Source organism: Carassius gibelio, chromosome B7 (assembly GCF_023724105.1).
Source record: "Carassius gibelio isolate Cgi1373 ecotype wild population from Czech Republic chromosome B7, carGib1.2-hapl.c, whole genome shotgun sequence".
Taxonomy (NCBI): domain Eukaryota; kingdom Metazoa; phylum Chordata; class Actinopteri; order Cypriniformes; family Cyprinidae; genus Carassius; species Carassius gibelio.
The window spans coordinates 2,546,664-2,618,752 of NC_068402.1; the positions used below are offsets into that span (position 1 = coordinate 2,546,664).

The window sequence follows — 72,089 nt, forward strand, 5'->3', positions numbered from 1 at the left end:
CTGCCTTAGCCAATCACAATTGCTTATCTCGTCATTAACCCACCTCCTCACTCGCTGTGTGAGCCAGGGGTGCGTTCGGATTGCATATTATTAAATCAATGCATAGTAACGCACCGCATTTAACGTTCAGTAATGTTAACGGCATTGTAACGACGGGAAAAATAATTAGTTAATTACCCCTTTACTGAAAAAATAACGCCATTACCTAACGCCGTTCTTTTAAACGCCGTTATTCAAACACTGCAAATCTGTAACTAAATTCTAAATTAAATAAAAAATTAATCTTCTTTTAAACGCCGTTATTCAAACACTGCAAATCTGTAACTAAATTCTAAATTAAATAAAAATTAATCTTTAAAACTATATAAAAAGTTGTTTATTTCCTCTTTTTTCTTCTTTTGTTCTTGATGAACAAACATCATGTCACGATCATCAGCTGGAGTGCCCATGAACTCCAATAGAGGGCACTCCACTCAGGACTCCACTCAGGCATTTTGTATTTCCATTCCCAACTCCATTTCCCATAATTCTGTGCTTAGGGCTGATAACCACCAGGTGTTCCCCATTGCCACTCCCTTATATAAACTTAAGTTTGGACTCTCCTATAGTGCGAAGTCTTGTTTAGTCCTGTCTGGCATTTCCGTGTGGTTTCCCTGTGTTTGTTTCTTCTGTGTCAATATCTTGGATTGTTTATACCGACTGTGATTCTCTACATACTTGACGCTGTGCTCTGATTACTGCCTGTCTGACCATTCTATGGTACCCAGCACAACCATGGATCCAGTAGACCAGCTATTACGTCTAAGTCAAGGAGGCCTATCTGCTGAGGAGTGTGTTAACACTGTTAGACAGGCATTTTGGGTTTTCATGGGCTGTATGCCAAAATCATCAGTATTAAAACAATAAAATGCCTGAAATATTTCAGTTGGTGTGCAATGAATCTAAAATATATGAAAGTTAAATTTTTATCATTGCATTATGGAAAATAATGAACTTTTTCACAATATGCTAATTTTTTGAGAAGGACCTGTATGTACGAGTTACTTTAAAACTAGGTTAGCTTATATGCTCTTTATTTTTCAACTAAACAAAATTCCTTGTTTTATTTTATTTTAATAAGCCACTCACCACTTCCTGCCATTGAGGACAACCAGAAGAAACGCTGTCTACTTCGAGCTCGCAGCATTCTTAAAGACTCCTCTCACCCTGACCACAGACTGTTTAAATTCTTGCCCTTCAGGCGCTTCAGGATATTCTGGACAAGAACAAGCAGATCCAGGAACAGCTTTTCCCCTACAGCTGTCTCCTTGCTGAACTCTGACATTTTTAACCTAACGTGTTATTTATTCCCTTGGAATCGAACCCACAACCTTGCGCTGCAAACGCAATGCTCTATCACCAGATTTATTTATTTATTTACAGCAAGCAAAAAACAGTAAACTTGTTATTACTTGTACTACAGTCTGTTCATCCAGAATACTGAGTAATCCATTTGCATTTTGCGCTAGTGTAAATGATATTCATATGTTCATAGTTCTGTCTGTAGTGGACTACACTTTTACATAATCCATCTTTATAGTATGTTCATTGTACACCTGTATATCATGCTGATAGTGTTTAAAATCTGTAAATTATGTTCATATAATACTTATCTGTATAGTTATTGTACACCTTGTATATTCTGAACTTACTGCTCATTGTACTTCTGGTTAAATGCTAACTGCGTTTCATTGCCTTGTACCTTACATGTGCAGTGCCAATAAAGTTGAATTTAATCTACCGTATTTTCCGGACTATAAGTCGCACTTTTTTCATAGTTTGGTTGGTGCTGCGACTTATAGTCAGGTGCGACTTATTTATCAAAATTAACTTGACATGAACCAGGAGAAATTAACCAATAGAAAACATTACCATGTACAGCTGCCAGAGGGCGCTCTATGCTGCCCAAAAAATACGGTGATCTAAATAAATGGTTTTCCAAAATGTTTGCCACCACAAACAAAATGATTGCATGAGTAGTTCAGCCCATTCATTACTTTAATGTTAAGGATGAATAGAGATAAGATGGTCATTTTAAAATCATTAAGCTCATTAACTTCTAAATATTCTGCTGAGCCCCTTCATGCTGATTTCTTCTCTGTGCTATTTTTGTATTGCATCACGAAACAATGAGGCAGTCGATCTTTTTGATCACGTTCATAGGAATCCATTTATTGCCCCAGTGTGAGCAAACACTGCGAGCTACCATGACATTCTTGGTGCAGAAGAGATGGGACCAAGTCACACATGTGCAAGTCTCAAGTAAGTCCCAAGTATTTTTTTCTTGGGCAAGTCAAGTCAAGTCACAAGCTATGTCAAGTCAAGTCAAGTCCTGTAGTAAGTCAAGTCAAGTCCAAGTCAAGTCACCTTATTATTGTAATTTTACCTGCAGAATCTGATCTTACAGTTTTTTTTCAATTGCTTAAGCACAATTTTGAAAACAGGACCCGGTTTTTCAAACCCCTTCACACAATTAGCACAACACTACACCAAAGTAACACAACACCTCAGATCATTTGCAAAATGAAACACTTTTGTCAAACTATACAATGTCTTATAAAAACCTTATTTTGTTGTCATAACATAAACGCAACCATCATATAGTCTGACTCTGTTTGAATCAGTTAAACACTCCTGTGCTCAACCTAAAAAATGTTTAGCATTTACACAGAAAGTGTAAAAATAAATTCACCAACTCCACATAACACCAATTGTGCAGACTGATGAAAATATTAATTTATTTTCATGTACTCAAGTCAGTCAATACTGAACATTTCAACAAAACATTCATAAAACATTTTCCAGTTTTCATATATTACAGTATTACTGAACGTAGCATTGTACTCTAAGCTTACAGTAATACTGTAACATAAATTACATATCCAGTTCAGTACCGAAAAAAAAAAAAAAAAAACTAAACATCTCTCCGCTGTTGCCTTTTTATAGTGTTTTAACCTGATTGGTGTGTCTACAATTAAGCACCAGTGTGTGTGCCAGGCGGCAAGGAATTCGACCGGAAGTTGAAGTCGGCCGTGTGCTGCCATATTTTAGCAGAACTTCACTTGTGTTAGCATTCCCATTGACTCCCATTCATTTTGGCGTCACTTAGACAGCGAATAACTTTATATCTGAGGCGTTTAAAGACTCTGTTTGTCCATTATTTATTTCTAAAGATACACGACAATGTATAAAGGGCCCCATTACCTTCTATGTTACATTATGGCCCCGTATAAACAGTTTTTGTAAAAAATAGGCTAACGATTGCGTTATAACCACTCGACTCTGTCGCATTACCGTACAGACAGGAGGAGAAGCTCGCAGGCAATTAACTTAATATGGCATACTGGCGTTACATTTTAAAATACTATACAAAATAATTAATCAGAATACTTAACTCCTGCTCACTCACGACAAAGAACTCCCCGCTCAAGCTCGCCGTCTCTGCAAGATTAACGATGGCAGTTTGCACGCACAGGTACTAGAAGATTTACATCTGTCAGACAGGTTGCTGACGTCATCAAGCTTCGTTTGAGTCTGCGCGTCAGAAACGGAAGTGCTAAAAAACGCTAAAAATGGGCTTCACTTGTCTCAGTTGAGTTCCAATGGGATCGCTGTGTCCATTTCTTTTACTGTCTATGGTGTGTGCTCACCTGGTGCCTGCGCTTAACCAATTGGTTCATGGTGTGCTCATTTGAAAGCCTTTGCTTTGAAATTTGCAAGGAAATTACATCATGCTAAATTTCTGTGTCAAATGCATACGTGTGTTTACTGTTTTGCAAATCACTGTTTGTAATGTTTTGCAAAATGTTTGAAGCTGACAATGTGCTTACAGTTGTGCAAATCTGTGCCGGTTTTTTGCTCCTTGAGTGTAAGGTTTTGCTAATTGTGGGAAAGTTCTAATTTTAGTGTGTAAGCAATTGAAAAAAAAAAAACTGTAATAAAGTTAAAAGACAAGATATAAGTAACTGTCAGTAAATTAAAATAATTTGGATTTGAATGGTAAATACTCATGTTCAGTAAAATACATCATGGGATCAAACAAAATTGTAACTTCATAAAATTATTTATTTTTCACTTCTGCCAACAGTGTTTGAAATGTTTTACATTTTCAAAATTGAGTCCATAAAACATTTAACAGGTAAACATCCAACAGACTCCTCTCTGAACACCCCTCTCTCTCTCTCTCTCTCTCTCTCAAACACAGTTTACATACAACATTAAACTTTGTTACATTTCTCCTCTCTCTCTCTCACTCTCTCTCTCACACACACACACACACTCTCTCTCTCTCTCTCAAAGTATATCATTAATCATTAACTCTATTACAAGGTATTGAACTTGCAAAATATAAGATTCGAGAGAGTCTTGTCGAGCACGATGTGGCCTATCCCACCATGTATGCGCCACCGGTATGCGCGCTCATAATGAGAGCAACGCGGTCGCGATGCACACCACATCGAGTTAAAAACATCTCAACTTTTCAGAATGCTGCAAGCACAGCGCAGGTCATGTGACAATAACTAAACAATCAGCTCCATCCTTTCCCGTAACTGTATATGGATTGCCATTTTGAAATAAATTTAGTAGCAGAGCTACTGCAAGCGATTTTTAGTGCTGCAAATCCATTTATCCTTTGCTGAAATTTCCGCGTCTTCATGGAGAGAGCGCGTCATGGTTGCTTAGCAATAGTAGACGCCTCAGGGGCGCAACTGCCCGAGCACTTTGGAAAGAAAGAGAAAGTGTCGCGCCCAGTGTTTTCAACGCGTTTTTAGGCGTGAATTATTGAAGACAAAAGCGATGACCCTCGGTACCTCTCAAGCTGAGATGTTGATGTGATATTTGATCTAAGTAGGCATGGTGTGCGTAAGGTAGAGAGGGCATGACTGATGATAGTGTCCTGATCCAGTCATGACAACGCTATTCTCAGCCTGCGCTCCAGCTGAATAGTCAACTTTATTTTTACAAATAATTTAGAGATTTTATATTCAAACTGAAAACATGATGTGATTAACACTCAAGTCATTCAAGTCATCGTGTCTCAAGTCAAGTCAAGTCCCGAGTCAAATATCAAGTATTTTATTTTTTGTCAAGTCAAGTTACAAGTCATAAAAATAGCGACTCGAGTCGACTCGAGTCCAAGTCACCAATTCACAAGTCCCCATGTCTGCAGAATGTGAAGTGGGAACTTCTTCCTTTAACTTTCCCCAAAACAAATGTTCATCTTGTGGCTCTAGAGTAACAAACTGACTCAACACTACTGTGCAAACACTCTGTGGTATATCCATGCCAGCGTTCAACACTAGAAAGCACATTCAGCAAGGGTTCCTGATTATACACAGAGCTTAGCATGTCTACTTAGGTAAGGCAAGTTTATTTATATAGCACATTTCGTACATAATGGTTAAATCAAAGTGCTTAAGATAAAACAAAGTAAAATATTCATGAAGAAAAATAATACAAAAATAAAAACTCAATTTAAAACTTTGGAAATTATTTAAAAATGGACTTAAAATAAAACGGTTAAAAATAGAAAATGATTTTACCTAAAATTCAGTGAATACAGTGTAAATACAGTGCAATTGGTTTGGACATCGCACAGTGCTCATTCAATAAATGCACAGCTAAACAGATGGGTTTTGAGTCTAGATTTAAATGTGACTAGTGTTTTAGCACATCTGATCTCTTCTGGAAGCTGATTCCAACTGCGGACAGCATAGGAACTAAAGGAGGACTCCCCTTGTTTTGTGTGAACCCTTGGTATTTCTAACCTAGTCAATCCTAATGTTGTGAGTGCTCTTTTACGTTTATATTCAGTGAGCATATCTGCAATATATTCCGTTCCCGGACCCTCTGATGTCACATGGACTACTTTGATGATGTTTTTCTTACCTTACTGGACATGGATAGTATACCGTACACACAGCTTCAATGGAGATCAGGCAGAAATGGAAGGCTCACCTCACGCTTCCATGGCAAGTCTAGCTTTGCAGTGGCGTGATCCATAACCTCCAACAGCTCTACATTTGCAGGACGGGAGGATTCAGAGGGCTCAGCCTCAGCTTCTTCGCCATCCTTGGACATCTCCTGCTCTTCATTGGTAGAACCCAGCAGATCACTAACCTCAGTTTCGGAAAATGTTAAAGATATAACATCATCCTCCCCAGGCTCTCTCTCGTCCACTGCCGAAGAGCACAAAAGGGAAAGTCCTTCTCTAAACTCCTCAGCCAGATCTACCTGTGATCCCCATGAGCTCATTCTCCTCCGTGCTTCAGCAGCGGCCTGACCTGGACCACTGGAAGTGGATGGCTATCCCTCTTTCCTCGAAAAGATCAGAGCGGAGCTTTTTCATTGAAAAACGCTCACAGTGCACGCAGATTGCCTCCTCAAGGACATCTCGTGCATGCTCTTCACCCAGACAAATGACACAGAGATTGTGTGTGTCATGGGGTGTGTCATATTAGACACGGAGAGATACACTGTCTAAATGCTTTGCTAGTAGTCACCAAGAGAAAGATCGCTCTTACCAAGTTCAGATGCACGCTTCAAACAGAACAGTCAGTGAAGACAAGAAGAGAATGAAGGTGTTCTCCCGGCACCTATTTATCCATAGTGGCACTGGTAGTGACGTCAGAGGCTGTCACCAGCCAACTTGTTGGTGTTTTATCAATGTATGCATCAGACACGGGTCACGACGAGGCATTCACCATAGCGACCCCTAGAGGACGCAGTTCGATGTTCCCTTGAAAGGGAACCAAAGTTGGCAGAAAATACCCCGCCATTAAAAATGAAACTTGAACCAACTCATTAACAGCTCATTAACACAAAACTCACAATATACTGAAAAATAACGCCAAACGAACACACTATTTCACCATCAAAAGATGTTGTCCAGTGATATCAACCAAAATTTTTACTCAGTCTGATATACTTAAGCACCATATCATGGAGCACATTTGCAATGTACCCCTCTCACTAAAATCCAAAGCTGTTCTGATGAGAGTGGGATGTGATTGGGCAATTAGATCAGAGGAAGTGACATTACACAACATAAAGATCAATACATTATTTTAAAACAAAAAAATATACAGCTTCCACATGGACTTATAAAGTTATTAATAGTGTTATGTATGTATGAACAAATAAATAAATAAATAAATGTGATAATTACAATTTATTTACTGGAAAAAATGAAAGTTTGCTGGAACAGTCAAACTCAACACATTACATGTGGACAACCTCAGTCTCAAACAGTATTGCAGGGAAAGTGGTAATTAGGTCAAAGTGTCATAGGTCAATAGGAATGCAGGAGGAGCCATATTGGCTTGAAGAAAATACAGAGTGTGTTTAGCTAAAAATGATGGTATATTATCTGATAAAGTGATTTCTTGGTTGTCTCAGTATCTATAACAGCTTATTATTAACAGAATATTTTGACAACTGTTTATAATACACATTTTAAAATTGTATTGCATACCTGCTAATGCCATAATAATAATAATAATAATAATAATAATAATAATAATAATAATAATAATAATAATAATAATTATTATTATTATTATTATTATTATTATTATTATTATTATTAAAACATTTCAAATAATTTCTGCTGCAGTAGAAATGTAATAAAGTATTTTTATTTTAAATAATTTCCAGTATTTCAAAAATAAATATGCACACAAATTACACCAAAGTAGACTACAATGATTTACGGGAGTGCTCAAAAAGAGATTAAACACTTGATTTTAAACATGACCTTGGTGTTTGTCAAAAAACAGTAGGTAAATTGGCCTGGTGATTTTTATGGGGATGTTGAGGGAAAAACTCTGACATCCTGGATTCAGACTGCAATTAAATCACCAACTACTCCCTGTAAATGGTGAAAATCCCTTACGTCCCTCTGAGAAACAATTACTGTCGGAATATGGCTCACACTGTAGTTAATAAAACCTTAAAGTGTTGTACATGCCGGCGGAACAGTTTACAGCTGCTTATTTTCTTGTCTGTGTTTTTGCAGCTGATTTGCAAGGTCTGTGTAAACTGATGAACACATGAAAATATGTGCTGGACACAATGTGTTGTGTAATTCTCAATTCTGCAGGTTCTAAGTATTTAATTATCTATCATTATATAATGTGATTTTACAATAATTCTTTAATATTTCTGTTTTGAATTTTAATTAGAGTAGAATTTTTATTACTTTTCATTATTATTTTCTGGGTTCTATACAGTGACTAAATCATTGTTTTTTTTTCTAAATGTTTACCCTGGAATGTTTACCCATGAGTAGTTCCGCACATTCATGACTTTAATGTTGAGTATGAATAGAGATGAGGTGGTCATTTTAAAAATGCTAAATACCAGCAACTCTCATCAGATTTCAAGTCTTTTTGGTCTTAACAAATTAAATGCAATAAATAGCCTTAAAAGGACAGTAACCAAAAAATGAATGTTCTAAGATGTATGTGCCTTTTTTTCTTCAACATAAAAGTAAAGAAGATTTAGGTGAAACCACTTTCCTTGGCAATTCATACAATGTACGTCTATAGCTGCCGGTTTATGAGTTTAAAAAAAAAAAAAACAGTGTCCTGAAAACACATTAAAGTGTTATTAAATAAAACGATCAGTCTGTGTAAGAAAATGAACAATGTTTACAACATTATTGCCTTTAATGGACAGCCTGGATAAATGGTTCAGCACATTCACACCAGTCTGACGGATGATGAATGCATGGATGCATAGGCAAGGTTTTCAATATATTTTATACTGTTTTATTTTATATAGCACATTTTATACCCAATGTTAATTCAAAATGCTTTAATCTCCTGAGACCCTGCAACCTCATATGAGGACATTATATTTTAGTGAATTGCAGATAAATTCAGATTGTACTTTTTAATATAATAGGATTTATTAAATGTATTTTAATTTATTTATTGTTATATGTATTCTTACTGTCTTTTAGGGTGACTTTTAACATCTGTCCTGGGACTGCAGATGAAAAATAGCCTTCTGGCATATTGGCAGAAATGTTTATTACAGTTTTTCTCAGTCGCTTTGGTACATTTCTTGAATCAAACTCACAATTTGCAAAACATAAAGTGCATTTCTCAAAACAACCCGTACAAATAGCAAAACACCATGGATTACCTGCAAAAGCCAGTCTCCTGCTCAAAATCCTTAGTTCATCTCTCAAAAGTAAATATCTGTGTCAATGAACATATCAGTGCCATCAGAATGACAAGTCCTTGTGTCATAGTGTACGGATAAGACAGTCAAATTGCTTAGTCATGTTGTCAATATAACAGTTTACTCTGGAGGGATGATCTGATGTAAACCTCTGTATTGAACAATATGCCATATGCTTATGTATGCCATATCCATTTCAAACGTACACATTTACACATTACTGTATGTGGGATATTGACTGAAAGAGACTGGATAGAATTCCCAGTTACACCTTTACAAAGTCTGACCAAAAAAAAAAAAACCTTTACAATGTCATTGTGATATAGAAAAGGAAAAACAAATATGGACACAAATATGAAAATAAGTCAATTTTCAGAATGTGTAACTCTTGTGTTGTCCTCTGTCTTTACAGTATAAGCTTTTCAACTGAAGATTCATGAGATGAACCTTTGAGCTATTTCAGAGAAAGGGTTTATCATTGGTTTATCATATACATTCTCTTCATAAGTCAAGATTCACTTGGACAATTCATGCCAAATGTACAAAAAGTCTAATAATAATGTGTAAAAATAAATATAAAAAGTGTGCTAGGCAGTTTTTGACAACTAGATTAACCATTTTGCATTTAATGACTTATATGATGAACTAAAGACTAGATGTTTTGAAGGGTAAGACTGTTGCACAGAAAACTATGCAATACATTTTGAGCAACATGACATGAGCAACTGATAATGTAGGAAACTGCCGATAAACATGCATAATCAATTGCATGAATGTACAAAAGCAATTGCAACTTGTTCAAAAGAATGAGAAACTGGTTTTATGATGTGTATAAATGGCTAGATGATGTGGAGGTTGTACAAGTAGTTTTGAGAATTTCATTTCTGTTTTGAAAAATGCACCAAAGTGACTGAGAAAAACTGTAATATGCACTGTCCCTGTAATAAATAAATAAATAAAATAAATAAATAAAAATAAATATAGCTAATTTTGCCCTTCATAACAATTGTGAGGGGGGTGAATTTATGTATAACTCATCCATTTAAATAGGTGGATTGCTGCTGCTCACACTGCCATTGAGGTAGGTGGGTGTGGCTTCAGCAACCAGCTCCTGCCTTTTTGCCAATTTTCGATTGTCCAGGTTAGTTGCGCGGTGACGCTGCCTAAATGGCGATGGCCTGCTTTGTACATTTTGAGCTTCAACAACACTCCTTAGGAATCTACGGGTGACGTCACAGACACTACGTCCATGTTTTTATACAGTCTATGGTTTTGAGTCTAGATGTAAATGTGGCTAATGTTTTTAGAGGGGTCTGGTTGCAGACTTGCAGTAGCACTCTCAAACTTGCATTATCTGACTTGTACTCTCAGACACTTGCACTTAGGCTTTGTAGCATACATGACCCTGTACACTACGGTACTAAATTAGTTTTAATTGTTTAACCACAACAACGTCTTGTCTCCATTGGCAACACGCATGATTTGAGTCAATAGCAAGTGACGTCACAGGTAGTGAAGAGTGCAAATGGCGATGGCATGTGACATCATAATTTAGTTAATTTGTTCTTGTCTTCATCACCTGGCCACTTTTGTAAAATAATGAGAGAATCAAAAATAATAAATAAATAGAACAAAAAAACAAAAACAAAAAAAAAGTAAGGCTGCAAGTGATGTCAAAAAGCTGAAGTGCAAGTCAAAGTCTGCACTCAGACCCTCTTGAATGTTTTAGCACATCTGATCTCTTCTGGAAGTTGGTTCCAGCTGTGGGTGGGATAATTGCTTAAGCAGACTCCACGTGTTTTGTGTGAACCCTTGGTATTTCTAACTGACTCGATCCTAATGATCTGAGTGCTCTGTTTATATTAAGTTAGCACATCTGCAGCATATTTAGGTACTAGTCCATTGTGATTTATAAACAAGTATAAGCATTTCAAAATCGATCATACAAATAACCTGAGGACTGGTGTGATATGCTCAGATTTTCTGGTTCTAGTCAGAATCCTGGCAGCAGTGTTCTGGATGAGCTGCAGCTGTCTAATGGTCTTTTTGGGAAGAACGGTGAGGAGCCCGTTACAATAGTCCACCCTGCTGGTGATAAATGCATGAACAAGTTTCTCCAAGTCTTGACTGGAAACAAACATCTAATTCTTGCAATGTTTTTTTAAATGATAGTATGCTGATTTAGTTACTGCTTTGACATGACTACTGAAACTAAGGTCTGTCTCCAGAATCACACCAAGATTCCTGACTTGATTTTTAGTTGTTTGACCCCTAGAGTCAAGGTATGCATTCACCTTGAACACTTAATCGTTGTTTCCAAATTCAATGACTTCAGTTTTCTCCTTGTTTAACTGAAGAAAGTTCTGGCACATACAACTTTTAATTTCATCAATTTATTGTCAGAAGGAGTCAATGGTGGGCAATTTTGTCCTTTCATATTATTTGATTTAGTGGGGGCATATGCAGGCTAAACAATAGCAGTGCAAGTATTGAGCCTTGTGGGACTCCATGTCATCGCCAAACATGACTAACATTAGCATTGAGCTACATAACGCAATTTCTTGCTAATCGCTGCACCCAAAATAATTTTTTAAATAAGAAATGCTAAGCAATTATAACCATTAACTGCTAATAAAAAGTAATAAATAGTGGTGGTTTAAAGTGAGTTTTGAGTAAAAATGTATATTAATCTGAGAATCTGTTTTGTAGCTAGATGCTGATGTTAGTCTTTGCTCTCTCTCTCTCTCTCTCTCTCTCTCTGTCTCTCTCTCTCTCTCTGTTAAATAAACAGCAGCATCAGCTTACCTGTATGTTCCTGCATATTTTTAATTATGTGACAGAGGAAGATCACACCACACTGTTTATGAAATGAGTGCTACTCCCAAGTTTTTATTATTTTAAATGGGGAGGCGATGGAACAGAAGACGATACTACAAGCAGTCGATCTGTGTTTCAAACTTTTCTTTGACCTTATGTTAATTTTATTTGAAAGTTGTAACATTTGCCAAGTGTGGTAACCCCTATTCAGAATTGGTGCTCTGCATTTAGCCCATCCAAGTGCACAAACACAGCAGTGAGAAGTGAACACACCGTGAACACACACCAGGAGCAGTGGGTAGCTATAGATCCAGCATCCGGAGAGCAACTGGGTGTTCAGTGCCTTGCTCAAGTGCACTTCAGACATGGGTATTGAGGGTGGGAGAGAGCGCTGTTCATTCACTCCCTCCACCTACAACTCTTGCCAGCACCGAGACTCAAACCTGCGACCTTTGGGTTACAGGTCCAACTTTCTAACCATTAGGCCACAGCTGTGAACTGTATTTGCACATTTGTGTGTTTTGAAATGAATATGAATTGACACATTTGTACATCTTGACAATGTCAGTTGTATTTTTAAACATTCTTGTACATTTAAATAAAATATTTTAAAATATATGTATAAATGTTTTATTTGCAAATATAAATAAAATCTGTAATTTACAACAAATGGTTGTATTAAGTTATTTTTAATAAAAATACTGATGTTAATTAATATAAATAATTCACTCACTCACAGGATTTTAACCCAATGGGTTGGGTTGACATAACCCATAGATGGGAAGGTGCTATACCAACCCATAGTTGGGTTACTTGTTGGGTTATTTTTAATCCAACATTTTTTTATTGTGAACTGACATGAACTACGTTCAAATAAAGTTTTTACCATTTTTAAAAATACAAAAACATACCAGTCTTTAAATAGCTTTTTTTTAGAGCCGTTTCCTCTGTAAACAAAGCTGCTGTGCTTATATATACTGATACATGTCGCATTGCACAAAGGGAGGATGGAAACAAATGCAATCAAAGCTTTTCTGAAGTCATTCGGTTTCCTATTATGCATTCAGACAAGTAATGCAATCAAATTTTATTTCATCTAATTTCTCTCAGCAGTCTGCCTTCAGTCATTTTTTTCTACACAAAACGAAACTACGTATTGCTCCCCTGCGTGAGACTCTTAATACCTTTGATTAAAGCTGAACTGTATTTACTGTGAGTTTTTCAAATCACGATAATCTAATGTGGGTTTAGTGATAATTATAATACACATTCGGATTATTAAAAAAACCTCATAGCCGATTTTGAGCTACCTAAACCTTGGTAAAAACAAATTAACCAATGTTTTGCTACACTAACCACAGTGTACCATGGCATTTGAAGAAAAACTAAACACAAATGGTACATGGTAAAGTTTTGTAAGGAAAAAAAAATATGACTCATGTTCACATTAAGTTTTTTCTATAAAGATATTGTAATGATGTAATTATTTTTGTACTTATTTTGACATGTGGGCAATTTAGAAAGAAACGTTTTTTAAATGCTGAGTATTAAATTCATGTGAGAGACAGAGAGATATCATAATGCTGTCTTATAAAATAAATAAAAACACCTTCACCTCATCCTGTAGTGCATAAGCGTTTATGCAAATTTTGGAGAATTGAGGATATAAGGTTTGCAAAAAATGGATGCCACTAATGTGTCTGATTGATTTTATGTAATTCATTCATGCATTTTAGAACTTTTAAACTACACTAAGCATAGGGAACGTAAACAAGACTTTACATAACTTTTAAAAACAGTAAGAAATGGAGGAGCTCTGACATCCTAATGTAAGGTCAACAATGGATAAAGCACATTTATATTTAAGTTTTGTGTGTATGTTTGACAGTTGCTCACTTGACACTTATTTATTTGTGTGTGTTTTTGCAGCTGACAGAGAATGTGACAGAAGGGTGGAGAGATGAGGTATGTCATGTGATGCACATTTAAATGTGCCGTCCTCTATGTATGAAATGCACACTCTCCATTCTAAGAGAAAGACAGACGCCTTTAAACAACCATGATTAAGCTTTACAGGATCCTCTGGAATTTACTGGGTAAAGTACAACATTCATGTATCTGATTTTTAGATGCACACTAATTTAATAAAACAGAATATTTCTGCAGTATTTTTCCATTGTTCAGAAGTTTGTTTGTGTTAAAGTTTCTTGCCAAAATAACTAATTCTTGATCAGCTGCTGTTTCATACATTTACGCTTGTCTATAATTAAGGTATTTGTTTAACCAAATATATATATACATATACATATACATATACACATTATGTACCTGTGCTCTGTGTATTGTTAAAATACAAAACAAATAATATTTTCAAACATATTACAACTGAAAACAGTTGTTTTCTGTGTGAATCTGTTAAAGTGTAATGTATTTCTGTGATGCTCCGCTGTATTTTCAGCATCATTCCTCCAGTCTTCTGTTTCACATGATCTTCAGAAATCAGAATAATATGATGATTTACTGCTCAAGAAACATTTCTGATTATGATTACTCAGATAAATTTCTGATGCTGTGTCATATTTTTGTGTAAACTGTGATGCATTTTTATTTTATTCGTTATCTGGTGAAAAGAAAGTTCAAAAGAACATAATACATTTATATATGCAAGTGTGAAGATCTTATATGAATGTGAACTTGTCTTCACAGGTTTTATTTTTTTGTAATCTTTACCGTACAACTTTACCAAACAAATTTTATGATAAATAGATGCTCATTTGTGTATGGAAATAGAAAGTATCTGTCAACAACACCTGATAGCGATTTACATGAATGTTTCCTCGTCCAACTTTAGTTTACAATAATTTTCTTGTTGCAGATTATGATGTCATAATTATATCTATTTTATGATTCCACTATGATTTAGATTTAGGGCTGCATGATAGTGATGTCACATTTGCACCGAAGCATCACAACTTGTGTCGAGAATGCCAGATGAAGCCTCGAGTCAAAGATTGTGTTGTTAATGTAAAAAAAATCAAGGGACCAATGACAAACAAATCTATACTTTCTGTCCAGTCACGTACACAATTCACTTTGCATGTCAAAAGATTAAATCCCCTGGATCTTACTTTACAAATATTTTTAATTCTGATTTATTCAGTTACATTCCACATTCCCCAGTCATACAAGTGATATGGAGAATACAAATTATTTCAGGAAAATTTTATTTTCAACATATGCAATTCATATGTGTACATTATTCCTCCATTACATCATATGTATATTTGGAGGCAAAAAAACAAAAACAAAAAAACACTATAACATAAGTGTTTGGGGCAGTCCTTAGATCTGGGTCAGGTGAAGAGAAGAACCAATCGCAGCCTCCAACAAATTATCTCCAGGAACCACCCATCTGAAACACAAACATACACAGAGAGAACACAAGAGGGCAGAATGGAAACAACCAACAAATGACTTCGGCTCATAACAACTGGTGTTGTGCCGAATTCTGCACCCTGCCAGATTCTGCATCTCCTAGTATTGGTAGGATTAGGAGTAGATGTGGGGGAGGGGTTGGGGTAGGGGTGTGGTTGGGATTAGGCATTCTGGTATTGATTTCAATGAGGGAATGCATAATCTGACAGGAGTGCAGAATTTAGCACAACACCAGCTGTGCTGACAAGATGTGTGTGACAAGTGCATGTGATTGTTCGTGCCGCACTATTTAGATTAAAGGTTTTTTTTTTTTTTTTTTTTTTTTTTGCAACAATATCAAAGGGAATTTAATTAAAAATGTAACAAATAATAATAATAAATAAATGCAAATATTGACAGATTTTATAAAACCTGATTCTACTCACAAATGTCCTTTCCACAGGGATTTTATTGATTGAGGGAATGGCAAATGGAAAAGAAGGCAAGAAGCATTCATTTTATTTAAATCTTTTCAAATATAAAAGTTCTTAGTAATTACATTATCTGACTAGCTGGATAGCCGTTCGTTCTTTTGCCTGTTCGTTTCAAAAATCTCTGCCGTTTTTACACCCTTAATTTTTGACATTGCTTATAAGTAATGAAGATTACTTTGAGATTATGCTTTAAAAATCCCCTTTGAGATCTAATGCTTGATGAGAATAAAATGATGGTGAATTCTTACTGGCCTTTATTCTTGAAACATTTTCAGAGAACGCTGCACTTTGGGGTAAAACTAGTGAGTCATCAGATTATGGATTCTGGCTACCTACTCATGCTATTGATGGATTGTTAAACACCTGGGCCCACACCAAATTAGAGACTGACCCCTGGTGGAGAGTGGACCTACTGAAAGTCTACAGAGTGAACAGAGTCACCATCACCAATAGATTTGACTATGCTTCTAGGATTAACGGGGCAGTGATTCGTATTGGAAACTTTCTGAACGTTTACAGCAACACCGTGTGAGGATTTATTTGACTGTTTTTAGCCTAGCGCTGCAGATGAACAAAATCAAATAACAAACAATTTTTTTCTCTGTAGATGCGGTGTGATTTCCACTCTTGCGGACAGTGCCACAGCCACTTTCTCATGCGGTGGGATGGTGGGACGTTACGTGGTTATTCATCTTCCTGGAGACGAAAAGTTTCTTACCCTTGCTGAAGTTGGAGTCTACGGGTATTTGGCAGGTAATTCATTATTGTATAGCACTTTTCAATATGTTATATTATGTGATTGCAGAAGGTCTGGGACTGCCCAAGAGGCCATATGATTGACAGGTAAACCAACCAATCACATTTCTTATTATGCCGTGTCATGTTTAGCATCGAGAAAATCAGATGTTCAGCCAGAGGTCCATGGGCATGATGTCTGAGGCTGAGACTAGCTATTCCCAAACATTATATTCAATTAATAGATTAAATCATATGAAATTGCTGTATATTCATCAGATAAGCATAATAAACACTGGATGCTCAACATATGTATCACAAATGACAAAGTGCTCATTCCGAAATCTGAAAACAAAAAATGTATGCTTTGTATAAACATATACATTAATTAATCTTATACAATTTATATCTGTACCAGATATGTTCATGTGCCTTTTTTCTGCATAATTACATAAAGAAATAAAGGCATACCGGTAATATACGTGGGGAATATGCGGGCATCAATATAGCAAAAAACAATTCACACCGTACAACAATGATTGTTTTTACAATATTATTATTATTATTATTATTATTATTTAGTTTGGCTAGGTGTATACGTTAATAAAACACATTCAAATTTTTCAAATTCAAATTTTGTTCTGAGAGTGGAAGTCTCACCTGATTTGAAATTTCCCGTCTCTGTTTCAAGTCAGATTTACATATTTTCAGAGACGATAATATAGAGTGAAAACTATGAAAATTGGTTTAAAAAAGCAGATGACACCATAGTTTCTAGGGATGCACCAATACCACTTTTTCCAGTACTTGACCAAAACCGATACTTTAAATTTGCCGATATAGGATACTTGCCGATACAAAGTACTGATACCAATATATTTTTATTGCATTTGTAAATAAATTTAATTATTAGGTACAGAAACCAAGAGAGTATGCATAATGTTAGCTGGTTAACTTAATCTAATATATATTGATGGAGAGGCATGTAATGGATTATATATATATATATATATATATATATATATATATATATATATATATATATATATATATATATATATATATATATATATATATATATTTTTTTTTTTTTTTCAAACTGTCAATACTTATTATTATTATTGACTACAGTAAAATGCATATATGCACATTGTACATCCCTGTACATCTTAATATTTAAGACTACAGTTTACACTCATGCACATTATTTTGCGTTCTATATTTAATTCTACAATATACATTTTTTATATTCTATTCTTATATTTTTGTATATTGCCCGAACCTAGAGTACCCCCCCCCTTCCCCGTATATTGTAAAGTGAACTTGAAGTGAGGAGATGGGGTGGAGGAGGGATGCTGATAAACCGTCAATGGATAGAGGTAAGTCAGCGATATTTATACTGTGGGATTGATTACTTGATTGTGGTCCACCTGTGATGATTAGGCTAAGTATCTGACGCGCTCCTCCCGAATCTTCATTGATAATTACATTTCACTAGTTCACGCTTACATATAATTAGCTGAGGTATGGTATGCGTATTTGGCGTGCTCTCCGGGGAAGGGCTCCAAGCTCGGGAATTGCCCGAACCTAGAGTACCCCCCAAAAAGGCAAATGTACAAGAGGACAGCCGCCAGTTTAAAGAATGCCCCCCCCAAAAAAGCAGAGTACTGGCGGGGGCTGATTTGGTTTCTGAGAAGTCATCTCGTTGGCAGGCTGGAAGGGCCTACGTACTCCGGAGGGAGCGACTTGGGAGTTGGGAGAGTAGGCCCTACCGGCTGCAGCTAGTGAACTACGTGTTGTTGGCGCCCGGTCGGTAGGGCTCGGGCCGATGCTCAACTGGAGCTTTTTGGCGTTGGAACGGTGAGCCCTACCGGCCGATGAGGAGGAGCGGCGTGGTTGTGGTGCCCGACCGGGAGGACCCGAGTTGCCTCGACCGGAATAGGTCACGGTGTCGGCGTACGGTGGGGGCCTCTAACTCAGAACATCGAACGGGTAAGCCTCGCCAGACGGGGTTAAAAGATGTGAGAGAAGAGGTTTTTTTTTTTTTTTTTTTTTTTTTTGCAGGATTTGGCGAGAGGACGAAACTCGTAGCGTCGGACGGTTAAGCCTCGCCTACCGTCAAATGGAAAGGTAAGTTGTGTGGCCGAGAGACTGTTACCGACATCCGAAGGCAGCACACACATCGAACGGGTAAGCCTCGCCGACCGTAGAGTGGAAACGTAAAGCAAGTCTGTCCAGGAGGCTCTCACCAGCGTACGAAGGGAGCACACACATCGAACGGGTAAGCCTCGCTGACCATAGAAAATGAAAAGGTAAGGTTGTCTAACCGGGAGGCTCTCGCCGGCGTCCGAAGGGAGCACACGCATCGAACGGGTAAGCCTCTCCGGATGGCGGACAGAAAAGGTAACGATAGGAGGCCAGGAGGCTCTTGCCAGCATCCGGCGGGGACAAAACTGGGTGAGCCTCACAGGCCGTAGGATGGAAAAGGTAAGTTTGTGTGGTCGTTAGGCTTTCGTCAGCGTTTTAAGGGAGTTTGCTACTCCCGGCAAGAGACGGGTTAGCCTTGGCGACCATAGGAAGGAAGGAGAGTTTATTGTGTGTTTGGTACTTGCAGCATTTGAACAGCTTGCTTGTAGGTTTGTAACCTAAACCACGCGGTAAGGTCGTGGTTGGCTGGCCAGGAGGCTGTCGCCAGCGTCCGATGGGAGCACTCGCATCGGACGGGTAAGCCTCACTGGCCGAGGGTGGAAAAGGTCAGGTTGTCTAGCCGGGAGGCTCGGACTGACGTCCGATAGGAGCTTAGCTCCAGGAATCGAACGGGTAAACCTCTCTGGCTGAAGGACGGAAAAGGTTGTCCGGCCGGGAGGCTCTTACCTTCGTCCGACAGGAGCTTAGCTCCCGGATAGAACGGTTAAGCCTCGCTGGCCAAAGGACGAAAAAGGTAAGGTTGTCTAGCCGGGAAGCTCTCACCTACATTCAATGGGAGCCCTGACTCCGTGCATTGGATGGGTAAACCTCTCCGTACGTAAGACAGAATGGCAAAGCAGGTAGCCGGGGGCTTTCACCTACGTCCGAAGGGAGTGTGAGCTCCTGGCAACGAACGGGTAAGCCTTGCTGGCCGCAGAATGGAAAAGGTGAGGTTGTCTGGCCGGGAGGCTCTCGTCAGCATCCGATGGGAGCTCAAGCTCTTGGCATCGAAGAGAGAAGCCTTGCCGGCCATAGGATTGAAAAAGGTAAGGTTATCTGGTCGGGAGGCTATGGCCAGCATCCAGTGTCTTTTTATTTATTATTTATTTATTTATTTATTTATTTTCTATATTTATTTGTATTTTTATTTATTATAATTTGCGACACCAGATGGGTAGTCTCTCCGGCCATCGGAGGGAAAATTGAGATTGTTTTATCTGCGAAGAGCCCGTTAGTGTTCGGCAAAAGCGTAACTTGCGGTATTGAATGGGTACATCTTGCCATCGGAGGGAAAATTTATTTGGGCTGCAATGTACTCATTGGTGTTCGATAGGTAAATGTCGCGCTTTTTTTTTTTTTTTTTTTTTTTTTTTTTTGGGGTTAATCAGCCTTTTTTAATCGGGTAAGCTTCGCTGGTGGTCGGATGGAAAGTCCAAGATTGATTAAGTGGGAAAGCATCTGGCAGGATTTTAATATTTGCGTTGTCAAACGAGTAAGCTTTGCTGATAGTTGAATGGAGAAGGCAAAGGTTGGTTCAACCGGGAGCCCTCTTGCAGCGCCTGGCAGGGAGTTCGATACTAAGGATGATTTATTTGTTTACGAGGGTAGACGCTGTGAGGCTTACTTGGATAATTGTTTAGCAAATCCAATGAGCTGCTTCCGATAATGAGTCAGAAAAAATTTTGGTGCAGTCATAGTATCCGAAATTAAGCGTGCAAAAATAAATTAGGATTTCCTGTGCCAGTGTACCCCAAATGGGTGCCATGTATCGGCGATGTGGTCATTGTCAGCACGTGAGATCGATGGTACATATCGATGATGTAATCGTGCATGGGTGGAGTAAGAGAAAGATTCTTTATACTGTCTGAACTTACTATTTACCATTTTGACCATGCAGGTGCACGAAAAGAGACACTGCTGCGGCAGTGGGGAGAACGGGAAAGGCTCCTGCGGGAGCAGACACTGCTGCGGCAGTGGGGAGATACGGGAAAGGCTCCTGCGGGAGCAGACACTGCTGCGGCAGTGGGGAGATACGGAAAAGGCTCCTGTGGGAGCAGACACTGCAGCGGCGGTGGGGAGATATGGGAAAGGCTCCTACGGGAGCAGACACTGCAGCGGCGGTGGGGAGATACAGGAAAGGCTCCTGCGGGAGCAGACACTGCAGCGGCGGTGGGGAGGTACAGGAAAGGCTCCTGCAGGAGCAGACACTGCAGCGGCGGTGGGGAGGTACAGGAAAGGCCCCTGCGGGAGCAGACACTGCTGCGGCAGTGAGGAGGTACATGAAAGGCTACTTGCTTCGGCTGCTGTAGATGTTGGCTGTGGGATAAGAAAAAAGTGTTAGTAATATTTGCTGGGGCAAGCTAAAAATGGATGGGTAGCCTACTGTGTTACCAGCTTAGCAATTTGTTGCCTGATTTGACAATTCCTCAGGCATTGTCCACCTTATTATGTTCCTGTTGGAAAAGCATCTTTCCTCTCATTTGGCCTCCGGGCTCTTTAGACGGACTCCCGAGTGGATACGATTGGAACGCTGTTTTCACGTTGTATTATGGACTGTGGAAACAGAGGCTTTTGGAAACGATTGAGCATGTTTAGTCTTGTAAGGCGTTGTACCGAAAGACATGATTATAGCAGTAACGTTAACCCCTTACAAGACACCCCCCATTTTTGGCATGGAGGCAGAAATTATATACCCAAAATAAAGATGTTTCTGTTCATGATTCTTTCTGACTAGATCCATGATCAACATTTGTCCACGAGCTAACACTTTGACGTTTACCGTTCAGGAATAGGAATAGTTTTCCTGACATGATGGAAAATTAATCACTGGAATTATGTTTTATCGAAATATTGGTCAGATATAAAAGCCAAAGTCTTTGGACTTCAATTGATGCGCGGCTTATCCAGATCAAGTAAGAGAGTGATGTTTAACGTGCTGTGAAAACGAAACATAGACTGGGGCCGTTGGCGATGCTTGCAGCAAATGGGTTAACGGCAGTTATGTGCTATTTGCTTCCAAGTGGTTTCTAAAGAGATTTACTTTCCGGTTTTCCGTATTACTGTCCTTAAAAGGCGATGGTAATTTTACTCATGCTTGCTATCCTGCATCAAAACACGAGGGCAGATGCGTTTTAGATTAATTTTGAGTGATCACGCCAGTGAATGGTAAAATAGGTCCCTAAATGATTTGGTCCTACCAGAAGACTTGCATGGAAATGAAAATTTTTAAATTAAATTAAGCATTTAGCAGGCGCTTTTATCCAGAGACTTAAGTTTTTTTTTTTTTTTTTTTTTGAACTTATGTCTGTATCATTTCGGCGAGGTTTAAACGTGCGCGGTAAGGCGAATGTAACAATAATAATAATGATAATAATAATGCATATTTGTAGGAACAAACGCCAAAAGCAATACAACAATTCATTAAAGACAGACAGTCTTGAATAAATGTGACTTAATCAACAAAAATCGCCCAACATAGGTGCATATCTGACGTGCAGAAGAAGTACATTCCATAGCGTAGGGGCTTTATATGAAAAGGCTCTTTCCCCCATGGTCTTTAGCTCACATTATGGCTGGTGAAGTGAAGAGTTAGTAGAGCGAAGAGAGCGTGATGGAATTATCAGGACTGATGAGTTCACAAAAATACTCAGGTGCAGTCCCATGAAGTGCCTAGTATGTTAAGATAATAATTTTAAAATCAATTCTCATGTTTACGGGAAGCCCGTGTAATTGTGAAAGAACCGGTGTAATGTGTTCGCGAGGAGAAGTCCAAGCGTGCGGCAGAATTTGTATACTGAAGCTTGCTCAACGATTTAGCTGGAAGGCCTGAGAAGCAATAATCTAACCTAATGCCTTTGGCTTCGTGGTTAAAAAGTGGCATCATCATCCGACGGAACGGTGTATCTGTAGTCCAAATCTATGCGGAATCCACACCCCGGATCAGCGGGTGGCGGTAATGCACCTTTACGTTGGTTTGCCAAAACCGCCATAAAACACTACTAGAAGAAGACGGAACTACGTCAAGACATAGTTTAACAAAACTTTAGCCGCAAAACTGCTTTTAGATGCAACACTTTGAATGCAAACTGCCGTAAAAATCCAATGAAGAAAAAGAAGAACCTGTTTTTAGCGTCTTCGCCTGGAAATGTATAAGTCTGGGCCGCTAGAGGAAGCGGCCTCAAACTGCCACTCGGCCGGAACGCCGTGGTGAAAGACTGAGCCGTGGTTGGATTCTTTCTGCTGCAATCCAGCGCTCGACGAGAGCTCGGTCTCGGGCGGCGCGATCGTGTATCGAGCAGGCGAGCTCGGAGTTGCACGGTCTATTGGCCACGATGTGTGGCTTGGCGAGGATAGCAGCTGTAGCGATGACGCTTAATGCTGCTCAACGGCCGTGTTTGGCTGGGTAGAAATGATCTCGGGCCCGGCAAAAGCAGCAGGTCTTATAAATCCCCTGTGTAGCACTCTTCGTTGGTACGAAAATTGGGTCTGTGATAAGGTGACTGACGAGGCGAACCAGCATGCTGATAAACCGTCAATTGATAGAGGTAAGTCAGCGATATTTATACTGTGGGATTGATTACTTGATTGTGGTCCACCTGTGATGATTAGGCTAAGTATCTGACGCGCTCCTCCCGAATCTTCATTGATAATTACATACCTTGTGGGTTGAAAGTGGAATATTCAATAAGCAAATAATAATGGTCCCAGTTTTCCCTTGAAGCTGAGTGATATACAGTTCCCCACAATTGATTTGACTTTGACTAACGATGACCCAGAAGCAAAAAAAAGGAGTTAAAGGTAAATGCTGTGGTCTTGCAGAATGGACAAAATGGCACAAGTCAACTTCTCTATTGATTCTCAGAATGGAAACGTCTGAAAGTTGCAATTGCCTGGATTTTGAAACTGCAGAAACTTCTGTTGAAGTTGAGCCATAAACAAAATGAGTTGTTTTTGGAGCAGATTGACGGTGTTGCTGTAAACTGTAAATGCAAAACTGCAGGAATGTAAAGCCTCTCTGGACAAAGATTGACCGTGAAAGATCTGTATAAGGCTGAGATTAGCATCATTTGGTTCAGCCAAAAGTAACAATTTCAAGAAGAAAATGCTGAGCTCAAGGATGGAAGTATTTTTGTTAAAAGAAACAATTCTGTCTATAATTTGAACCTAATGTTGCATGGTGGACTGCAGCTAGTGGGAGGAAGACTTGGTAAATCAGATATGCCACGTGAAAGTAAACATCCCATCTTGTTATCGAAAGATCTGCATGTTTGTCACATCTCATACTTTGAGACATTCATGAGCAATTGGCTCATTGTGGCAGAAATCGGATACTTTCCAAGCCCCAGTGCAAGTACTGGATAACAAATGTCGACTCTGTTGCAAGAAATATAATTTCCATGTGTGTCATCTATAGATGTGGGAAAGTTAGTTGAACGTCAGATGGCAGACTTTCCATTGGAAAGGATCACCCCTGATTTACCAACTTTTACTAATGTACAGTATGGCTCCTGCCAATTCTCTCAGGGGGGCAGATGTTTGCTTGATTAAAGAGGATAGGATAGGACCCATTCAAATGATAAATTAATTAAATGATCTTGGAATGGAAGTCAATGAGAGCACTTGGGGTGATTCTCAGTCTCACAGAAATCACCCAGAAAGGAGTGGTACTACACAAAAAATGACTCCACACTGATTGGACTATTTAGACGCTGAACAAACAGTCTAGAATAGTGAAAGCTAGCGTAACTCTGTGGTTGAATGTGAAAGAAAACAATCCCTCCCTTTCGTTCCTTGATAGTGCTTTGCCCAATCACCCTAATAGAGAAACCACCCCCTGCACACACAGCAGTGAACACACACTCACACACACACACACACACACCCTGTGAATACACACCCAGAGCAGTGGGCATTATTTATGCTGTGGCGCCCAGAGAGCAGTTGGGTGTTCAGTGCTTTGGCTCAAGAGCACCTCAGTCGTGGTATTGCCAGCCCGACACTCAAACACAGGGGAAGTCGTGGCCTAATGGTTAGAGGGTTGGACTCCCAATCGAATTCAATTCAATTCAATTTAAGTTTATTTGTATAGCGCTTTTTACAAAATAAATCGTTACAAAGCAACTTTACAGAAAATTATGTTTCTACAATATTTAGTAGTAGCTAGTAGTTTGTGCACATTTGACAGGATTTTTGAAAAAAAAAAAATAATAATAATACAAGACGTAGTCAGCTAGACGATGAACTATCAATATTATTAATTAAGCTATTATATGATTCAGTCACACATTTAGCAATAATTGTTAGTTCTGTTTGTTGATTCAAGGTTAGCATCATCTGGGGTCCTCTGAGGGTCAGCATCATCTCTTCTCAGGTGTTCTGGATCCAGACTGGAGCTTGTGTAAATCCTATTCACCACGGAATGTAAATCCCGTGGCGAAACATAGAAACAAAATACAGACATCATTAGCATAGCTGCTGATCCAACAAAGTAAAATTAGTTTAACCCAAGCTAATGAATAAAAATGCACCTTTGAACAGATGCAACTACACTCACAATTAAAAAGATACATTATTCGAATGCTTGGCGAAAGAGATGTGTTTTTAATCTAGATTTAAACAGAGAGAGTGTGTCTGAACCCCGAACATTATCAGGAAGGCTATTCCAGAGTTTGGGAGCCAAATGAGAGAAAGCTCTACCTCCTTTAGTGGACTTTGCTATCCTAGGAACGACCAAAAGTCCAGCGTTTCGTGACCTTAGGGTGCGTTATGGGTTGTAACGTGGTAGAAGGCTAGTTAGGTACGCTGGAGCTAAACCATTTAGGGCCTTATAGGTAAGTAATGATAATTTGTAACTGATACGGAACTTAATAGGTAGCCAGTGCAGAGACTGTAAAATTGGGGTAATATGATCATATTTTCTTGACCTCGTAAGGACTCTAGCTGCTGCATTTTGGACTACCTGTAGCTTGTTTATTGAAGAAGCAGGACAACCACCTAGAAGTGCATTACAATAGTCCAGTCTAGAGGTCATGAATGCATGAACTAGCTTTTCTGCATCAGAAACAGATAACATGTTTCGTAGCTTGGCAATGTTTCTAAGATGGAAGAATGCAGTTTTTGTAACATTGGAAATATGATTTTCAAAAGACAAGTTGCTGTCTAATATAACACCCAGATTTCTGACTGTAGAGGAAGTAACAGTTCATCCGTCTAGTTGCAGATTGTAATCTACAAGATTCTGTGTAGTGTTTTTTGGTCCAATAATTAGTATCTCTGTCTTATCCGAATTTAATTGGAGAAAATTGTGTGTCATCCAATCTTTTACATTTTTAACACACTCTGTTAGCTTAGATAATTGGGAAGTTTCATCTGGTCTCGTTGAGATATATAGCTGAGTATCATCATCATAACAGTGGAAGCTAATTCCGTATTTTCTAATAATATTACCAAGGGGCAACATATATATTGAAAATAGAAGGGGACCTAGGACGGATCCTTGTGGCACTCCATATTTTACTGATGATAAATGAGATGACTCCCCATTTAAGTAAACAAAATTGTAGCGATCGGACAGGTAGGATCTAAACCATCTTAGAGCCTGCCCTTGAATACCTGTATAGTTTTGTAATCGATCTACGGGTATGTCATGATCTATGGTGTCGAACGCAGCACTAAGATCAAGTAAGACTAGAAATGAGATGCAGCCTTGGTCTGACGCAAGGAGCAGGTCATTTGTAATTTTAACAAGTGCAGTTTCTGTGCTATGGTGGGGCCTAAAACCTGACTGAAATTCTTCATACAGATCATTTTTATGCAGGAAGGTGCTCAATTGAGCAGACACAACTTTCTCTAAAATTTTAGACATAAATGGAAGATTTAAAATAGGCCTATAATTTGCCAGTACACTAGGATCTAGTTTTGGTTTCTTAATAAGAGGCTTGATAACCGCCAGCTTGAATGGTTTTGGGACGTGTCCTAAAGATAACGACGAGTTTATGAAATTGAGAAGCGGTTCTTCGGCTACAGGTAACAACTCTTTCAGTAATTTAGTGGGTACAGGATCTAATAAACATGTTGTTGGTTTAGATACAGTGATAAGTTTATTTAGCTCTTCCTGTCCTATGGTTGTAAAGCACTGCAGTTTATCTTTGGGTGCGATGGATGAAACTGAAGTGTTAGATGTTGTAGAATCTACATTCGCTATTGTATTTCTAATGTTATCTATTTTATTAGAGAAGAAATTCATAAAGTCATTACTATTTAACGTTGGTGGAATATTTGAATCAGGTGGCGTCTGGTAATTTGTTAACTTAGCCACTGTGCTAAATAAAAACCTTGGATTGTTTTGGTTATTTTCAATGAGTTTGTGTATATGCTCTGCCCTAGCAGTTTTTAGAGCCTGTCTATAGCTGGACATACTGTTTTTCCATGCAATTCTAAAAACTTCTAAGTTAGTTTTTCTCCATTTGCGTTCAAGACTACGAGTTAATATCTTGAGAGAGTGAGTATTACTGTTATACCATGGTACAGTACGTTTTTCTCTAACTTTTTTCAATTTGATTGGGGCAACAGCTTCTAATGTATTAGAGAAAATAGTGCCCATGTTGTCAGTAATTTCGTCTAATTCGTGTGTATTTTTGGGTACAATTATCAGTTGAGATAGATCAGGCAGGTTATTTGCGAATCTTTCTTTGGTGGCTGGAACTCTGCCCAGACGGTATCGCTGCGACATATAGTTAATATCAGTTATACGCAGCCTGCACGATACAAGGAAATGGTCTGTAATATCATCACTTTGAGGTACAATATCTATAGCAGTAAGATCGATTCCATGCGATATAATTAAATCTAGTGTATGATTAAAACGATGAGTGGGCCCGGTGACATTTTGCTTGACTCCAAAGGAGTTTATTAGGTCAGTAAACGCAAGTCCTAATGTATCATTTGTATTATCAACGTGAATATTAAAATCTCCCATGATTAGCGCCTTATCAACTGTAACTAGAAGGTCTGAGAGGAAATCTGCAAATTCTTCTAGGAATTCTGTATACGGCCCTGGTGGTCTATACACAGTAGCCAGAGCAAGAGATACATTAGATTTCTTTTGCATGTCTGACAGAGTAACATTTAGCAGAAGTATTTCAAAAGAGTTAAACCTGTATCCTGTTTTCTGGGTAACATTGAGAATATCACTATATATTGTTGCAACACCCCCGCCACGACCAGTCTGACGGGGCTCATGCTTATAACAGTAGTTTGGTGGAGTAGACTCATTTCAGTCAAGCAGAGTAAATCAAAACTATTATCTGTGATCATTTCATTTACAATAACTGCTTTTGGTGCGAGTGATCTAATATTTATGAGCCCAAACTTTAAAAATTGTTTTTGTTCATTTACTTTACATTTTTCTGGTTTAATTACGATAAGATTTTTTCTAGATCCTACATTATATTTATATTTATATTTTGACCTCACTATTCGGGGAACAGACACAGTCTTAATAGGTTTTACAGCGCAAGTACCTTTAGCATTTAAGCGGTTGGAACAAAACTCATCATAATGGTTATTTGAGAATTGTCTTACTAGTCACATGGAGCGAAGTGTCCTGGAGATGTTGTCAGAGAGAAGCTCCGCTCCAATTCTGCTCGGGTGTAATCCATCAGCGCGAAACAGTCTAGGACGCTCTCAGAAAAGATTCCAGTTATTAACAAATAGCAGTTTCTGTTCTTTACACCATGACAACAACCATTCATTTAAAGCAAAAAGTCTACTGAACCTTTCGTGTCCTCGTCGATACGTGGGCAGTGGTCCTGACACGACAATCGTCCCGCGGGCGTCGTGCTGCGAACCGTCTCGATCAGGCTGCGGGTTGTGAAGGGTTGTGAGTTCGAGTCTCGGGCCGGCAGGAATTGTGGGTGAGGAGAGTGCATGAACAGCTCTCTCTCCACCTTCAATACCACAACTTAGGTGCCCTTGAGCAAGGCATCGAACCCCCAACTGCTCCCCGGGCGCCGCAGCATAAATGGCTGCCCACTACTCCGGGTGTGTGTTCACAGTGTGTGTGTGTGTGTGTGTACACTGCTCTGTGTGTGTGCACTTCGGATGGGTTAAATGCAGAGCACAAATTCTGAGTATGGGTCACCATACTTGGCTGAATGTCACTTCACTTAAAAAAATAAATAAATAAAAAAAAAACCACAACCCTAGGGTTAGGAGTCAAACTCTCTGCCTTGGGTAGGTTTGTCTGTCATCATGGACAGGTTTCTCACAGGAGTTCTGATAATGGAATGCATTTCATTGGCACTGGGTGGGAGCTAAGAGAGGCAATCATTGCATTAAAACAATGAAAAGATTAAAGGGAGTTTTAATCCACCTTCATGTTCTCATTATGGAGGACTATGGCAGCATATAATTCAAATGATTAAACAAATTCTATGTGTAGAATTTCAACTGCAATCAGCAAAAAAAAAAAAAAAAACAAAAAAAAACTTTACATCGGAGGTGTTTAAAGACTCCATTTGTCTATACATTATTTCTAAAGAAACACGAAAATGTATAAAAGGCCACATTACCTTGTATTTTACATTATGACAGTTTTTGTAAAAATAGGCTAACGATTGCGTCACAGACCTGCGACTCTCTGTCGCACAGTAGAGAAATTACTGTATGGACAGGAGAAGCTCGCAGGAAAGATTTCTCTTGGAGAGATTAGAAGACTTACAATTGTCAGACAGGCTGCTCACGTGACATTTACGTCATCAAGCTCAGTTTGAGTCTGCGCAGTACACTCAATCCCCAGGAAGTGCGTACTTCTCTTTGACTTCACTTGTCTCCATTGAATCCAAAGGGGTCGCTATGTCCATTTCTTTTACTGTCTATGTTGTGAACACACTTCACAGCAGCAAGCGTGTGAGGCATTCTTCTTCTTCTGCTTTATGGCAGATCGCAGACTTATAAGTGCATTACCGCCACCTATCTCTCAAGTGGAGCATTGACACTATATCTACAATCTCAGTTAGGAGTGTCAATGGTCCAACGGCAGTGGCTCACTGGGAAGCCAAAACATCTTTACAATTCTGTGTGTATTTTTATGGCTCAAGTGGTAGAGCATTGCTTAGCAGGGCATGGTTCTGGGTTCGATTCCCAGGGAACACATGTTAGGTAAAAACTGTTGGCCTGAATGCACTGTTAGTCACTTTGGATAAAAGTGTCTGCTGAATGTATATTTTACTTTACAATTCAGAATTTTTTTTTTTCTCATTTACGCTTGTTCACATTGTGCATAAACATGGATCACAATTTTATTTTTTTTCTAATTTCCCAGGAAATCGTGCAGTAGGAGCAGCCGCAATTCAGTCTTCAACATTTGCGGACTGGTTTGCTGAAAAGGCCATTGACAGTAATCGCTGCTTCCAGCAGTTAAATACAACATGCACCTCAACCCTTAATGAGTCTAACCCATGGTGGAGACTGGATCTGCTTGACGTTTAACGAGTTCGTGAAGTGGTCATCACTAACAGAAATGACAGCTATGCAGAACAAATAAACGGAGCGGAAATTCGCATTGGAAACTCTTTGGAGAACAACGGCAGCAACAATCCTATGTGAGAAACTTGAGCTTGAAAGAATGTGAGATATCAAGGACATATGTGAAGGATTCTGTGACTGTGTTCTCTAATTGTCTATCTCTCTGTCTATAGATGTGCTGTTATTTCTACTATTCCAGCAGGTGAGTCCTACAACTTTTCATGTAATGGGATGGTGGGACGTTACATGATTATTTGTATTCCTGGGGATCGTGAGATTCTTAGTCTTTGCGAGGTTGAAGTCTACGGATCCTTGGCAGGTAATTTATTGCTGTAGAGCTTTGAATTGAACTCTCTACATTCATATAGATTTAATGTAATCGCATGCCTCTCGAGAGACACATAATCATAATTTATTCATTTTTGTTTGGCCAAAGTAGTTGATTACTCAACTTCAAGTCATTGTTCACTAATAGTCTTTGCACTTGCTTGAAGCTTTATGCACTGAGATGCATCGTAACTTTTTTTTAATGCATTTTCTAGAAAATGTAGCAGTACTTGGTGCTGCTATACAGTCATCAACATCTGGGGTCTGGATTGCTGAAAATGCCATAGATCGAGGTCTCCAGCAGTTGTATACAGGATGTTCCTCAACACTCAGACAGACTAACCCATGGTGGAGGTTGGATCTGTATGATATTTACAGTGTTAACAGAGTGGTCATTACTAACAGAAGAGACTGCTGTGCAGAACAAATAAACGGAACAGAGATTCGCATCGGGAACTCTTTGGAGAACAACGGCAACAACAATCCCATGTGAGGAACTTGGTTCAAAGAGCACTAGACATCGAGCACAAATATAGGATACGAGAGTATTGTTACACCTCTGTCATGTGCTTCTCTCTCTCTCTAGATGTGCTGTTATTCCTGCTATTCCAGCAGGTGAGTCCTACAGCTACTCATGCGGTGGGATGGAGGGACGTTACGTGAACTTAATCATTCCTGGAGACATGAAGTTACTCACTATGTGTGAGGTGAAGGTCTATGGAGAAGGTAAATCGTTAATAGTGTTATTTACTGAGTAAATAGTGTGCAGGGTCTAAAATATATTTTCAATATTTCATTGTTAAATTAAGTCTTTTTTTATGGATATTCATATATGAATGTATTTTTTAGGTCCTTGTTTAAAAAAAACGTTTGTAAAAATTCAGTTTAAATCCAGCAATGATTTGACCAACCCTACAATGAGAGAAAATGTTCTGAAACAGGTGAGAGAAAGAAATCAATTCAGCCCTCATTATTAATGTAAAATACGAGTAGTTTTCTTTCTGCTTTTGGAGATTTACATGGATAACTAAAATTGTACCTATTTATGGAATTAGTGCTACAATTATTTGTATGTATCATTGTAGATTTAATTCATCATTTGTTTATTAAATGTTGTCATTTATATATTGTTGTAATAGTAATCATGTAGAAACCAAATTTGTCTCATAACCTGACATTGCTCTAAAGTTGCTTCCTGGGAATATTATGAACATGTTTTAATCTGGGATTAGAGTGACATTTAAAAATGAAGATTTGAATTCATCAGCATAAATCACTTTAGTATTAACATGTTGTTTTCAGTTGGGATCTGCTCTAGCAGCTAGAGGACTGACAGATGTGATTCTGCATTGGTCTCAAACCCCTAATCGGGTGATCAAGAAAGTGAATGCAGCTAATCCAAAATGTGAGTCTGTTCTCTCAACTGTACAAACACTTATGAAATAAGGAATGATGATAAAAACCATGTGATGTAATGAACAGAAATGTTTTATTTACAGGTCATTGAAGTAGGGGAAATGAATACTCTGGAAATCAACACTGCCTAATTCACTACATTGATATTCATTAAAGATTATATTTTCATATTCATTAAAGATATATTTTCATTCAAATTACACTGACTGAAATTTCTTCATGTTTAAAATGTAAATACTTTTAAAGCACTTCTGCTTACTTCCCTGAATAATTCAAGTAAAACTTTCTTGTGTAATTATGTATTGTCAGCAAATAAAGGTAGCAATAAATACTGTATAATTAAACTTAACATGACAGTTTTCTGTATATTCACTGCCAATATAGATTTTTTTTTTAATGTTTAAAATCTATAAATTGTCATTTTAATTGTTTTGATGTTCTTGTTTTATTAAATTTCCTTTCATGAAATGTTGTTGTTCCTTTGGAGCTGTAATAAGATCTAAGTAGTAGATGAACGGAATCACACCCTCGCTAGATCGCTAGAAGATCGCTTAATCTGGAAAGCATCTACTGTGTACAAATATCTGACAAATGTCTTTAAGGTGTCAGTTTTACATATGTTTTAAATCATAAAAAAAACGAAATACATGTAAGGATCTTCTCTTTTCAGGGGTGTAGATTACGTAGGGGACGTGCACCCACTTTTAATATCACGTAAATTCGTCACCCGCACTTTTTTGGCAAGCGTGTTCACACAGAGGTTTTCAAGAGCCAGTGTGAATAAATATAGTTTTAAATTCAAAGGATAGTCTTTGCATGATCTGATGTTTTATTCGGACCCAGAGTAAAGCGAGATGAACATTGTGGAGCGTTAAAACACTCTTGCAGTGTGTGTTTCATTCATACTCGAAGACAGAGGGCGCTCTTGCGCAGAAAGTTTTACTAGGAAATTCCTAATATAGACAAAAGCATCCTGCTATTGTTGTATGAAAACAGTTGTTTTCACAGAAATACAGAAATGTTTGGAAACATGAAGACATTAAACATGATTGTGACAATATATGGTGTATTTGTGTTTTTCAAGTCATCTCCAGATAAAGTATATGATCAATGCAGTGCTAATTGACAAAGCATTTATTACGGTATAAATTAAAAAATATTAATTAAAGCTGCAGTTGGTAACTTTTGAAGCTCTAGCGGTTAATAAACAGAACTGCTTGCGTGTTGTGGAATGACATCGTAGCCGGATCTACTTCTCTCTGTTTATGTCTATGAAGAATCACAAAGGTACTGGGTTACTCCGCCGCGGTATCCCTGAAGCAATCTAAAATAGTCTGAATATAAACACTTATTACAGGCGCACCCTAAAGAAAGCATCCCGAAAAATGGAGCGCAGCTGGAGGAAAACAAAACTAGCGGTATTTCATATTGCTTGGTGGGAAAGTAACATATCCTACAGAAAAGCATTAACAACTGGTAGATCTGATTACTTTTCTTTTCTTTTAGAAGAAAACAAACATAACCCCATGTATTTATTCAATACATTGGCTAAATCAACGAAAAATAAAGCCTCAACAAGTGTTGACATTTCCCAACATTACAGCAGTAATGACTTTATGAACTAGTTTACTTCTAAAATCGATACTATTAGAGATAAAATTGCAACCATTCAGCCGTCAGCTACAGTATCACATCAGACAGTGCACTATAGACCCCCTGAGGAACACTATAGACCCCCCCCCTCCTGGTAATTATAGATGTGGTAAGTGTGCCCAGTGTGCGTTCACACATAAATGTAAATCGTTTAGTCATCCACGCACTGGTCGTGACATTCTGATACGGGGTACCATTACCTGCGCTTCCACTCATGTAATTTATCTAATTCGTTGCCCTTGTGGTCTAGCATACGTGGGTAAAACATTCAGACAATTACGCACTCGTATTAGTGAACATCGCAGTAACATTCGTACTGGAGATATGCGCAGTCCTATAACGTCTCATTTTAGACAAGCAGGCCATAACGTCAGCGTTTTACAGTATATCGGTATAGAAAAGGTAACAAAGCCCTCAAGAGGAGGAGATTATGATAAGAAATTATTACAGAGGGAAAGTTTCTGGATTTATACTTTAAATACATTGTCACCTTTAGGGTTGAATGAGGATTTTGATATTAAGCCATTTTTATAGGGATTCAAGGTGTCTTTGTAGCTTGTATCTGTTGCATGATTTGTTTTTGTCACATAATAAACATGACTTGTACAGTATGTGTCACATGACTTGTATTTGTCACATGATTGCTCGAATGTGCCTAATTAAGGTGATCACCTGTGTCTATTTAAAGTTGACTTCACCTTATATTGATACTGTGCCTGAAGAAGACCTGAAGGTCGAAACGTTGCTTGAGCTCAATTAAATTCCTCTGGAGCAGTAGTTCTCAGTGTGCAGACTTCATTTTTTTATTTGATTATAGTATTCAGTTGTCTTGCACCTGCATCCTATTTGGATGTTTGGGATGTTTACACCATTTGTGTGTTATTGAGTCTAAGGTGCTATACCAACCCATAGTTGGGTTACAAGTTGGGTTATTTTTAACCCAACATTTTTTAGTGTGTATTTACATGAACTACGTTCAAATAAAGTTTTTACCATTTTTTAAAAATACAACAACGCATCAGCCTTTAAATAGCTTTTTTAGAGCTGTTTCCATGGTAACCTTTGTAAACAACGCTGCTGTGCTTATATACACTGATTTGTTACGCATTGCACAAAGGGAGGATGGAAACAAATGCAATCTGAACTTTTTTGAAGTCATTCGGTTTCCTATTATGCATTCAGACAAGTAATGCAATCAAATATTCTTTCATCTAATTTCTCTCAGCAGTCTGCCTTCAGTCATTTTTTTCTACACAAAACGAAACTACGTATTGCTCCCCTGCGTGAGACTCTTAATACCTTTGATTAAAGCTGAACTGTATTTACTGTGAGTTTTTCAAATCACGATAATCTAATGTGGGTTTAGTGATAATTATAATACACATTCGGATTATTAAAAAAAACCTCATTGCCGAGTTTGAGCTACCTAAACCTTGGTAAAAACAAATTAACCAATGTTTTGCTACACTAACCACAGTGTACCATGGCATTTGAAGAAAAACTTTTTGTTTTTGTCAAAGTTTTGTAAGGAAAAAAATATGACTCGTGTTCACATTAAGCTTTTTCTATAAAGATATTGTAATGATGTAGTTATTTGTGTACTAATTTTGGCATTTAGGCAATTTAGAAAGAATCGTTTTGTTAAATGCTTAGTATTAAATTCATGTGAGAGACAGAGAGATATCATAATGCTGTCTTATAAAATAAATAAAAACACCTTCACCTCATCCTGTAGTGCATAAGTGTCTATGCAAATGTTGGAGAATTGAGGATATATGGTTTGCAAAAAATGGATGCCACTAATGTGTTTGATTGATTTTATGTAATTAATTCATGCATTCTAGAACTTTTAAACTAGACTAAGCATAGGGAACGTAAACAAGACTTTACATAACTTTTAAAAACAGTAAGAAATGGAGGAGCTCTGATGTCCTAATGTAAGGTCAACAATGGATAAAGCACATTTACATTTAAGTTTTGTGTGTATGTTTGACAGTTGCTCACTTGATGCTTATTTATTTGTGTGTGTTTTTGCAGCTGACAGAGAATGTGACAGAAGGGTGGAGAGATGAGGTATGTCATGTGATACACATTTAAATGTGCCATCCTCTATAAAATCTATGAAATGCACACTCTCCATTCTAAGAGAAAGACAGACGCCTTTAAAGAACCATGCTTAAGCTTTACAGGATCCTCTGGAATTTACTGGGTAAAGTACAACATTCATATATCTGATAAAACATCATTTTTCTGCAGTATTTTTCCATTGTTCAGAAGTTTTGCTTTGTTTGTGTTAAAGTTTCTTGCCACATTAACTAAATCTTGATCGGCTGCTGTTTCATACATTTAAACTCATCTATAATTAAGGTATTTGTTTAACTATATATTGTTAAAATACAAAACAAATAATATTTTCAAACATATTACAACTGAAAACAGTTGTTTTCTGTGTGAATCTGTTAAAGTGTAATGTATTTCTGTGATGCTCCGCTGTATTTTCAGCATCATTTCTCCAGTCTTCTGTTTCACATGATCTTCAGAAATCAGAATAATATGATGATTTACTGCTCAAGAAACATTTCTGATTATGATTACTCAGATACATTTCTGATGCTGTGTCATATTTTTGTGTAAACTGTGATGCATTTTTATTTTATTCGTTATCTGGCGAAAAGAAAGTTCAAAAGAACATAATAAATTTGTATATGCAAGTGTGAAGGTCTTATATGAATGTGAACTTGTCTTCACAGGTTTTTTTTTTTTTTTTTTAGTAATCTTTACCGTAAAACTTTACCAAACAAATTTTATGATAAATAGATGCTCATTTGTGTATGGAAAAAAAAAAAGTCTTTATCTGTCAACAACACCTGATAACGATTTACATGAATGTTTCCTCGTCCAACTTTAGTTTACAATATTTTTCTTGTTGCAGATTATGATGTCATAATTATATCTATTTTATGTTTCCACTATGATTTAGATTTAGGGCTGCATGATAGTGATGTCACATTTGCACCGAAGCATCACAACTTGTGTCGAGAATGCCAGATGAAGCCTTGAGTCAAAGATTGTGTTGTTAATGTAAAAAAATCAAGGGACCAATGACAAACAAAGCTATACTTTCTGTCCAGTCACGTACACAATTCACTTTGCATGTCAAAATGTTTGATCCCCCAGATCTTACTTTACAAATATTTTTAATTCTGATTTATTCAGTTACATTCCACATACCCAGTCATACAAGTTATATGAAGAATACAAAGTATTTCAGGAAAATTTTATATTCAACATACGCAATTCATATTCATACATCATTCCTCCATTACATCGTATTTATATTTGTACTGGTTTTAAATTGTGTCGTTAAATGGGTGAATTAATTTATCAGAGACAGAAATTCAACAAACACACACATACATGCACACGCACACACACACTCTTGTTAGGCTTTTATTTGTGCACCTAACTTGAATCAATCAATGGAATGTGTGGTAAATGCTTCGTCCTACGGATGGAGATTTACTATTGATTACAGAACTGGTGTTATGACCACTAGGGGTCAGCCATAACAGGAAAAAGAAAAGAGTCTCAAAACCAGATAAATGTTGAATAAGAATTTATTGACAAGTTGGGGTTAAGCATCAGAAGCAGACAAGGCCAAAATAACAAACAAAAATCCTCTTTTTTTTTAACCCTCTACACTTCCTAAATCAAAATTAAAGAAAACAACAAAAATACAGATTTACCTGACTCCCTAAACCAAAAACAAAGTGACATCAAAATAAAATGGTATTGTGGCGAGTGGGGCGGGGCCGAGAGCTGTTGGAACGGAGCAAGGCCAGTGGAGTGATTGGAAATGAGTGACACCTGCTCGACCCACTGGTCTCGAGTCCCACGGAGGAGATGGAAGGATATAAAACAGGAGCGACGACCGTGAAGGACGAGAGAGGACCAGGCCTGGATTTATTTTGTGTTTTGATTTTGTTTGTGCACGGCAGTCGTCCGTGAGGGGCTGCCATGCTGTTTGTGTTTATTTTGATTATTAAAGTCATTTTGATTGTCTGCTGGTTCCTGCCTCCTTCTTCCCATGAAAGAACCTTGTTACACTGGTGCCCAAACCCGGGACACGCCACCATATGATCCTCCGCAAGATCAATAGCCGACTCCAGCGATGTGGGGCGGTGGCACTGGACCCACTTGGCAGTTCTTCTTGGTAGCCTAATGACGAACTGCTCTAGCACCACATGATCGATTATCTTCTCCACGTCGCTTCCGTTGGCCAGCAACCATTTGCGGTAAGAGTCATGGAGCTGTTGGGGAAGCTGTTCAGGAAGTCGTCAGAAAATGGGACAGATGGTTGGAACCCCTGTTGTTCGCTGTGCGTGAGGTCCCACAAGCCTCCACAGGTTTTTCCCCCTTCGAGTTTCTCTATGATCGCCAGCCCAGGGGGGTGCTGGACGTCATAAGAGAGACATGGGAGGACGGACCTTCTCAATCTAAAAACGAAATTCAGTTTGTGATGGACTTGAGAACAAAACTTCACACTTTGGGGCGGCTCTCTATTGATAATTTGTTACAGGCCCAGAGCAAACAGAGCCGGCTGTATAACAGGAGAACCAATTTGGGTAAATTTGCACAGGGAGATATAGTGTTTGTATTACTCCCAACATCAAGTTCAAAATTACTTGCAAAGTGGCAAGGACCGTTTGAGGTCACACGGCAAGTTGGAGAGCTCGATTATGAGGTAATACGCTCAGATAGGAGAGGAGCACATCAAATTTATCACCTCAATCTCTTATAAAAATTAAATGAGGGAGAATCAGTGATGTTGGTGACGGTGATTAGTGGAAAGGATGATCTTGGACCAGAAGCGAATATAAAAAAACAATCTCTCGCTATGGCCCCAGGGGGAGATCATCTCTCGCCCTCCCAGCTCATTGATTTGACTACATTACAGGCGTAGGAGTTTGCTGACCTGTTTTCTCCCCTACCTGGCCGTACAAATCTCATTCAGCACCATATCGAGACAGAGCCGGGCGTGGTGGTTCTCAGCCGGCCATATTGTTTGCCTGAAAACAAGAAAAAAGTAGTTCAGGAAGAATTAGGTGCGATGCTTGAAATGGGGGTAATAGAAGAATCCTCAGGGTGGCTCAGTGCAGTTCTGTGTGGATTTTCGCAAGGAGAATACTGTGTGAAAATTCGACACATATCCAATGCCACGGGTTGACGAATTGCTTGACCGGCTCGGTACGGCTCATTTTTTTTTTCGACATTGGACTTAACAAAGGGTAATTGGCAGATCCCCTTGTCTCCATTATCCAGAGAAAAACTGCTTTCATAACACCGTTTGGGTTGCACCAATTTGTTACACTCCCTTTTGGGCTGTTTGGCGCACCGGCTACTTTTCAGCGACTGATGGACAGGGTGTTTTGTGGCCCCATGATTCATATGCTGCTGCCTATCTAGATGATATCTGTAACAAGGTCCTTTCGTGGGAAAAAGGAGGCGGGAACCGGCAGACTTTAAAATGACTTTAATAATCAAAATAAACACAAGACAAAATCAAAACACAAAATAAATCTAGGCCTGGTCCTCTCTCATTCTGCTCCGTTCCCACGGCTCTCGGCCCTGACCCCCTCGCCACAGGCATTTAACCCCCTTCATCGCTCAACGTAACAAAAAAATATATATATATCATATTTACAAAATATTTATAAGAGATTTATGCAAGTTAACAATCAACAATTTACAATCGGAATCCAAAATTGTAGTCAGTTGGGCTTGGGTCAAGTTAACAAGGAATATCACAGAATGGAGGCAAAAAAAAACAAAAACAAAAAAAAAAACAATCACACTCACAGTCTTATACACCAACACACTATCTCTCTGGTAAGAGACTCAAAAGGTTTAAACGAACAATGACAGCAAGGCACAAAGGAAAACTACAGAGTCATAGGCAATGGCACAATCATGCCCTCGATTAAGTGTTTGGGGCAGTCCTTATATCTAGGTCAGGTGAAGAGGAGAACCAATCGCAGCCTCCAAAAAATTATCTCCAGGAACCACCCATCTGAAACACAAACATACACAGAGAGAACACAAGAGGGCAGAATGGAAACAACCAACAAATGACTTCGGCTCATAACAACTGGTGTTGTGCCGAATTCTGCACCCTGCCAGATTCTGCATCTCCTAGTATTGGTAGGATTAGGAGTAGATGTGGGGGAGGGGTTGGGGTAGGGGTGTGGTTGGGATTAGGCATCTGGTATTGATTTCAATGAGGGAATGCATAATCTGACAGGAATGCAGAATTTAGCACAACACCAGCTGTGCTGACAAGATGTGTGTGACAAGTGCATGTGATTGTTCGTGCAGCACTATTTAGATTAAAGTTTTTTTTTTTGTTTTTTTTTGCAACAATATCAAAGATAATTGAATTAAAAATGTAACAAATAATAATAATAATAAATAAATGCAAATATTGACAGATTTTATAAAACCTGATTCTACTCACAAATGTCCTTTCCACAGGGTTTTTATTGATTGAGGGAATGGCAAATGGAAAAGAAGGCAAGAAGCATTCATTTTATTTAAATCTTTTCAAATATAAAAGTTCTTAGAAATGTTAAAGTTCTTAGTAATTACATTATCTGACTAGCTGGATAGCCGTTCGTTCTTTTGCCTGTTCGTTTCAAAAATCTCTGCCGTTTTTACACCCTTAATTTTTGACATTGCTAATAAGTAATGAAGATTACTTTGAGATTATGCTTTAAAAATCCCCTTTGAGATCTAATGCTTGATGAGAATAAAATGATGGTGAATTCTTACTGGCCTTTATTCTTGAAACATTTTCAGAGAACGCAGCACTTTGGGGTAAAACTAGCGAGTCATCAGATTATGGATTCTGGCTACCTACTCATGCTATTGATGGATTGTTAAACACCTGGGCCCACACCAAATTAGAGACTGACCCCTGGTGGAGAGTGGACCTACTGAAAGTCTACAGAGTGAACAGAGTCACCATCACCAATAGATTTGACTATGCTTCTAGGATTAACGGGGCAGTGATTCGTATTGGAAACTTTCTGAACGTTTACAGCAACACCGTGTGAGGATTTATTTGACTGTTTTTAGCCTAGCGCTGCAGATGAACAAAATCAAATAACAAACAATTTTTTTCTCTGTAGATGCGGTGTGATTTCCACTCTTGCGGACAGTGCCACAGCCACTTTCTCATGCGGTGGGATGGTGGGACGTTATGTGGTTATTCATATTCCTGGAGACGGACAGATTCTTACCCTTGCTGAAGTTGGAGTCTACGGGTATTTGGCAGGTAATTCATTATTGTATAGCACTTTTCAATATTGAATGTTTTATATATATATATATATATATATATATATATATATATATATATATATATATATACATATATATATATATATATGACTGATGGCAGAAGGTCTGGGACCGCCCAAAAGCCCATTGACGTGTCATGTTTAGGGGCAAGGAAATCTTGGAACAATAACAGACTGGGGTGTAAAACACTTGGAGATATTTTAAAGATTATATGCTGCGAACTTTAAAAATTTCACAAACTTTTGAAAATCCAGTCTTTAGTTGATCCAGTTGTAAACATGACAGCCTTTTCCTACATGATGGGGTTTGGCATCACTAAGTCCTTGTTTCCAGGCAGAATGTGGCAGAACACGACACGTCTCTTGCAAATCCTGTATAATTCAGCCAGTCTGATGTCAACTTCAAAACTCCTGAAGTGTTTCCCGCTAAGTGTGCTGTATGCATCAGATGTTCAGCCAAAGGTCCATGGGCATGATGAGACTAGCTATCCCCATACATTATATTGAATTAATAGAAAATCATATGAAATTGCTGTATCATTCATCAGATAAGCATAATAAACACTGGGTGCTCAACATATGCATCACAAATGACAAAGTGCTCATTCTGAAATCTGAAAACAAATGCATGCTTTGTATACACATATACATTCATTCATCTTATACAATTGTTATATGTACCAAATGTATGTTCATATTTAATATTTCCTGCATAATGACATAAATAAATAAAGTCATACTGGTAATATGCGTGGGGATATAGGTATATATGCGGACATCAATATAGCAAAAATAATTCACACTGTACAACAATGATTGTTTTTGGATTCTTTTTTTTTTTTTTTTTAGATTTGGGCTAGGTGAATATGTTAATAAAACACATTCAAATTTTTCAAATTCAAATTTTGTTCTGAAAGTCGAAGTCTCACCTGACTGAAATGGTGCTTTACATTTCCCGGTCTCTGTTTCAAGTCAGATTTACATGTTTTCAGAGTTATTTAGATTTACATATTTTTATACCAGAGTTATAACTGTGTCAGAATAAATAATGCTTGACAATTTTAGATAACTTTTATAGAGAGGTATGTAATGTATTATAATCAACAACAACAACAACAAAAATATATTCAAACTCTCAATACTTAGCCAGGCAACCCTTAGCCTTAATGTCTGTCTGTAGTCTCCTGGGCATGCTGTCATCCAGGTTTATGTAATCCTGATTTTATTTTTTCCCCAGACTCAGTCATAATATTTGTATCAGTTTTACTAGTTGTGGCTTTGGAATATGAATCACAGCATATTACAGATAAAAAAAATAAAAAAAAATAATAATAATAATAAAAGTTAATTTCTGAAAATATCACAGTTAGGAGATTTATAATGAGTTGTCCCCTCATATACATTTTTGGGGTATAATTTGTCACAGCTTACTTTATTTTTTCATCCTCACTTACATAAATAAACTATAGTGTCCTGCACCCAAAAAATAAAAATAAATCATAAATTATATCTGGTCTCTGAATAATTTTTAGTTTGAGTGTATGTCCTTTGGTTATTTTCACACTTAATTATGCCCATTAAATGTGTTACGGTTCCTCGGCAAGGAACGCAACAAAATCAGGGAGACGCCACACAACCGCTTAATTTGCAAAAACAAACATTTCTTAAACTATAGAAAATAAACATGAAATGTTTATTAGTCAGTATAAGTGTATAGTCAGTGTGTCAGCATGCATGTATGTGATACAAATGTAACAAATTCAAACTAACGAAACCAACGAAAGATAATGTCCAAAAATCCGATCTAGGAAAGGCAGATCATACGAAAACTCCTCGTGTGCGGCAGTGGTCCCCCGCAACCTCCATAACCCTCGAGAACACCTGTAGCTCCATGAAAGGCAAACAAATGCCAAAAAGCACCCAATAGCTGCCCACTGCTCTGTTCACTCCTCACTGCTGTGTGTTTGTACTTGGATGGGTTAAATACAGAGCATCTGAGCACGGGTTACCATACTTTACAAATGTCACATCTTTCACTTTTTTTTTTTTTTTTGAGCAGCTCCATTGCAGTGGCTTAGTACTGTAATCACATGAATTGCTGTAATAATGCAGGAAACCACTAGTTATAAATCTCCTAACTGTTATATTTTCAGAAATTTTCAGATAATGAAAAAATACTCAAGCAAGCAAAACACTCGACAAGGACCTGTCATAGTTTAACCTTTGTATGGTGTTTGGGTCTGTGGGACCCATTTTAATTTTTTATCAAAATCGTTTGGATCTCACAGCAGCTGTCTTAGCTGTTTAGGCTGATGTCATGCTGAAGAAGGAGTTGCAAATTCCATAGAAAGATTCAGTCTTTTGGACTGACAGCACAACTGGCCTCAATTATATTAAGAATGAGGACAAAAGGTTTCATACATTTGCCGCTAACAGAGTGTCTTACATAAGAGACACAACACAACCTCAAAATCGTGCAGATTATATACATTGTGGGTTGAAAGTGGAATATTCAATAAGCAAATTAATAATGGTCCCAGTTTTCCCTTGAGTGATATACAGTTCCCCACAATTGATTTGACTTTGACTAATGATGACCCAGAAGCAAAAAAAGGCACAAGTGAACTTCTCTATTGCTTCTCAGAATGGAAACATCTGAAAGTTGCAATTGCCTGGATTTTGAAACGGCAGAAACTTCTGTTGAAGTTGAGCCATAATTTGTTAAAATAAACAGTTCTGTCTATAATTTGAACCTCATGTTGCATGGTGCACTGCAGCTAGTGGGAGGAAGACTTGGTAAATCTTTGCCCAATCACCCTAATGGAGAAACCACCCCCTGCACACACAGCAGTGAACACACACACACCCTGTGAATACACACCCAGAGCAGTGGGCATCATTTATGCTGTGGCGCCCAGGGAGCAGTTGGGTGTTCAGTGCTTTGCTCAAGAGCACCTCAGTCGTGGTATTGCTAGCCTGACACTCAAACCCACAACCCTAGGGTTAGGAGTCAAACTCTCTGCCTTGGGTAGGTGTTACGAACCTCCAAGTGAAAAGTCCAGAGGAGAAGGTTTTCAACAATAATAATAATTACAATAAAACCACTTCGGGCTGAAGAAACAAAGGAAACTGATCTTCTGTACATATGGTGTTTTATTTTGCCCATTGAATTAACCCAAATACATAATAGATACAAAGAACTACAATGATGAAAATAAAGAGCAAACACATTACTCTTTACCACCCTCTCTCCACCGAGAGAGTAAACCCCCAACACGAGGATCAAACGCTACTGCAGGAACTCCACGAACGCCCCTTCAGGATCACCCAGCTCTAGGAAGCTCTATACAGCTAGATGTCTGCTCTCCATCCACTTCCCCCACTTCTGCCTGTTCTCTTCCCTTTATACCAGCTCTCGCTCTCCTGCTGATTGCCAACAGGTGTTACTCTAATTAATTTCCAACTGAAGACAGGTGTGCACACAGAACCTGTGAAAGACAAAAAAAAAACAGCAGTACATCTAGACAGACAGACACAGACACACACACACACGCACACACACAACCTAAGGGAAGTAACACTACCCCCATAAAATCAAACTAGAAGTTTGACTGAGTTACCGTAAGCAGCAATGCGAGGGTCTCTTTCTCTATAGTAGAGTAGTTCAGTTGATGTTTCTTAAACTTGACAGAGAAGTAGCTAACCAGATGATAAACATCTCTTTCTCTATCCTGCAACAACACCGCACCAGCGCCGGTAGCACTCGCATCAACTTCAAGCTTAAAGGGGAGAGAGAAATTTGGCGCAGGCAGGACAGGGGCAGAACAGAGGAGAGATTTCACGGCTTCAAAAGCATGTTGACAATCGTCCATAAACACAAACGGGACAGCGGGACTACATAAACTAGTCAGGGGGACAATGACTACTGAGAAGTTTCTGCAAAAACATCTGTAATATCCAGCCATACCAAGCAAACGACGGAGCTCACGTCTAGTCTTGAGGGCTGGATATGCTAGCACAGTGGTAACCTTGGCGTCAACAGGACAGACCTGGCCATGGCACACCTGTTTCCCCAAGTACGTCATGGTGGCCTTTCTAAACTCACACTTCACCAAGTTTAGTGTCAGTGATGCCACCGCCAACCTCTGAAACACCTCGGCCAAAATCGACATGTGACTAGTCCAGTCGTCCATACACTACCACATCATCTAGGTAGACATTGCAGTTTGGTACAGTCCCTAAAACCATCCACATCATGCGTTGGAACGTTGCCGGTGCATTTCTCAACCCAAAGGCCATAACTGTATACTGCATGAAGTGATCAGGGGTAACAAACACAGAGATATATGATGCCCGAGAGGTTAGTGGCACCTACCAGTACCCCTTCAGTAGATCTAACTTAGTGATGTACTCCGCGGGACCAATACTATCAATGGAGTCTTCCATCCTGGGCAAAGGGAACAAGTCTGGGACTGTCACTGCATTTACCTTACGAAAATCTGTGCAGAACCGTAGTGTACCATCAGATTTAAGAGTAAGTAAACATGGGGAACTCCATGGGCTACAACTAGATCTAGCTAACCCATTTCGTATTAAATAGTCAACTTCCTCTTTCATCATCTCTCTCTTAACCAGTCGACAACGATAGGCATGCTGCTTTATTGGGGCCGCTGTCCCAATGCTGATATTGTGCTGTATTACAGTGGTCTGGGATGGCACATCGCTAAACAGAGAGAGATGAAAAGTTATTAACAACATTACATCGTCATGTTTCCCCGGCGAGAGGTATGACAAATATGCCTCTAGGTCAGACAAGAGCTTCGAATTGGGCAACCTGCCACCTTGATGACCTCACAACGAGCAGTAAGGGCATCGCCGAGCACAGGCAATAACACCAACACTTGTTCACCTGGTTTAAATTAACGTTCAACCACTTTTCTGTCAAACTGCTGCTTCATGCATTCTTGTGACTGAGCCAAAGCTCTCTTTGCCAAGGAGGTGGCACAGTGCAACCGCTCTCGGTTCTGGGATACAAAATCCAATACATTAACTTTCGGCAAGGAGCCAGACACCAACTGCTCCTTCAACACCTTAAGTGGTCCTCGCACGCTATGTCCGAACACAAGTTCAGTCGGACTGAACCCCAAAGACTCTTGTTTAGCATTTCAAACAGCAAATAGCACATACGGCACACCTTCATCCCAGTCTCTTTCTGTATCAAAACATAATTTCTTTAGCGCCAAATAGCATTTGCACCTTGTGATTCAGGGTGATAAGCACTCGACACAGAGTGTGAAATTCCCAGCGCTTTCAACTTTTTCAAATTTTCGATAGAAAATTGGTACCTTGGTCGGTTTGTACAACCTTTGGCAATCCAAAAGTAGTAAAGGATTTAATCAGAGATTCAGTGATGGCATTAGCGGTGATGTTCCTTAATGGCACAGCCTCAGGAAAACGGGTGGACACGCACCTCATAGTTAACAAAAATTGATTCCCCTGACTTAGTCCTAGGCAAGGGACCAACACAATCCACAATAACATGCTCGAATGGTTCACCAACAGCCAGAATTGGATGCAGTGGGGCAGGTGGCATGACCTGGTTTGGTTTACCAACAATTTGGCATGTCCCACAAGTTTTGCAATAATGTGCAACATCTGCCTTAATGCCTGGCCAGAACAAATGCTCGAGCACACAATTGTACGTTTTTGTGATTCCTAGATGACCTGACCACAAATGTTCATGCGCTAACCCCAACAAGTACTGGCGCCATGCCGCCGGAACTACAACCTGATAAACAGTGTCACAACCCCCACTCAGAACACTCCATCCTCAATAAGAAAATGCTGCTCACTTGAACATCCACTAACATCATACTCAGCTGCGGCAAAACATTTTTCTAAGGTGAGATCACTCTTTTGTGCCTCGATAAGGACTTTGCGGGTTAACGGCAATATTTCCTTAGAGACAGTGACAGAGGGAGTAACTCTTACAGGACTATTCTCGAGACTGTTCTCTGCTTCCCCACTACAGGACAGCTGGTCCTCCCTGAACACAGAGGAGAAAAGTGAATCCACGAGATCCACCCCTTGGGCCTTCTTACGAACCTGTGCCCTGGTCAATACACTGACTGAAAACACTTTAGGGTGCTTCTGAACCAACTTCTAAGAGCCCTAAAACGTTGCCTATACGCCTCAGGCACTAACTCATATACCCCCAAAATAGTGCTCTTAACTTTTTCATAGGAGAGGCTGTCTTGCACAGACAACGATGAGCAAGCCTCCTGAGCACTCCCTGACAGTTTACACTGTAACAGGATGACCCACACATCTTTTGGCCAATTCAGGGCAACAGCAATGCGCTCAAATGAAATGAAATAGCATTTGAAATCTCAATGTCAGTTTCACGGAAAACTAGTAAAAAAGTCAAAGTTAAAAGTCAAAGTTACTAGTAGTATTGGATCCTGATGACACAGTACTGTCCAACGTGGCTGGAAAATGTGCTGACCGTAACGCCAGCTCACGCATTCTTATGGCTGTTTCCATCTCCAACTTCTTTAACTCCAACACCCTGGTCGACTCAACCTGTATCTTTTTAAGCTCGATCTCCCTCCTAAACTGGTGCTCACGTTCATGCTCCTCCCTCTCCAACTGGAGCCGAGCCAAACGAACCTTCAGCCGCATGTCCCCTCCAGATGTAGGAGAGAACTCCGCGGACAATGGATAATACTTCGGCAGAGTGAACTGCTTACCCTCATCACCCTTTACACCGAGCGGATGTGCCACATCAGGTGCCATGGCCACTTCCTTTACCACCGTACCAGATTGGTTCACTGCTGCCTGGAGAGACAAATCTGATGAACCAAAGACCCCATTCTGTACCAACCCATCAGTCACGGCTGCTCGCAACTCCGCTTTTACCAGGGAGCTAGACACAGAAAGACCATAATGTTTAACAATAGCAAACAAGTCAGTTTTCTTACATACATCCAGCTGCTCTAGTGTAGGGTTTGCTACAAACTCTTCTAAACTAAACACAGCCATCCTCACCACAATATCTTCCTGGCTGACACAAATGAAAATGCTAACACTAACCAACAGTGCAACAAATGTAGACACGCCCAAGAAAAAAGAAACAGATTGCATGGGTTACACAGTAAAACGGTCACACACCAGCTTCCACAAAGGAATAACTCACCCCCAGGACCTGCCTACCCAAAATAGAGCCTAATCTGTCTTCTGGGGCTTGCCGGGCACGAGGGCTTTGCCGGGCTTTGTCTGTCATCATGGACAGGTTTCTCACAGGAGTTCTGATAATGGAATGAATTTCATTGGCACTGGGTGAAAGCTAAGAGAGGCAATCATTGCATTAAACAATGAAAAGATTAAAGGGCTTTACTGCAGAAGGGAGTTTTAATCCACCTTCATGCTTTCATTATGGAGGAGTATGGCAGCATATAATTCAAATGATTAAACAAATTCTATGTGCAGTCTTTCAACTGCAATCAGCAAAAAAAAAAAAAAAAAACTTTACATCGGAGGTGTTAAAGACTCCATTTGTCTATACATTATTTCTAAAGAAACACGAAAATGTATAAAGGGCCACATTACCTTGTATCTTATGTTGTGACAGTTTTTGTAAAAATAGGCTAACGATTGCGTCAAAACCTGCTACTCTCTGTCACACACTAGAGAAATTACTGTATGGACAGGAGGAGAAGCTCGCAGGAAAGATTTCTCTTGGAGAGATTAGAAGACCTACAATTGTCAGACAGGTTGCTCACGTGACATTTACGTCATCAAGCTCAGTTTGAGTCTGCGCAGTACACTCAACCCCCAGGAAGTGAGTGCTTTTCTTTGACTTCACTTGTCTCCATTGAATCCAAAGGGGTCGCTATGTCCATTTCTTTTACTGTCTATGTTGTGAACGCTCTTCACAGCAGCAAGCGTGTGAGGCAAATCTTCTTCTTCTGCCTTATGGCAGATCACAGACTTATAAGTGCATCACCGCCACCTATCTCTCAAGTGGAGCATTGACACTATATCTACAATCTCGGTTAGGAGTTTCAATGGTCCAACGGCAGTGGCTCACTGGGAAGCCAAAACATCTTTACAATTCTGCGTGTATTTTTATGGCTCAAGTGGTAGAGAATTGCTTAGTAGGGCATGGTTGTGGGTTCGATTCCCAGGGAACACATGTTAGGTAAAAACTGTTGGCCTGAATGCATTGTTAGTCACTTTGGATAAAAGTGTCTGCTGAATGTATACTTTACTTTATAATTCAGATTTTTTTTTTCTCATTTACGCTTGTTCACATTGTGCACAAACATGGATCACAATTTTTTTGTTTTGTTTATAATTTCCCAGGAAATCGTGCAGTAGGAGCAGCCGCAATTCAGTCTTCAACATTTGCGGACTGGTTTGCTGAAAAGGCCATTGACAGTAATCGCGGCTTCCAGCAGTTAAATACAACATGCACCTCAACCCTTAATGAGTCTAACCCATGGTGGAGGCTGGATCTGCTTGACGTTTATCGAGTTCGAGAAGTGGTCATCACTAACAGAAATGACAGCTATGCAGAACAAATAAACGGAGCGGAAATTCGCATTGGAAACTCTTTGGAGAACAACGGCAGCAACAATCCTATGTGAGAAACTTGAGCTTGAAAGAATGTGAGATATCAAGGACATATGTGAAGGATTCTGTGACTGTGTTCTCTAATTGTCTATCTCTCTGTCTATAGATGTGCTGTTATTTCTACTATTCCAGCAGGTGAGTCCTACAACTTTTCATGTAATGGGATGGTGGGACGTTACATGATTATTCGTATTCCTGGGGATTGTGAGATTCTTAGTCTTTGCGAGGTTGAAGTCTACGGATCCTTGGCAGGTAACTTATTGCTGTAGAGCTTTGAATTGAACTCTCTACATTAATATATATTTAAAGGGGGGGTGAAATGCTATTTCATGCATACTGAGTTTTTTACACAGTTAAAGAGTTGGATTCCCATGCTAATGTTACCCACGTCAGGGCTGAGGAGCCTGAATGGGTGAGGTGAATTAACCACTTCTGCCGGTTCTGTAGAATGATAAATGAAACGCTGTGAGACAGGAGTACTGGCTGTAAGCTCTGGCAAAGTTTAATTAACTCTGAAGCATCCGGTGCAGTACCTTAGTTAAACAGCGCTAAACGCCCTCTACAGGAAACAATAATAACAGCAACATTTTCTTTACCCACAACAAAGAATGTAACGATGACTTTACCCATCAATAAACAAATGTTGAAGGCATAATTTATGAACAGTACAAAATTTTAAAGGGGGGTGTTTTTTTCCTCTTTAATTTTAACATATATATTTTTCAACCTACTACACTCTCCCCTGTTTTTTTTTTTTAGATGACTCCTGACATCTGAATAACCTCTGAAAATGTGTTATTTGCTTTCATTCTCTTCTTTGAATCACTACTTCAGTACACCTTATGACAACAATGACAACAAGGGTTGGTGGCCATATACTGAAAGTAATGTGTCCCATTTTGAGATATATATGGTTGTGTGAGTTGTAGTGAGTGTACCTCTGATCTCCAGGGTTGGTAAGATGGAACACCCAGAGTGTCATATGTGAACATTTCTCTTGGTTTTCCCACTCTTTGTGTCCTTCTCACATTTCCTTCCTCCAACACTGTAGTTCCCCTTTCCATTTCATTTTCTGCAACTCTGATTGTTTCTCCTTCATTCCTTCGCCTCTCCCCATCTGGCATCACAGACCTTTGATTTTTTCCAGGAACAGATGGCGACTCAAGAATTTGTTCCAACTCCTGACCCTGGTTCCTTGGTGAATCAACTCTTTCGTCAGGATAAAATTCTGTTGCCGTTGGACGGAGGTAAGAATGGTTTTGGGTTGTTTGAGTTTCAAGTTCACTATCTGTTGGTGGAACTGTCACAAATCTATAGCAAGGTATGTTCGTACGAAGGTTATACCGGTAAGTATGTTCCTCCTCATCTGAGGCATCTGAGTCTGACTCATTCTCCAGCTGATTTCTCACTTGTTTCCTGTGTTTTTCTTTCCTTGTCTCCTTAGCTCCAGCAATGGGATCTTCCAAAGGTAAATCATTGACAGCGAGCAAGAGGTTGCGATGAAGCACTCGAAGGGTCTTGGAACCTGTCTCGGATTGTATCTTGTATACTGGGCTATCACCGATACGCTCTAGGACACGATGTACATCCTTTTCCCAGTATGCACGTAACTTTCCCGGGCCACCTCTTTCCGAAAGGTTTCTTACCAACACCCGGTCTCCTGGTTGAAGAATGACACCTCTTACCGCATAGTATATCTTGCCCTTTGCTGAAGACTTTTGACTGTTCTCTTTCGCGATCTGATATGCTTGCCTCATTCTGTCTTCCCATTTCCGTGCAAAAGTTTGTTGATTAGAACCCTCTGTCTTGTTTTCCAGGTTAAACAGCAAGTCGACAGGCAATCGGGGTGATCGGCCGTACAAAAGGAAGAATGGAGAGTAGCCGGTTGCTTCATGCCTGGTACAATTATAAGCATGCACAATGTGAGGCAAGTAGTCCTTCCATTCCTTTTTTTTTTCCTCCTCCAGAGTCCTGAGCATTTGCAGAATTGTCCGATTTAACCTCTCCACAGGGTTACACTGAGGATGATATGGTGTGGTTCTGGAATGGGCTATTCCTGACAACTGTTGTAACCTCTGAAACAGATGATTCTCAAACTCTCTACCCTGGTCGTGGTGGAGTTTTTCGGGATACCCAAAGCGAGGAATGAAGTCCTGGAAAATCTTTTCTGCTGCTGTCTTACCGGACTTGTTTCTTGTAGGATACGCCTGCGCGAAGCGGGTGAAGTGGTCTACCAGCAGAAGAATATACTCACAACCACCCTTGCTTGGCTCAAGATGCAAGTAGTCCACACTCACCAGCTCAAATGGGGAACTAGATGTAATGGATCCCATGGGTGCTCGTTGGTGGACATGTGGATGCTTTTGTTTTATGCAAGCACACTTAGTTGTTACATACTCCTCAATCTCCTTCCTCATTGAGGGCCAATAGAAGCGTTCACGAGCAAGATGGAGCACTTTCTCCACTCCTACATGTCCCATTTCATTGTGCAACTGTCTAAGTACTGTGGTTTTAAACCGCGGAGGGAGAACTAATTGTCTGGTCTGTCCTGTCTTACGGTACAAGATCCCGTCCTCTAGCTCCAATTTGGTCCATTCAAAGAGAAGTCGCCTTGTTTCTTTTTTCATATTATTCTTGTCTTTTTCGTTTGGTGTCCAGCCCTGTTCTTTCAACATGATTATCTCACATATCGCTGGATCATCTCGTTGTGCAGCTTTGATGTTTTCAGGGGTGACTGTGGAGATGCTGCCCTCAGTGCATATTACATCTTCCCCTGGGATATTGAGCTCTAAGGCGGCAACCCACGGAACATCACTGTCGGCCACAGCTTTACTACCCTGCCAAACAGCGGACACAGTTTCAGGTGATAAGGTTTCTGTGTGTTCACCCATGACTTCAATCAGTTTCAGGGGCTGTCTGGACAGTGTATCGGCATCGACATTGGCTTTACCAGGTCGGTATCGGATGTCAAAGTGAAAGTCCGCTAACTCACCCACCCAGCGCTGCCCTACTGCATTCAACCTTGCTGTGCTGAGGATATAGGTCAGCGGATTGTTATCGGTGTAAACTGTGAATGTTGGAGCATAGTAGAGATAGTCTCTAAACTTATCACAGATGGCCCATTTGAGTGCCAAAAATTCCAGTTTACCCGAGTGTAGGTGGTAGTTCTTTTCAGCTGGGGTTAATGTGCGGGACCCATACCCAATGACGCGGAGTTTATTGCCCTGTTGCTGATAAAGCACAGCCCCTAACCCTTCATTCGAAGCATCGGTGTGTAATACAAAGGGCAGGTCACAATCTGGGTAAGCTAGCACTGGCGGGCTTGTCAACATATCGACAAATTTGGAAACAGCATCCTGATGTTCTGCAGTCCAAACGATTGAGGTTCTCGAGTTAAGCTGCCCTTTTTCATTCTTTCTTCTTGCACCACGACGATTGGGAACTTGGGGGTTTTGCGTACTCTCTCTTGTTCCAGGTGGCGTGAGGAGAAGCTCAAAGAGTGGCTTGGCCAATCTCGAGAAGTCTTGGATGTAAGACCTGTAATAACTCAGGAATCCCAGCAGCATCCGCACTTCTCCCACTGTGCGGGGTTCCTTATTTTTCAGGGCCCTGACAGCCTCCAAGTCTGCTGGGTCTATCTGGATTCCATCTCCGGACACCAAGCGACCAATGTATCGCACTTGACTTCTAAATAGCTCACATTTTTTTGGTCGAAGCTTAATTCCATGCTCTCTCATCTTACTAAAAACATTTCGAAGATGGTCAACATGGTCGCTGAAGGATTTTGAGTAACATAGTACATCATCTAAATAGGGTGCGCAGCACTCATCTCTAATACCCTCCAACACTCCTTCCATGCATCGCTGAAATGCAGCTGGGGCGTTTGTTAACCCAAAGGGAATACGCACCCACTCGTATAGTCCCCAAGGAGTGTTAAAGGCAGTGACATGTCTAGAGTCCTCACTCACAAATCCCTGATGGTATGCGCTTCCCTGATCCAGAATGGAAAACCATGAATTTCCCCCAAGGCTGTCAAACAGATCTTGAATCCTGGGGAGGGGATGACGATCAGGGATGGTCTTGCGGTTAAGAGCTCGAAAATCGACACACAAGCGCAAGCTACTGTCTTTTTTCCAAACACATACCACTGGTGACGAATATGATGAGGATGACTTTTTGATCCAACCTCTGTTCAACAGATTTTGCACATAGTCTTTGACCTCCTTATAAAGGGGTTTTGGGATGGAATTATAACACCTCTGGACTGGTGTATCATCTGATAAACGGATTTTCAACTGCAGATTGGGAATACACCCGATGTCTCCCTCATCCTGAGCAAACACATCTGACTCCTCAAACAACATTTTCCTCACAATATCTTGTTCCTGTTTATTGAGGTGTTCAAGATCAACAGGTGGGTGCCATTTTTCTCCAACTCTCCTCTCATGATGTTCCCTTTTACAGACATTGTCCGCTGACGTGAGCTGGGATGAACACAAAAGCGCACCATTGATCTGTTGATCTGGATGTGAAATGCTGGAGGAAGAGCAAACTGGTCTAATTTCGCTGATGGGTTCGATATTACCTAAGACAAGTCTCTGAGGTAGGTAAATGTTATGGTTTGTTGAATTTTGAACTGGAATTTTCACTGTCTTTGAGGCACCAGGAGGCACATTTACAACCGCAGGAAATAACTCCAACCCTTCGGGGATGAAACTTTCTGACGCTGGTTCGAACATCATGGTCCCACCCTTGTGACCTGTTCTTACTCTGCATTTTACCTCTATGACCTGACCACAGGGGATAGTGGCTCCTGACTTCCCAGTCTTTACTATACAGCTGGCAGTACATTCTTGGAGGAGGTTAGAGTTCACTGTGGACACCAAGGTTTCAGTGGCACCTTTTTGCATCTGCAAAGCTTCAGACAGCAGATCAATTAGGCTCATGTTATTTGCACAGTCATAATTCTCCCTTATGATCTCCTCAATTACATTGAACCCAAGCAGCGGACAGTCCATGCATTTTCGACTCACCAAAAGGGGCACTTGGATGGCGATTTTGTTTTGTTTGCCACTTGTGATCTCTAATAAAACCTCAACCCACCCATCAAAGGGTACAGCTGTCCCATTTGCTGCAGTGACGTGTAACTGGCTATCTGCTAATAGAGATTCTAGTGGTTGGATTTCGATGTTTGGGAGGTTCTTCTTTAGCCACATCTGTCCAGCCATACTGATCTGAGCTCCACTGTCCAAAAGCATTTGAGTCTGGACACCATTTAAATGGCAATTTATCATGCAGCGACTGCCAATCAGCTGTGCGACACGTTTCCCTCCAATTTCCTTTGCTCTGTTGGATGTGTTCTGTGTTACAGGTTGCTCACCTCTGGGTGCATGGAAAGAAGGTTGGGACACGAGATCTTCTCCGGTCACTGGTGGTCCCTCCCCAGTGACCTCCTCTCTTTTAACGCCCGACTTTTCATGAGACAGCCCACAGCTCGGTGTCCTGCTTGACCACAGAAGAAACAGTGAGTACATACTTCAACATTTTGGGATATACACTGTTGGCATTTACCCTTTGCCTCTGATTTTACTTGTTGTTGTGCACTTGCAGCGACGGTTTGGGTTTGCTGTTGAACCCATTGACATGACAACTTTCTCTAGATTCTTCGTCAACGCAGATACTTGTACAGAAAGTTCATGAATGGCATCACGATTGGCTCTAACTTCGGCATGATTCAGTGAAGAACATTGCCCCTTCCCATCCTCCTGCTGTGTCACACTTGCAATTGTGACTTTGGATTTGTAGATGTGACCTATTCGTTTTTGTCTTTCAGTTTCCTCACTAACAGACTGTGTAATCAGTTCTAGGATCTGATCATCTGAGGTTTCCTGTGTACCTATTGCTGCTTTAATGTCCCTCCGGACAAATGTGTATTTTTCATTCAGACCCTGATACAGTGAGTGTAGAAAAACACCTTGGACCAGTTTACGGTCATACTGAAACTCAGATTCTGTTTGTTCTGAAGCAAACAACACCCTCTGCTTAAGCCCCATTAACCTATACATAAACTGTTGAGGGGATTCTTTGTCCTGTTGTTTTGCATTGCTCAGCTCCTGAAATAATTCAGTACTACTTTTGTCCCTAAGGTGAGCTCTAAGGAACCTTTTCAACTCAGCTACAGTAAGGCTGTCTTTTGTAATAAGCATCTCTTTGAAGGTACCAGGTTTGATAACCTTTAACACTGTTCGAATAACTTCTGACTCTGAGAAATTTTCTGCTATACTTTCATCAATTTGCTTACAAATGCTGTTGAAACTCAAGTCTGAATTTGAATCAGAAATTTGCCCACCGTAAATTTTGAACTCTCTACGTGGCAAATATGATGCAACATCAGAGAATTTGATCAGACCAGTCATTTGTTCAGACACTCTAGGCAGTGGAACAGTTTGTTCAGCTCTTGAATGTGATGTCAGACCTGTAGTTTGTGCTACCTGCACCCTTGCAGCCGCTGATGTCAATGCAGGTTGCGATACCAGTCCCACAGTCTCTTCAATTTCTGCGACATCCAAAGCAGAATCTTGTTCTGTAGCAGTCAACTCACGAACGAGGTCATGAAGGGTCAGCAAACGGGCCATTCCTTGGTCCTCTAGACTCTGCAGTTGTTCTCCTCGCATGAAATCAACGATGACGTCGTAGAGTTCCACTTCTGTTGCATCCCCGTCTGGGACCCCCTTTTCTCCCTCCTCCGCGCAACACAGGGCTACCTTGTAGAGTGCTTTGCAGTTCGAAGAGCTGACCAGCAGGTGGAGCTGCTTCTCGATCTCCCACCGTAGTTCTCGAAGAGTAGCCATGACTGGACTGCGGGTGTCTGCCGTTCAACTCGCTGGTCTGGGATGAAAGATGTTTAACCACTGTGGTTCTTTGATGATCAGCACTCGACCACCAGGTGGCGCTGATCCCGGACGAGCCCCCAAATTGTTACCCACGTCAGGGCTGAGGAGCCTGAATGGGTGAGGTGAATTAACCACTTCTGCCGGTTCTGTAGAATGATAAATGAAACGCTGTGAGACAGGAGTACTGGCTGTAAGCTCTGGCAAAGTTTAATTAACTCTGAAGCATCCGGTGCAGTACCTTAGTTAAACAGCGCTAAATGCCCTCTACAGGAAACAATAATAACAGCAACATTTTCTTTACCCACAACAAAGAATGTAACGATGACTTTACCCATCAATAAACAAATGTTGAAGGCATAATTTATGAACAGTACAAAATTTTAAAGGGGGGTGTTTTTTTCCTCTTTAATTTTAACATATATATTTTTCAACCTACTACACTAAACATGGACAAAGTTTCAAAAATTAAGTTGTACGCTTGAAGGAGTATTTTTGTTCCAAAAATTCTTCTTCCGGTTTATCACAAGTTTCGGAAAGTTTTTTTTCTTTCGAGTTTTGGTCTGTGTGACGTTAGATGGAGCAGAATTTCCTTATATGGGTCCTAAGAGCACTTCTGCAGGAAGAGCGCGTGCTCCCGTAGAGCAGAGCAGAGACGAGACATTCACTGATCAGAGCGATAGAGCGAAATGTCACCAAAGAAGTTTGTTTTTGGTTGCCAGGGCAAGACAACCCTGCACAGATTACCAAAAAAAAATAAAAAATAAAATGCATTAAGGGACCACTGGATGGAGTTTATTTTTACAGAGCATCAACGGAGTTGTGCAAGTGTATTTGTTTGTTCCCTGCATTTCAAAGATGCTTGTTTTACAAACAAGGCCCAGCTTGACGACGGATTTGCGTATCGTCTATTTCTTAAGGATGATGCAGTCCCAAAGAAAAAGGTTCACAATCGTGTGTTGGAACCGCAGGGGGTGAGTAAACTTGTTAACTTAACTATCGGCGCGTAAGCACATCAAGTAAACAACATGCGATGTTTTCATCAAACTGCACTTCCCACATGTAAACCTTTAAAGAAAAAAAATAAGAAAAAAAAGAAGACATAAAGTGGAACTTAGTCATTTTCCAAAACCGCTAAGCAAATATATACAGTTTCAATACATACAACACAGAGACTGATTGCTGATGCTGCTCTTGTTAAATTTCAGCCTCTGGATCTGATTCTGGATCATAAATATACGCTGAATCTGACTGTTAGCCATGTTTTGTTTTAGATGTTTTTTTCCTCCTGGTAATGTCACAGCTTCCAGACGCCCTCAACGCAAAAGCTTACGCACGCTCGTGATTCTTTAGCTCCGCCCACACGTCACGCCTCCAGCCACTCGTGTTTTTCCGGAAAAAAAAAAGGTACAGATTATCTTTATCTTATAAATAAAATAAAACTAAAGACTTTCTGGAGATATGAAGGATGCAGTACTACTCTATAGGTACTCAAGATTAACAGGAGATTGAGTGAAAATGAGCATTTCACCCCCCCGCCCTTTAATGTAATCTCATGCCTCTCGAGAGACACATAATCATAATTTATTAATTTTTCTTTGGCAAAAGTAGTTGATTACTCAACTTCAAGTCATTGTTCACTAATAGTCTTTGCCCTTTCTACAAGCTTTATGCATTGAGATGTATCGTAACTTTTTTAATGCTTTTTCTAGAAAATGTAGCAGTACTTGGTGCTGCTATACAGTCATCAACATCTGGGGCCTGGATTGCTGAAAATGCCATTGATCGAGGTCTCCAGCAGTTGTATACAAAATGTTCCTCAACACTCAGACAGACTAACCCATGGTGGAGGTTGGATCTGTATGATATTTACAGTGTTAACAGAGTGGTCATTACTAACAGAAGAGACTGCTGTGCAGAACAAATAAACGGAACAGAGATTCGCATCGGGAACTCTTTGGAGAACAACGGCAACAACAATCCCATGTGAGGAACTTGGTTCAAAGAGCACTAGACATCGAGCACAAATATAGGATACGAGAGTATTGTTACACCTCTGTCATGTGCTTCTCTCTCTCTCTAGATGTGCTGTTATTCCTGCTATTCCAGCAGGTGAGTCCTACAGCTACTCATGCGGTGGGATGGAGGGACGTTACGTGAACTTAATCATTCCTGGAGACATGAAGTTACTCACTATGTGTGAGGTGAAGGTCTATGGAGAAGGTAAATCGTTAATAGTGTTATTTACTGAGTAAATAGTGTGCAGGGTCTAAAATATATTTTCAATATTTCATTGTTAAATTAAGTCTTTTTTTATGGATATTCATATATGAATGTATTTTTTAGGTCCTTGTTTAAAAAAAACGTTTGTAAAAATTCAGTTTAAATCCAGCAATGATTTGACCAACCCTACAATGAGAGAAAATGTTCTGAAACAGGTGAGAGAAAGAAATCAATTCAGCCCTCATTATTAATGTAAAATACGAGTAGTTTTCTTTCTGCTTTTGGAGATTTACATGGATAACTAAAATTGTACCTATTTATGGAATTAGTGCTACAATTATTTGTATGTATCATTGTAGATTTAATTCATCATTTGTTTATTAAATGTTGTCATTTATATATTGTTGTAATAGTAATCATGTAGAAACCAAATTTGTCTCATAACCTGACATTGCTCTAAAGTTGCTTCCTGGGAATATTATGAACATGTTTTAATCTGGGATTAGAGTGACATTTAAAAATGAAGATTTGAATTCATCAGCATAAATCACTTTAGTATTAACATGTTGTTTTCAGTTGGGATCTGCTCTAGCAGCTAGAGGACTGACAGATGTGATTCTGCATTGGTCTCAAACCCCTAATCGGGTGATCAAGAAAGTGAATGCAGCTAATCCAAAATGTGAGTCTGTTCTCTCAACTGTACAAACACTTATGAAATAAGGAATGATGATAAAAACCATGTGATGTAATGAACAGAAATGTTTTATTTACAGGTCATTGAAGTAGGGGAAATGAATACTCTGGAAATCAACACTGCCTAATTCACTACATTGATATTCATTAAAGATTATATTTTCATATTCATTAAAGATATATTTTCATTCAAATTACACTGACTGAAATTTCTTCATGTTTAAAATGTGAATACTTTTAAAGCACTTCTGCTTACTTCCCTGAAGAATTGATGTAAAACTTTCTTGTGTAATTATGTATTGTCAGCAAATAAAGGTAGCAATAAATACTGTATAATTAAACTTAACATGACAGTTTTCTGTATATTCACTGCCAATATAGATTATATATCTATATAGATATATATATATATATATTTAAATGTTTAAAATCTATAAATTGTCATTTTAATTGTTTTGATGTTCTTGTTTTATTAAATTTCCTTTCATGAAATGTTGTTGTTCCTTTGGAGCTGTAATAAGATCTAAGTAGTAGATGAACGGAATCACACCCTCGCTAGATCGCTAGAAGATCGCTTAATCTGGAAAGCATCTGCTGTGTACAAATATCTGACAAATGTCTTTAAGGTGTCAGTTTTACAAATGTTTTAAATCATAAAAAAAAAAAACTAAATACATCTAATGATCTTCTCTTTTCAGGGGTGTAGATTACGTAGGGGACGTGCACCCACTTTTAATATCACGTAAATTCGTCCCCCGCACTTTTTTGGCAAGCGTGTTCACACAGAGGTTTTCAAGAGCCAGTGTGAATAAATATAGTTTAAATTCAAAGGATAGTCTTTGCATGATCTGATGTTTTATTCGGACCCAGAGTAAAGCGAGATGTACATTGTGGAGCGTTAAAACACTCTTGCAGTGTGTGTTTCATTCATACTCGAAGACAGAGGGCGCTCTTGCGCAGAAAGTTTTACTAGGAAATTCCTAATATGGACAAAAGCATCCTGCTATTGTTGTATGAAAACAGTTGTTTTCACAGAAATACAGAAATGTTTTCAAACATGAAGACATTAAACATATGATTGTGACAATATATGGTGTATTTGTGTTTTTCATGTCATCTGCAGATAAAGTATATGATCAATGCAGTGCTAATTGACAAAGCATTTATTACAGTATAAATAAAAAATTATTAATTAAAATAAATTAGAGAAAAATTAACAGAAATCTTTTGTAACATTATAAATATTGTTATCATCATGTTTGATTGACTAAGCTTTTGCATGATATAATGTATAATGTTACAAAAGCTTTTTATTTCACATAAATGCTGATCTGATAATAATAATTTAAAAAGGTTTTTTGAGCAGCAAATCAGCATTCTACAATGATTTCTGAAAAAAACTAATACTAATTGAGGAAAAAGCTTATTTGTATCACCGTGTTATTTATTATGATGGTTAAAATACCCTGATAAACAGCTAATGAACAGAAACCTTTGGTTGATTACAACATTTATTAAATGCTGTACCGTTTACAGATTTAGTCTGTATGCTGAATGTATTAATCAGACACTAGCTTATCAACAACATATTGACATATGTCTGTACAGAGTATTTCCAGTCTCACAACAATGATCAACATTTGTTTTGTTCCTTGTCCAGTGATAAATTGTATTGTGTGTGATGTCAGTGTCCTCTGCTTTAAATCTCTGTGTTATGCAGCTCTAGATGAACCCACAGACCTTTAGTTTATGTATCCTGATTTCCACTCCATCAGTCCGATCATTTCCATGTTGTTTTGTGTCTATTTGAATGATCTCAGGCAACATGTAAATCCTGGGAGATCCACATGAGTCCATCATCTGCTCACACCTCAAACGATGGGCAGTAACTCCATAAATATCTCAGACTGTGTTTGACCATTTTGTCTCAAATACAGATTTCAGCACCTCTGTAAGATTTTACTGTTCAGAAAGACACACAGCATTATTTTCCTTTCCCATTGGATTTCTGCACTCAAAAAATAAATAAAATAAAAATAAATTATTAATCTATTTGATATGGTTAAATATTAAGAAATGTTAGTACTATGACAGCATTTCTCTTTAGTAAGTTGTTCTGGATGAGTCATGATTAAATATGAATTGAAATTAAATAAAATAAAATGAACCAAGCGCTGGTATGTTTTGCACCCAACAATCAATTTCAGAGGCAAAAGAGAACTCAATCCCTGATGCATTTTTCCACTCATAATAAAAAATGACTGAAAGAAAATTGAGTTGAAGGTTTTGAATTAAAGATGTCTTATGTTCTCATACTGAGGAGGGGACTATTAGCATCAGTACAATGATTAGCCATAGATTTAGGCCTGTTTTTGTAGTATCGTGCATGTATTTTAAACGATGAAATAGAGTCCCATTGGATAAAGCAGCAGTTCATTTATGATTTGACGTGTGGCGGCTCACTTTTTCAGCTACAGCATTTCGCTGTGAAACTGGATCATTAAATGTGCCCTAACCCATGACTGCAATCAAAGACATTTTGCCCAATAGCAACAATTCTTTAACCAGCTGATAAATTATGAGTGCATTGCTGGCCTCCGTTACACATAGATGGATCAGAGGTGATTGTTTAAAGCCCATCTGCTGACACAATCATATCATAATTATAATATTATAACCATGTTAGTACATAGATGAAGCCCTGGATGCATTTTGGCAGCCTGTTGGTTTGAGGACACACTAGCACAGATGTGAAGTGAATGTCATTGGCAAACAATCACCTGAACTGTAAATATCATGTGACTGAAAAAAAAAAACTCTGGAAAGACACCACTAGAGCACATTTAAAAACCATTTAAAACATTTTTTAAGTGTTTGCTCATCTGAAATACGTCTGTAGGATCAGATGTCAAATAGACATTTACTGGATGTCTTTAAGATGTGTTTTTTTTTTTTTTTTCATTTAGAATGTATCTAAAACTGACATCTTACAGACGTCTATCTATCCGATGTCTGAACAGAGCAGATGCTTTCCAGATCAAGCGATCTTATCTTGCAGATATTGCATCTGGGTAAGTTGCTCGATTCCACAGGAAAACCGTGAGCTTGACAACAGTGCTAATGGAAATCATTTGCTTTTTGAGCAATTTGAGTTTGTGAGCATCTCTCTTTTGCTTTACTGAATTCATGCTATTGGTCTTACAATTACAATCATTTATTACTGTACTGCACATGTTTTTATACGAAAATATAACCTATATATGTGCGATGTTCTGAAACATGTTTAGTAAATTTGGCGTCAAATTTCGTCTTGCTGACTGATATAAAGATGTGAAGTAATATAATACAGATCGGGTAGGAGATACAATAATAATAAATCACTGATCCTGCTTATAGGCTGCTGTTGTGTACTGCAAATATTGCTAGAGGTTGCATGCACTGATGCATAATAATAATAATTGATGCATCGCCAAGTCAAGTCAACTGGAGAACTGTGTCAAAGCAACTATGGTTCTGGAAAAACAGTTCTGGAAACTCAATAATTTATCGGCTGCAAGATAAATCTTAATTATGATTTCTGCCTTTCTCAGTTTAATAAACCTAAATTAGTCTGAAAACACATTATGGGAAATTAAATATATTAGTTGATTCATTCATTATTTTTAAATGTATTGTTTTGGTTACAAACAGCAATAGAACATTTTACCATGGTATAACTAAATACTGTATGAGAGCCTTATTTGTCCACCAGTCTGCATGAATTTATTATTATTATTATTATTATTATTATTATTATTATTATTATTATTATTATTATTATTATTTAATCCAAATACATTTTAGGAATACTTATTTATGGGGTATTAAATGTTAAAAGTATCATATAACGTATATGACACCTCCTCTGACAGACTGACAGGAGTGGTATGTAAAGTTGAGCTAACGTCTCTCTCTCTCTCAGTCAAACATCCTCAGCTGAAGCAGAACGACTCAAGAAGAGCTTGATATGAACATGAAGGTTTGGGTAAGGAGCCTGTCACTTTTACTGGGTAAGTAAAATGTGCAAAACTTCAGTGTGTCTAATATCTTTCCAACGTTGTTGTTTCTACTACTCTTAAGTTTCACTATTCTGTGGTATATATTGTGGGAGGAGATTGGCCTGTAATGACTTTCAGGTGCAAACGGTTAGTACTGTGATCAGGAAAGTATAAAATAGTTGTTGCAGTGGCATATTCCTAAAGTTGTGCTTGACGTTCAGTCACTTAACCTTGGTTCTCGATGTGCAGCCTTAATCCTTGTGCTCAACGTGCAGTTTTATCCTTGATTTATTAAGAGGTTTTACACTGTCAGGAAAACAGGGCAGGCAAACATTCATTGCTGCAGTAAGAAAAAAAAAAAACTGTTTTAGGCCTAACACTTAACAAAATTTCATTAGGTTTATGATTCTATTTAAAACTAAGCATCATTCTGTGTTTCTCATTTCTTATAGGGTTTTTCACTGTTCAAATGAAGGCAAATGGAACAGAAGGTTGGATTGCATTAGTTAAACACTATTACATTTCACTATTACTTAACTTCATTCAAACTGTATACTTTTTTAACAGCCTTTATTTATTTAGACTATTTTATTTAGTGTTGGTGTGTTTTAATATTCTTTATCAAGAGGCTATATATTTTTAATATCAGCCATACACACTCCTGTTTAAAGTCATAAGTGTATTGTATTTGACTGAGTCTTAACTTAGGGCACAGATAGTCGGGATGAGACTATGTAAAACATCCAAAGTTCATTTGGTTTTACATGCCATTTGGGGTTAATCTAAAATAAATTAATTTAAATAATGGAGCTGCAGTTTGCATTAACATTTACTTGATGTCCTCAGGCCATCAAAGATGTAAATGAGTTAGTTTGTTAATGTCAACCGATTTGAAGAAAAGTGCCATTGCATCAGTGTCTCATCAACGGATGCTCTGCAGTGAATGGGTGCCGTCAGAATGAGAGTCCAAACAGCTGATAAAAACATCACAATAATCCACAGCACTCTAGTCCATCAATTAGGGCTTGTGAAGTGAGAAGAAATGCATACATCATTAAAGGGGGGGTGAAATGCTATTTCATGCATACTGAGTTTTTTACACTGTTAAAGAGTTGGATTCCCATGCTAAACATGGACAAAGTTTCAAAAATTAAGTTGTACGTTTGAAGGAGTATTTCTGTTCCAAAAATACTCCTTCCGGTTTGTCACAAGTTTCGGAAAGTTTTTTTTAGAGTATGGCTCTGTGTGACGTTAGATGGAGCGGAATTTCCTTATATGGGTCCTGAGGCACATCTGCCGGAAGAGCGCGCGCTCCCGTATAGCAGAGCGAGAGACATTCACTGATCAGAGCGAGAGCGTCGGGAAATGTCACAAAAGGAGTGTGTTTTTGGTTGCCAGGGCAAGAAAACCCTGCACAGATTACCAAAAGAGAAACAGCATTAAGGGACCAGTGGATGGAGTTTATTTTTACAGAGCATCAACGGAGTTGTGCAAGTGTTTGTGTTTGTTCCCTGCATTTCGAAGATGCTTGTTTTACAAACAAGGCCCAGTTTGACGACGGATTTGCACATCGTTTATTTCTTAAGGATAATGCAGTCCCAACGAAAAAGGGTCACGATCGTGTGTTGGAACCGCATGCGGTGAGTAGAACTGCTTCAAATATCTCTGTGTTGTTAACTTAGCAATCGGCGCGTAAGCACATCAAGTAAACAACATGCGATGTTGTCATCAAACTGCACTTTCCACATGTACAGCTTAAAAAAAAAAAGACGACATAAAGTGGAACTTAGTCATTTTCCAAAACCGCTAAGCAAATATATACAGTTTCAATACATACCACATAGAGACGTCGTTGCTGATGCTGCTCTTGTTAAATTTCAGCCTCTGGATCTGATTCTGGATCATAAATATACGCTGAATCTGACTGTTAGCCATGGTTTGTTTTGGTTGGTTTTGTCCTCACGGTAATGTCACAGCTTCCAAACGCTCTCAACGCAAAAGCTTACTGGCGCTCGTGATTCTTTAGCTCCGCCCACACGTCACGCCTCCAGCCAGTCGTGTTTTTTCCGGGAAAAATCGGTACAGTCTATCTTTCTCTTATGAATATAATAAAACTAAAGACTTTTTGGAGTTATGAAGGATGCAGTACTACTCTATAGGTACTCAAGATTAACAGGAGATTGAGTGAAAACCAGCATTTCACCCCCCCTTTAAGATATTTTACATTTAAAACGTAAAATACGAATTCACAATCCATAATAACGCCTTTTCCAGTGGAAAAAGTCATCTCGTCTGAATAAGGAGAGAAAAATGCAAATCAAGCACCATTTACCAGTGTCATACCAATGTATATATTTTTTTATATATTCTTTTCCATTTGCTTTATGACATATTATAATAAATGTATAATGTTCTACACCTATAATCATTCCAATTCGGTTTGTATAGCGCTTTTCATGACACACATTATGTCAAAGCACCTTCACAGAAACACAATATTAATGATGAAACGGACCCACTTTATATTAAGTGGCCTTAACTACTATGTACTTACATTTTAATTAATATTTAGAACAATGTACGTATTGTGTACATACATGGTTTTACATTGTACTTATATAAAAAAAAACTACATGTAATTACATCTGCATTTAATTTCTGTAATTACATTTATAATTACACTGTTGACCCATACTTTACACCTTAACCCACCCTTAAACTTACCCATACCTCCAACCCTCTCCCTAACCTTACCCCTATCCCATCTCAATAGCAGCAAAAGTGTTCTACAATACAATATGAACACAATAAGTGCATTGTACTTATTTTTTTATGTAAGTACATAGTAGTTAAGGCCACCTAATATAAATTGGGACCGATGAAACCATATTATTGCATGTTAAATTTCATCCAGAATATAAATAAATAATTTTCATTGTTAACATAAATGAGGGTTTCTCTTTAAAATGTTCCAGTGAACACAGCAAGATGGGGCTCAGCCAATCAGTCGACAACATATGCAAACTGTGATGCTCAAAGAGCACTGGATGGGAAAAACTCCACCTGCACTCATACAGATACACAGAGTGACCCGTGGTGGAAGCTGGACCTGATGAAGACGTACAGTGTGAACAGAGTGACCATCACTAACAGACTCGACTGCTGTGAAAGCAGAATAAACCGGGCAGAGATTCGGGTTGGAAATGATTCTTCAGATGTTTTTATCAATCCAATGTGAGTCTCTCTGATGTATTTTTACAGAGCCTGCAGAAAATCTGGCCAGTTGGTTGGTAAAGCCCTATGTCACTGAAAATAATGTAAACTCACAGTGAAGTGAGTCAGATATCGGTTCAGTGCAGTTAAGGACTAATCTGTCAGAATCTTGTCTTTTTGATCTATTCATTAACCATGCAGTTGTGCCCCTGTTAATTAATTGTAATATGTTAATCAAAGTTAATCAAATATCAAATAGTGTTATCAAAAAAAAAATAAAAAAAAAATAAAATAAAATACTAGGGGTGGCACGGTTCAACTTTTTCATGGTTTGGTTTGGTTTGTTTCACGGTTTTAGAGTGACTGTCTCCGTACAGTTTGGTATGTGCTATGTTTATGGAAAACTATACTTTCTAATAAAAAAATTAAAGGTTATTCTTTACTAAAGTTACAAAAGCTTTTTAATCAAGAGCATTGAGTGATTTCCTTGCTGTTGCTGTTCGATAAATATAAAGATTTTAAGACAGTGCACTGATACACTAGGCATACGTTCAGCCGGCTATGTATGTTGTAGGATACTTACCAAAACAGGCATTTTGACATGTTTTTTTTTGGGGGGTTTGTCCATTTAAAGACAATACTTCAGACATATCTTATATCTGCACGTGTTCTGAGGCACGGGTTTGCGCACTTCGGATGAGCGCACACACAAGCTAGCATACTCTGGCTCTTAAAATGTTGAAACTGACAAAGCTTAAATGAGTTTAGTTTAAACACAGATATTAAGGTGTGCTATTCAGATCTCATCTGTGCCATGAGCTATCAGCACCCGGATGATGACAGAAGAAATAACTGCTCATATACATAATTCACATTGAACAAGAGTGAATGATTTGTCAAGGTTTATTTTATGTATTTTTTTTTATTTTTTTTTAATCGCTGTTGTTGTAATATCTGGGAAGACAGAATGCACATGCATCAACAGAAAGATGTATTAGCTGAACCATGTTTTTTTTTTTTTTTACGTGCTATTTATAGCAACCCATATTACAGATGCTTTGTCAGATTTAAGTTGAACCGCTGTCCCAGCGCATGCCGAACCATGTGTGGTGAACCTAACGATTCGTTTTTTTCAGCGAACTGTGCCACCAGTAACAAATACAGTTAGGGATGATGAACAAAAGAAAGCTACTCACTCTTTCATCTTTCTCCAGATGTGCTGTAGTTTCTACTATTCCAGCAGGAGCTACCTACAGCTACTCGTGTTCTGGGATGGAGGGACGTTACGTTACTGTGAATATTCCTGGAACTTCACAGATTCTGACTCTCTGTGAAGTGGGAGTCTATGTGATTTTTCCAGGTAATTCACTATTTAACAACCTTGTGATTTTGACTTTTAAAGGGGTCATCGGATGCAAAATTCACTGTCGTGGCCTAATGGTTACAGAGTCTGACTCGCAATCGAAGGGTTGTGAGTTCGAGTCTCGGGCCGGCAGGAATTGTGGGTGGGGGGAGTGAATGTACAGTGCTCTCTCCACCCTCAATACCACGACTTAGGTGCCCTTGAGCAAGGCATCGAACCCCCAACTGCTCCCCGGGCGCCGCAGCATAAATGGCTGCCCACTACTCCGGGTGTGTGTTCACAGTGTGTGTGTTTGTCTGTTCACTGCTCTGTGTGTGTGTGCATTTCGGATGGGTTAAATGCAGAGCACAAATTCTGAGTATGGGTCACCTTACTTGGCTGAATGTCACTTCACTCACTCACTTTTCACTTTTTCACATGTTGTTTGAACTGAAATGTGTATAGCCAGTGTGCCTACACAACCATCCAACAATGATAACAATCCACCCAGTGCTTTTTTAAAAATCTCTATAAATCCAAACCTCTTTCTCAAATCAAGCTGATCTCAGATTCCTGCCAGTGTGACATCACAATGACAGACACCTCCCATGATAGCACAGATTAGACTGGTGTCTGACATGCCCTGAGTAACTTTCATCGGTCTGCCATTGTTTCACCACCAGAACAGATGAAAGCAAGAATGACTCCTATTGTTTTTGAAGGGAATGCGCCCCCATCTACCTAAATGTGTCTATGTTAGCACTAATCATTCATAATCCATCTATTTTTTTTTTATATAAATCAAGTCAAGTCTGCATTATTGTGAATTCTTCCAAATATACAGTACATACATAAAGATAATTGAAACTGCGTTACTGTCAGACCCTTTGTTCATACAGATAAAAGTGTTAATGCTGAATGAGGGAGTGAGCAGACCAACACTGTACAAAGTTTCTGGTGCGCTGAAGTTCAGAATTCAGTGATGCATGGGGAAAAAGAGAAGCTGTGTGATGGCAGCAGACTGAAGAAGCTGTGTGATGGGTGGGTGGGATCACCTGTGATGCAGAGGGCTTTGCTAGTGAGACGTGTTCCATAAATGTCCTGGAGGGAGGGGAGAGAGACACCAATGATCTTCTCAGCTGCTCTCACTATGCGTTGCAGAGTCTTTCAGCAGGACGCGTGGCAGGCGCCATACCACACAGTGATGCAGCTCGTCAGGATGCTCTGGATGGTGCCTCTGTAGAAGGTGTACAAGATGGGGGGTGGGGCTCTGGCTCTCCTCAGTTTGCGGAGGAAGTAGAGACGCTGTTGTGATTTCTTGGCCAGTGCTGCGGTGTTTTCAGTCCAAGAGAGGTCCTCTGTGATGTGCACACCCAGGAACTTGGTGCTGCTCAGGTCTTCTAGTCAGAAAGTCTAACAGCCAGTTGAACAGCAAAGTGTTGAGCCCCAGCTGGACCAGTTTGTAGATGAGCTGTTGAGAAATGATTGTGTTGAATGCTGAACTGAAGTCTATGAACAGCATTCTGACATATGACTTTATTTTTCTCTAGATGTGTGAGTGCTAAGTGGAGGGTAGTGGTGATGACATCATCGGTCGAGCGACTGGACTGATATGCAAACTGGAAGGGGTCCAGGGAGGGGGGGAGCGCAGACTTGATGTGGTGCATGACTAGCCGTTCAAAGCACTTCATGGGAACGGGGGTAAGTGCAACAGGACGGTAGTCATTGAAGCAGGATGGAGATGGCTTCTTCTGAACTGGGATGATGGTGGTAGCTTTAAAACATGTGGGAACAACAGCCTGACTAAGTGAGATGTTGAAAATGTCTGTGAAGACATCAGTGAGTTCTGCTGCACAGTCTCTCAGTACACGCCCAGGGATGTTGTCAGGACCCGGAGCTTTGTGTGCATTGATCTTCTGTGCAGTGGTGCTGTTTTTGTTGCTCAAAGCGAGCGAAGAAGGTGTTCAGCTCATTTAGCAGAGAGATGCTGTTGTCACAGGTCCGTGGTGGGGGCTTGTAGTCCGTAATGGTCTGTATCCCCTGCCACAGGTTCCTAGTGTCTCTGCTGTCGCTGAATTGGTGAACTATCCTCCTGGAGTGCTGTCTCTTAGCCTCTCTGATGCCGCGGGACAGGTTGGCCCTGGCTGTTCTCAGGCCCACCTCATCTCCAGCTCTGAAGGCAGCGTTCCGCATCTTCAGGAGTCTGTAGACCTCCCATGTCATCCACGGCTTCTGGTTGGCCCGGACAGTGATGGTTTTTGTGACTGTTACATCATCTATACACTTGTTGATGTAAGCAGTGACAGTCTCTGACTACTCCTGGAGGTCAGTGGCGTTATTGCATGTGGCAGCCTGCTTAAACATATTCAAAGCAGTTTTGAAGATCTTGAAGATTTGTTTGTGAACTGGTTTGGTGACTTTAATGAGCGGTCTGTATGCAGGCATTAGCATGACAGTGATGTGGTCTGAGGCTGCGAGGTGGGGCAGGGGAAGGGCTTTGTAAGCTCCTCTCTGTGTGGCGTAAACAAAGTCCGAAATGTTTTTAACTCGTGTTGGAAATTTAACGTGTTGGTGTATTTTTGGGAACACACTTTTGGTCTACATGGTTGAAATCCCCAGCTATGATGAGAAAAGAATCAGGGTGTGCTGTCTGCTGCTCACTGATGTGCTGGCACAGTTCATTAAGTGCATCGGGAGAAATGTAAACAGTCAGTCCTGAATTGTGTGCTTTGAACTGCAAAAAATAAATAAAAATAAAAATAAAAAATTACCTTTCTCCATACCCTTTTTTATGTTTTAACAACATTATGGGGCAGTTCATGTCAGATGTTACTGATTTAAAATGTTATTTAAATCCTACAGGATTTTTTTTCTTCACATTATTTACAAGTGAAAGATATTCCTTGAAATTGATAGATCTGATAGAAATACATTATAGATAAGTAAATCTCCTGAAACTCATATACAAAATATGCTGACTAAAACTATTTCTTGACACTATGACATCTTCCAGGTAATTTGGCGACAGGAAGAACCGTCACACAGTCATCAACCTATGGCACCTGGTTTGCTCAAAAAGCTATTGATTTCAATCCAGGTTTCATCAAGCCATCATCATCGTGTTCCTCAACCACTGCTCAGACTAACCCATGGTGGAGGGTAGATCTGCGTTATATTTACAGAGTAAGTAGAGTTGTCATCACAAACAGACTTGACTGCTGTCCAGAACGAATAAATGGAACGGAGATTCGCATCGGGAATTCTTTGGAGAACAACGGCAACAACAATCCCATGTGAGACCCTCTTTCAGTAGCTTTAATATCCATAAAATAATCCCTATAAAGAAAGTCTAGAAGTCTAAATGAGGTTTTCTCTTTAGATGTGCTGTGATCTCTAGCATTCCAGCTGGTGTTTCCTCCACCTACACCTGTAATGATATGGAGGGTCGATATGTGAATCTGTTCATTCCTGGAGATTCAAGGTTTCTTACTCTGTGTGAGGTGGAGGTCTATGGAGAAGGTGTGATCAAACAAGGAAAATTAAGCTATATATGAAAGAAATCCAAAACAGGATTCTTACGAATTTTGGGCTGTTGATCCCAAAAACAGTATCTGTTTCGCTTGACCAAAGTTTTTCAAGATTACAAGCATTTTTGCATTTGAGAACCATTCATGTTGAGAATCCTTGTATTCTTACTTAATCAGCAGAAGAACACCACAAATACGAATCCTGTCTGAATCTGAGGCAGATTACAAATAATTGTTTAATTCTCAACCCATGTTCACGTATGAAATTATTTTAGACATACTCCTGATTTTATGGTTATAATTATGACCAGTGACAGAAGAAAATGCAAACCTGAGCCACTATTCTTTTCTTTTTTTTTCTGCTATATCGGTGGG

The 72,089-nt window shown here is 39.2% G+C and overlaps 2 protein-coding genes and 1 long non-coding RNA gene across 3 annotated transcripts in view; 2 read left to right on the top strand and 1 right to left on the bottom strand.

Moving 5' to 3' along the window:
- The first annotated feature begins 16,232 nt into the window (after window positions 1-16,232).
- On the top strand, window positions 16,233-59,964 carry LOC127962253 (uncharacterized). The gene is made up of 9 exons (XM_052561801.1): window positions 16,233-16,481; window positions 16,561-16,706; window positions 49,520-49,799; window positions 49,896-50,041; window positions 58,392-58,665; window positions 58,763-58,902; window positions 59,026-59,117; window positions 59,479-59,581; window positions 59,676-59,964. Exons 2-9 carry the CDS (start codon window positions 16,619-16,621, stop codon window positions 59,681-59,683), a joined length of 1,131 nt encoding a protein of 376 aa, XP_052417761.1. The 5' UTR covers window positions 16,233-16,481; window positions 16,561-16,618; the 3' UTR covers window positions 59,684-59,964.
- Window positions 24,963-28,701, bottom strand: LOC127962304 (uncharacterized). The gene is made up of 3 exons (XR_008154560.1): window positions 28,651-28,701; window positions 28,458-28,548; window positions 24,963-25,279 (listed from the first exon to the last, which is right to left on the bottom strand). It is a non-coding gene; the product is annotated as an uncharacterized LOC127962304 (long non-coding RNA).
- Window positions 59,965-63,601: 3,637 nt separating the features above from the next.
- LOC127961822 (uncharacterized) overlaps window positions 63,602-72,089 on the top strand; it is a 10,539-nt gene continuing 2,051 nt past the window's right edge. The window contains exons 1-6 of the mRNA XM_052561095.1: window positions 63,602-63,644; window positions 64,085-64,123; window positions 66,608-66,866; window positions 68,060-68,205; window positions 71,201-71,480; window positions 71,567-71,706. Coding sequence (XP_052417055.1) covers window positions 63,602-63,644; window positions 64,085-64,123; window positions 66,608-66,866; window positions 68,060-68,205; window positions 71,201-71,480; window positions 71,567-71,706 — 907 coding nt within the window. The remainder of the gene's footprint in view (window positions 63,645-64,084; window positions 64,124-66,607; window positions 66,867-68,059; window positions 68,206-71,200; window positions 71,481-71,566; window positions 71,707-72,089) is intronic.

Coding starts and splice junctions, on each gene's coding strand:
- LOC127962253 (XM_052561801.1), top strand. CDS start 16,619: ATGGTGGGACGTTACGTGGTTATTCATCTTCCTGGAGACGAAAAGTTT. Junction 49,800..49,895: donor AACGGCAGCAACAATCCTAT/GTGAGAAACTTG, acceptor CTCTGTCTATAG/ATGTGCTGTTATTTCTACTA. Junction 58,903..59,025: donor GGTGAAGGTCTATGGAGAAG/GTAAATCGTTAA, acceptor TGTATTTTTTAG/GTCCTTGTTTAAAAAAAACG.